At 40.2% G+C, this 64,922-nt stretch overlaps 2 protein-coding genes across 2 annotated transcripts; one reads left to right on the top strand and one right to left on the bottom strand.

Annotated features, from left to right (window-relative positions):
- Positions 1-388: 388 nt before the first annotated feature.
- On the top strand, positions 389-5,037 carry LOC137173693 (kelch-like protein 34). Its single transcript, XM_067578666.1, has one exon. It carries the CDS (start codon positions 1,094-1,096, stop codon positions 2,900-2,902), a length of 1,809 nt encoding a protein of 602 aa, XP_067434767.1. The 5' UTR covers positions 389-1,093; the 3' UTR covers positions 2,903-5,037.
- A 2,837-nt stretch (positions 5,038-7,874) lies between these two features.
- cnksr2a (connector enhancer of kinase suppressor of Ras 2a) lies at positions 7,875-57,956 on the bottom strand. Its single transcript, XM_067578665.1, has 24 exons — positions 57,803-57,956; positions 45,080-45,243; positions 43,553-43,755; positions 36,436-36,523; positions 35,931-35,972; positions 33,575-33,694; positions 32,988-33,047; positions 32,599-32,667; positions 30,590-30,736; positions 29,105-29,217; positions 28,822-28,976; positions 28,403-28,492; positions 26,008-26,222; positions 23,455-23,506; positions 20,481-20,656; positions 19,204-19,277; positions 19,010-19,081; positions 18,225-18,292; positions 18,032-18,129; positions 17,119-17,337; positions 15,538-15,679; positions 14,625-14,849; positions 13,554-13,741; positions 7,875-8,975 (listed from the first exon to the last, which is right to left on the bottom strand). The coding sequence occupies exons 1-24, from the start codon at positions 57,864-57,866 to the stop codon at positions 8,763-8,765; spliced, it is 3,057 nt and encodes a 1,018-aa protein (XP_067434766.1). The 5' UTR covers positions 57,867-57,956; the 3' UTR covers positions 7,875-8,762.
- Positions 57,957-64,922: the final 6,966 nt, after the last annotated feature.

The following is a 64,922-nucleotide window of genomic DNA, read 5'->3' on the forward strand; positions in this document are numbered from 1 at the left end:
CATGATGTCCCCCTCCTTCTTCCCTCACACTCTTACCCTCCTGTCTCTGCATAAAAATAATAGGATGACATCTATCTGTGTGGTTTTGACACAGTGTAGGTCATAATAAGGTTAAATGCTTTCCCAAAGGTCACAGCTTACCCAAATACAAAAGCTATGCGATACTTGTAAAATCTTTGAGAGCTTGGCAAAACTTCCGCGGGTTTGATATGTACCTCGCGCTGAATCCGCCAAGCTGTGTCTGTGTTTCTATTCCTGTCGCCATGGCGATGAGGGCACTGATAGGTGCCGTGGCAACCGTGCCCTGGAATCTTAGTGCTACGAGCAGCTGTATTTACCAATGAGTTCATCTTTCTGGGATAGACACTAAACCCCTGCCAGGCTGCCTCTGTCTGTGTGTGTGTGTGTGTGTGTGTGTGTGTGTGTGTGTGTGTGTATGTATACATGCATCTGCTTGTGTGTATTCATGTATTTGGGTGATACTCCCTCCCGGACGCAGAGAAAAGGGCAGTGGACAAACACAAAGCCAACAGAGCCGGACACAGACAGACAGGAGGCTTTGAGATGGTCCACTTTTAAGGGCCAGGGGGCGGTACAAAGTGTGTGTTTGTGTGTGTGTGTGTGTGTGTGTGTGTGTGTAGGGGGCAGTTGGTTAACCTTCCTATCACGGTGTCATATGCCCACCGCTGCAGACAGAGCAGGACAAAAACACAGATGGAGAGACCTCGACTAAGGAGAAGCACTCTCCTCTTTTTTCCTCCCAGCTCTCTTTACTTTTTGCACTCGTTTCCTGCTTCTTGCTTTCAGCAGCCCATTATCACGCTCTCCTACTAACGTCTGATTCTCTTTATGCCAAGCTCTCTTTTGTGTAGCTTGTCGGCTACATCGTTTTTCACTACAATCCCAGCTTTTCCTGTGCTTTCTACTTACTTCCTCCATGTCATTTCCCTCTCACTGCTTCTTCCCTGCTCCTTTTCTAACTAAACTTATTCTTTAACTCATCCTCTTTTTGCCTCTTTCTAATAAGCTCTCATCTTCCCACCTCTTCTCCTTCCCTCCTTCCTTCTTTCTCTTTTTGTCTCCTATATTTTGGATGGATAGCTACTCCCTCCTCTACAGTTCCTCCCACAGAACGGGGCTTCTCTCGGGCTTCCAGCGCCTGCGCTCTGACAGGAAGATGTGTGATGTCGTCCTGGAGACCGATGGCGTGTCTTTCCCCTGTCATCGCGCCCTTTTGGCCAGCTCCAGCGAGTATTTCTGGGCTCTGTTTGGAGATACTACAGCGGAGAGATTAGCGGGCTCCATTAGCCTCCCGGCGCTAACACCTGAGGGTTTAGACGTCATTCTGGACTTCCTGTATTCCGGCTGGCTCAGCGTATCACCGGCCACGCTTCCTGACGCCTTGGAGGCCGCCAGGTACTTGCAAGTGGAGAAAGCTGTGTCAATATGTGAGCGCTTCATTACTGATGGGTTATGTGCTGAGAATTGCTGCTGCTATGCTAACCTAGCTGAGCGCCATGCCCTTTTAGATGCACTTGACTCTGCCAATTATACCATCACCATGGAAATGGGGACATTGCTGCAGGAAAGCAGGGACGATCTTCTCGGGCTGAATATCCAGTCACTGATGGCGGTGCTCGATGCCGACGAAATACCTGGCGTCAAGGAGGTGGAGCTCATAAAGCTGGCTCTGGATTGGCTGGAGGAGAACGGGCCCATCCCACTGCTGAAATCAAATCTTCTACTAAGTCATCTGCGCTTTGGATTGGTCGCCCCATCTGACCTTAACAGCCTCAGCCACGCCCACAGAGCCATGGCCACACCTCTGATAAGATGCCAGCTGAATCGAGCGTTGGAGTACCACAAAATGGGCTCAACTCAGCCAATCAGACAAAGCAGACAATCGACACTCAGAGCGTCGCCCAACTGTGTGCTGCTTGTGGGCGGAGAGTCCAGTCTGGATAGGCCAGAGCAGCAGATGCTGATGTTTGACCTTAGAAGTCGAAAATTTTCATCTCTGAGTTCCACCATCCCACTGCGACTGAGAAATCACTGCGTATGCTCGGTGGGAGGCTTCCTCTTCGTGATTGGAGGAGATGAGGTGAAAGAGGGAGATGAGGATGGGAAGAAGTCTGTCTTTGTGGAAACATCCAATCAGGTGTGGAGGTACGATCCTCGCTTCGACTGCTGGCAGCAGGTGAAGTCCATGCTGGAGAGGCGGGCGCAGTTCACCTGCTGCGTGGTGGAGGATGTTATTTACGCCATCGGGGGACGACGCACACAAGCGGACACCGACATATACAACTCTGTGGCTTCCGTTGAGTTTTATGACATGGCCACAGGAGCGTGGAGGAAAGGAGCGGCGATGGCTCAACCTCTTCACGGCCACGCTTGCGCTGTGCTTGACAACAGCATCTATGTGTCAGGTGGTGCCCCGGGCAACCGTGGCAGCATCCGTAGCAGTAACCAAGGTGATAACCAGGATGCAAACAGAGAAAGCAGCAAAGAAGTCCTGTCCTGGGACCTCAAAGGTAAAGTCTGGGAGAAGCGTGCGTCCATGTCCATCGCCAGGTTCGGTCACCGCCTGGCAACGGCACACGGCTACATCTACGCCCTGTTAGGGATGTATGAGCCCTTCTGCGATATCGAACGTTACGATTCACAATCAGATCACTGGACACGGCTCAAACCACTTCTCACTGGCTCCTTCAGCTACGGTATGGTGTCAATGCCCTCTGGAAGCCTCCTGGTATTCGGAGGGAGAAGATGGAGGGAAGGACAGGAGGTGATAGTGAAAAGTGTGCTGGAATATGATACTAAGAAAGATCGCTGGAGGGAGATCTGTCAGCTTCCCAGACCTCTCACTGGCACTGAGTGCACATTACTGGCCCTGCCAGAATGAATTGCACACATAGTGAGAAACTTTTTGACAAGAAAGTGAGACGATTTCACTTTTAAGTAGGAGCAACATGGCCTCAAAATGCTGAGCAGAATTGCTTGAGATGGTTATGTGACAATATCATAAATTGGACTCTCAATTTTGATGTGTTTGTCAAATGAAAAGGTTATCAAACAGTTAGGTTTGGGGAAGTAAAACTAGTGGGTTTAAGAAAAAAAAAACCCACAAAGTAAAACCTATCGCTCACAGCAGAAAGCTTTGTGGTCTGCGGTGGGAAATGAAACCGGGTTGTCAGAGATAAAATGTTTACCACCACTTTGGCCTCTATGGCTTCACTTTCCACCTCACTATTAATAATAAGTAAGCTGTTTCCTGTACTGTCTTCTGTCATAGTGGAGTACAAATCATCCTAGCATATTTTGGAGAATATTTCAAACAAGTTAATGTTAATCAAGTAAAACTTTCTTTATAATCTATTGTACTACTTCTTAAAGGAGTAGTTTGACATTTTGGGAAATTTGCTCATCTGCTTTCTTGCCAAAAGTTAAATAAGAAGATCGATATCTCTTTTATATGTCTGTTAAATATTCCAGGAGATGTTTAGCCTAGCTTAGCATAAAGCACATAAACTCTCATAAAACCACAAATTGTTGTTTTTACACTGTGTTTTTCAAACGGATTAAACAAATTAAATTGAATTTGTGAGTAAGTGAGTCTCCCCCTACTTCCAGTCTTTATGCTAAGCTAAGCTAAGCTAACCATCTCCTGGTTGTAGCTTCATCTTTAACAGACAGATATCTTCTCATCTAACTCTTGGCAAAAAAGCAAATAAGCTAATAAAATCTAATAAAATCAAACAGGCTAAAGGGGACGTTTTACTTTATTTGTGTTTTATTTTTTTGCGTGTAAATGTCAGGTCACTGAGGCTGAGCTGACTGAATGTCAAATGAAATTGAAGACGAAAGGAAAAGGATGCAACTCCACTCTGTGGCTGTCTCTGTACTTTCAAACATTTAGCTGATAATGTTATTGAGAGAGAAAATGACTCTGACTGTGACAGCAGAATAGGCTTAAAGCCCTGGATCAAAAATGACAAGCAACCAAATAGCAAGAAATAAGATACATGGTGTTTTGGCAACGTGACAATGCTCTCAGAAGAGAAATAAAAACAGGAGCTAAGTAGAGAGATAGGGGGGGGGGGGGGGGGGGGGGGGGATTTTTGAGAACAAATGGAGGAGAGATTTAGTGGGAAGTTGGCAATTCGTGTATAGATGAGTTTTCAGGAAAGAGGCTGAGCCCGGCTGCAGAGGAGGATATCGCACAGCAGGTGACACGGGGAAAAAGAAAGAAAGTCAGAACAGGTTACGGTTATGGAGGTTATGAAGGTGGGGGAGGACATCTTGAAAATAAAAACAACAGCAAAGCTAAGCTGAATATTTTATAGAGGTTGTAGATGCATGTGACATTCCTATTTATTTACTAGCGATGAATAATTTAAGTTTTCTATAAGTTAGATATAGGAATGGAAGCAAACCGAGGATATCGAGCTTTACTCCGTCTGCACTGACAACCAAATTAGACAAAGTAGGTTAAAAGCTGCAGAGTAGGAAAAGCATCATATCATATGCATGATTTGTTTCTAATAGCTGGAGTTCATTATTCATGGACTTTTGTGCTTGTGTCTACTTCCAATTAATCCTGAATACACACATATGCCGTCTGCATAAACATTACTTATTTAACATATTTAATAATGTTTGCAGGTAATACTGGATTCAAAATTAATTGGGTGTCTTCATATCCTGGAGCAATTCATTGTCAGTGAGAATATGTGCTCAACTCAGGTACTAAAGCTTCAAAATACAGGCACCTTACAATGTTTTATACACAACTCACGGTGTGCAGAATTTTTCGTTGCCTATTACTGTCAAAATGTTTGTATTTAATGCAGATTTTTGTACACATTCCAATTGGTAATTATCATGAAGTAATGATTATGTGATATTAATTCGAAAGATAAACTCAGAGTGATCAGACCTGCAGGATATGACTGTAAACAACTGGAAAAAAACAAATCTGAATAAATTTTACAGTCATTCAATTACTATTAAGAACCAATAAAACTGGATTGCAAATGACTGGATCTGGTGTGTCTGTTTACTAACAAAGTAGCATCTTATCTTTATATCTAAGCAAAATAACTGTTCTTTTACAAGTCGGTTTAAAACCAGGGAGAGGACAGCTGTTGCTAAATCTACCATCTAAGCTTAGCTTCCCTGAAGCACACTGCTGTGAATTTAAATCCTCTAAATATTTATTTGATGACTTATGTAAATATGTGTTTTGTTTCAACCTGTCAATCTCAGCTGACATCTCGTTCTGCGGTCTCTCCATATTTCTTTTAATCCTTTTCTGTTTAAACGGGACATACAATAACCGTGAAGTTCATATGATCGGTGTCGAACGTGTCACTATTGTTAGCTGCACATGCTCGCTACACGGCCAAAGCATGTAGACACGATAAAGAATGTAGACGCATTACATTCATGTGATTGTTTGACATCTTATTGCAAAATGAAAGGCCACAAGTTTGGAGCGTGGCTGCAGGGATTTGTTCCCATTCATCCGCTGTTGTATTAGAGAGGTCAGTCGTTGATATTGGGTCAGTAGGCCTGGCTCCCAGTCGGCGTTCCAGTTCATCCCATAAAGTTCTTCCACACCAAACATGGAAAACCATGGGGAGATATTATGTTGTTGTTGTTGCCAAAAAAAAGTAGAAGCAAGCTATTTATATATAAAGTTATATTTATATATTAATATATGTTCTTGCCTTTTTCTCATCATTTGGTTACTTCTTCTAATTTATCTTATTTTATAAAAGACTAAAGATACATTTCTATCCACCCAGTAATACCTGAACATTTCACTCTCTGTGCGACTCATTCTGAGTGAAAAGGGATTAAATTCACTGCAAAAAGAAGAAGACTACTTGCTTATATACTTTTGTGGTAGAAAAGGAAGTGACCCTACTCTCTTCCCATTGGCTCAGATGTGAGTTGTGATCTGGAGTCCACAGTTGGATCCTCTCGGACAAAACAGTGGATGTAAAAATGTCAGTTAAACTGTAAGTAAAGCGGCGGCAGGAGGAGGAGGAGCAGAGCTGAGTTTCTAAAACAGAGCATCTCTGTTGCTTTGACATGGACTCTCTCTCTCTCTCTCTCTCTCTCTCTCTCTCGCTCTCTCTTTCTCGCTCGCTGACAGAGACGGTACAGCAGCTGTCGCCAGCGCTCGTCATCTTTTCCCACATCCTTCTCACACCGTCTCCTCCCGGCTGCCAAATCAAAACAAAACCACAAATACATCTTCATCCAAACGAACCAAACTTTATTGATCCCCCACTCTTCTTCCGACAGAACATATAGAATGATCACGTATATAAATACTGTTTGTTTTTTTTACCATAATTTATAGCTTAAACATTAAACAATCTTTACTCAACGACAGTCGGTCCGAAAAGAAACTGATAGAATTAGAGAACATCATCCAAGACACTTAGTTTGCAGAGATCTGCTGTATCTAGAGATTTAAAACACAAAAACAGAAAAGGAATATTGTGTTTATCTACAACAAAGACATGCTACTACGACCAGCCACGGGCAGCAGCATAGAAAGAGCATTCAAACTGAGTGTGTCTCTGTGTGCTTATTGGTGTGTGTGTGTGTGTGTGTGTGTGTGTGTGTGTGTGTGTATTCATGTCTTTGTGCATGTGTGTATGATTGCTTTCATAGCTTTGTGCAGTGTCTCTGAGTATTAAGTCATTTGGCAGCAGCGTACGAATAACAAAACTAGTATATTTTTATTAGATCCACAGTTCCTATGCAGATGTTTCCTCATATTCTCTATGTGGCATGCAGGATGCGGAGAAGCCAAAAGCTCTCCGAGGAAAAATCCACCGTTAAAAACTTCTACCCTGTTAGTTAAGTAAAGTATTTTCAAGCTGTGATGTTCAGAAATATCATATATATTTATTTTCTGATAAAGGATCTTGTTTTCTTGTGTACAAACCTTCCCTTAATCTTGCTTTATACTTTAATTTGAGATTTGTTTTTTTAATGTTTCCTAATGCTTGTTGACTCATACTTGTAGTCACCACGGTGACCATATCTCAGGTGTTATAATGAGGACGGGGCTGAAAAATCAAAGAAAAAAAAAAGAAAACAACAAGAATCCAGTCTTCTATTTAAAGGTATCTAATATATTTATGATCTGCTTTTTAACAAAAAGTAATGATATCTCATGAACTTTGTTTACTTTTAACATTTATTCATATCTTAGTTATGAGCCGAAAAGAAGGTAGACTGGATCTCTGTAAAGGGTTCGAGTCTATAGTCAAAAATCCATGATTCTTATCTTTATTTTCTATTCTTATCTCTTATTCTGCAATATTTTGTTTATTTTAGATCAGCAGAGTCTGAGCGGGGAAAAAAAAAACATGGCATTGCAGGATCTTTTTAAAGTTATTACAATGTCTTACTGCAGGTTTTTTCAAGGCTTTGCTTCCAGGGAGATATACTAAAAACTTTTATGTAAGAGTAAAATAAAACATAAAAAAACAATGAGGACATGTAGTGTGTTATAATATTTGACAAAATAATTTTAGTGTTACTATCAGGGGAATGTACAGTTAAATATATTTCAGTTCAGCACTGCTGTAGGTGGAATAATGTTAGAGTAAAAGTGGCAGTCGGATCAGTGAGACGGTTTTCCCAGTTGATCCATGACTCAAAAAGCAACATGTCTTGCAGGTGTATTGCTCTCTTGGCTGTACTATAACTACAGAAACTTGCATCACATCAGTTATATGCAAGAGTAACAAAAAAAAAAAAAAAAAAAAAACACAACATAGGCTCCTAAATGCAAGACACGCTGTAACCAGCTGTTTGAAAACAGTGTAAAAGTATTTTTAAAGGTGAACTTTTCCTTTAATTCCAGAAGGAATGTGCATGCTTCAGGTCCAGCCCAGCACAGTACATAATCCTACCAAAACCAGCACAAAACAAAAGTCTCTAAAACTAGATAGAAACTGAGACTACTTCATTTAAAAAAAAAAAAAAAAAAAAAAGACCTGTGCTTATTGTTCTCTGCTGTAACACTCACTGTACAGTAAATATCATCATAGACATCAAGTATAAGGCTTGATAGAATACAATGTGTGTCACTCAGTGGCTATGAGACTGTCTATGAGACACTGTGCAGTCAGTATAAACATGGCACAAGAAGCGGGATGAATGGCAGCTCATACAGATATTATTGTATAATTCCAACGGATGAGAGAAGAAGTGTTGACGTGATGAAAAATGTCCAAAAGAAAAGTCTCGTTGATTCCTTATAAGGTGTTTCCTTGGAGAGTATTTAAGGTATAGAGCACAAAAGATTACACGTAATACTTAACAGTTTATCGTCCGCCCCCGAGCCAGCTGGAGTGGCATAACCAATAAGCTCGTAGATTGATGTGTCATGAGGGCCCCGGATAAACCCAGAAGCGTCTGCGTCTCCTTAGAAAGCTGTCATGTTAGCACGTGTACACTGTGGCAGCTGAAAGCGGATTCAGGATGTGAAGTCGAGTTGTTTCTACCTCTCCTCTCTCGACACAGTCCATCACTATCTGCACCGATGCGAATCTTTCACTCTCGCAAACCCCCCCCCCCTCCCCCCCTCCTGGGGATGCATCCAAACGTCACCTGCGGTTTGTTCAACTCTCTCTAGGATCAGGAGAAGAGGCGTAGGTGTGTGTGTGTGCGTGTGTGTGTGTGTGTGCGCGAGGAGTGTGTTTTAAGAGTATGCGTGTGCGTGTATGTGCACGTCAGACATGGGTCTCGATGTAGGAGTGCGTGTGAGAGAGCGAGGGGGTCAGGGGCGGGCCGGGGTCGGATTCGGAGGCGGCGGCGGCGGCGGTCGCGTTTGGCTCCTGAGAGAACAGCTCCTGATAGGCTCTCTTCCACTCCTGGAACTCTGCCGACGACAGCTGGGGATTGGCCAACAGCCTGTCAATCAGCGCTAGCTCCCCCTCCCTGTCCTATGAGGATGCAGAAACACAGGAGGGCGGGTCACTTTTCTTTTTTTTTTTCTTTTTTTTTAAACTTCTATGCCTTAAAACGGAGACAAACGAAAAGCAAGACACACACTTAAGGGGATACACAAAGTTTTTGGGAGATTTGAAATGTGTAGATGATTTGTTCTGATAGGGAGGTATTGCTGTACAGATTGTAAAGCCCCCTGAGGCAAATGTAGAAATAAAATTGACTTAAGATATCATGTGAAAAGTTATAAAATTTGAACTTGTAGCTGCTCTAATGCCATATGATAAGTAAGATATCATTTTCTAATAAGACACCCTTTATATAGGGTTTGTAAGTAGCGACTAATGGGTCAATTAAAGGTTATAAGAACAACTTTTGGTTGCCTGGTGTTTAAACTTCTCCAGCATAATGCTTATTTTGTCTTTTTAGCTTGTTAATTCATCAGGAATATGATTAATGAACTGTTAGATCAGTTACAATCTGGAAAAAAGTGACAGAGCATCTGGAGCCGGTTGCACCAGCTGTTCATAAACTCAAACTTAGCCTAGTTATAACTCAAGTGTTTACTGAGTGGAAATTCACACGTCACTAAATTCAAAACCGGTTGCACCACACATACTAGTTTTACATAGAGTTTAGTCATTAGTAAATATTTACATATACTAACTGTTATGGAGTTTTCCATCTTTAGGTGTTACACTAGGTCAAGCATGGGCCTCGGGGTCACAGAGTAAGCAACGTCAAGTCTTATAGAGAGAGACGTTGCCTCTCCTTGGATATGCAGCTATCCGGGTCTTTGGGAAAACTGGAGCCATTCTGATAAAGACTTAACTGGCGTTGTCCTGGTAACCAAGGTCAGGAAGATGGCCCGAGACTCCCTAGACATCACACTAACTGCCAGGTGCAACTGTTGCATAAGCAAGCTGAATTAACCAACTGACAAAGCTAACGTTAGCTTGCTAATATCTGACCCGTTTACACTGAAGAGTAATGAGGAATGTAGTCGACACATCTGACCTGACACTTTATATTTCACAAAAAACAATATACCTCAAATTACAAAACATTATGTCAATAACATTAGACTAATTAATGACCAAATAACTTCATATGGTTAGCTTACCATAATCAAACTGCATGAGTACTACTGATTCTAAAACACACATATCTCTCCAGGTACGCAGATATAAATAACACAAGGTCGTACCTACATTCACTAAGGATTTTTTTGGCCCCTGAAACTGTTATTTTTGGAAGTTATGTTACAGTTTCTGATGCTACACTGACTTCTTGTTTACATAGTTGGGTGCTTCTTATTGGACGGTGACACAGATGTTTCCTAGCAACCAATTTAAATGTTCTTCACTAAATAAGGCATTTCTTAAGTGTTAATGGTGCAACTTGATTTAGTAAATCACTGGTTTGAAACTAGCTAGTAGTTACTAAGAACTTACCCCTTAACCCCGTCCTGCACATGTTAACATTTATAACTGCAGATGTGATAGAATATCGTTATAATCTTTTATCAATGCTTTATTTACATTTTTAATTATAGATGACCAGTTTTGCTTTTGGCTCATTTGAAAGGGCCTTTTACCCTTGATTATTGACTGATGACTGATCACTGATCAACATTTTTAACAGCAGAATCAATGCTTTATTACAGAGAGTAAGAAACTCATAACTCTTTATTGACAACTTGCTAATATTTATAGCTGCAAACTTGATGACATATTAGAAAGTATAGACCTATTACAAACGACTTAGTATCATTTAACTGCAGCCTTTATGGCCTTAAGTGTTCCCATTGAGGGCCTGTAACTGACACACAGTATAAACCAGTAGTAAGTGACTAATTAATTGTTCATAATTAATAAGTTATAACTTATATACCCTCTGTAAAGGGTGAGTTATTAGGAAGTTGAGATGAAATAGTAAAATAGTAACTACTGTACCAAGTGCTACTTTTCTTGTTTGCATAAGGAGTGAATGTTGGTGATTGTGTAGAGCTAAAAACTACCATATCTGATACAAATGAATAACAATAAAAAGGTGCATTAACCATATTATAATTTCAATTTTTAAATCTGTGAAAGAAGAAATGACCTTGGGTTAGTAAAAGGTAAGTTTTTTCCTACATTGTAAATTGACGTAAGTTGCTATAACTCAGCATGTTCAGACTCAACAGACACAGAATTTTGACATACTGCACATCCATATTATGATTGTTTTCATCCAACGAGGACAACACAAAGCACAGCTGACTTTTGCGAATCAGACTGAAGCAAAATCACAGATTTGTAGAGATGCGTCTTAGTCTTTCTGCTAAAATAAGACTAAAACTATCCTTTACAATACAGTATTGTTGACGTCACATCCAGAGCACCGTTAGCCAGCTGTGATGGCAACGTTAGACGAAGTATATATGAACCTCTTTTATCAGGTTGTGCACTTGTGAACTTGTGCGGCTTTGTATCAATTTTGAAAAAAGACAGATATAAAATATGCATGCCTTTGTTGTTTCCACAGCAACCAATGCAGATAAGCTGATGCTGCCTCAACACACAAATAGGACCTGATCACTTGTAAATAACAATGTGAACAGTCCATCCGAGGCAGATTTGAGGCATTTTTCGTTTGAAGATTTGCCTGTTGTCATGGAGAAAAAGCTCCACCAGGGATGACTTTGATGTCTACTGTACGCTTTCATTATTTGACAGAGAGAAATTAATCATCCAAACTCCCCAAACTTGGTGTATTATAGACGCCAGACAGGGAATAAACATGTAAGCTCCTCCGCCCGACCTGTACCAGCACACAGGGGCAGCCAAAGCCACAGATCCTCACAAAAGCTACTGCAGCTACACGCACAAGCGACAAAGCCCCCTCAACGCCCTCGCCAACCATCCCCGCCCAATGTACACAGAGGAAGCAACAAAGATACAAAACTCTAGAGACACAAATAAAAAAAAATAAAACAACAACAACAAAACAGCCACAGCAGAAGAGCCATTCACAGGCAACCAGCCCAGTAACATAACCACTGCTCATATAGCATGAAGCCACAGATGGCTGCTTTACAAAGCTTGATAGAAACCAAACCGAGGAGACAGACTGGGACAGATGACTGCACCAAAACTAACAAGACAGAGACATTTTACAGCATGTGTGTGTGTGTGTACATGTGTGCATATGTGTTTATGTGTATGTCAGGGCAAGAAATTAAAATTAGAAACGCATGTGCATATGCTGCTGAGGTGGATTTATGTCTTAAAGTACTCTTTTTTTGTCAGTACACCCTAGATAAGAAAAAAAAATAAATTTTGAACAGAAAAAAACAAGATATCATTTTTACGAAGTAGGAAATATTAGCACCATGAAGCAAGTTGTATCAGAAAATGCCAGAAAATACAAACTGCTAAATCAATATATTCTTAATTCTTACAAAAACTTCACAAATTAAAGGGTGAACGATGGGCATGTGAGTGAAATATAAGTGAAAAACTACACCGTCTTCTTTGCGAGCATTGTGCAGATCAGTGAGATATGATATGTGGCAACTTAATGAAAAAACAAATGTGCAATATAGTTTAAAAAAACTGACCATTCACAAAGCCTGTTCCCCTTAGTTACCGTTACTATGTCCGTCATTCTTCCTGTTCTCCCACATCACATATGCAGTTCACACTGATGACGTATGTTGTAATTCTGAGTAATCTTATTAATCAATGGATCCTCGACTTTGCACAGAGCGGGCTTCTAGCTGATGAGCATCCATTTTACTGGCTAACATGACATCATCTGCAGCTATCTAGCTAATTAATCAAATATTAGCACCGTGAGTGGGTGGAAAACACCGTCTCCAGCTGACTTGTTCATGTTTCTGGTGTTTTTAAATGATTATGATGGCGACAGACATGATATCGTGCTAAAACACTGAGGCTAAAGCTGTATTAGAAAAGCTGCATACGTAAAAGTCATAAACAGCTGATGATCCATGTAGATGAACAGTGTTTGCCTTTCGCTACAGTTTAGAGCTATTTACTCTCAGTATAACTAGTATAATAAGGAAAATGCTATTCCTGCTAAGTCATGAAGGTTTTTTTTAACATAATTTCCAAATGCAGCTAATGAAATGCTCCTTGGAAGTAGAGATCAGTTGCTGCTGTAGTCACAGTTTATGTAGAACAGTCAAACACACTGATTAATCCTTCATATCTGCTCTTGAGTTTTTGGTCTCTGAAAGGCTAAAATAAAGACGTTTTCATATACTCGGTATGAGCTCAATGCACAATCCTTTTCAATGTGGAGAAATCTAGGCCTTTACAGGCCTTTTGTGCCTAGTTACGGTTGCTAAGCTATGATTGGACAGTTGTAGTTTGGGGGGAGGGGTTTAGTGAATGGTCAGTCGCCTCAACAGAGAACTGAAATGTCTCGAAATATCTTTAAAAAAACATTTAAATCTCACCCTAGTGTACGTGCTTTTGTCTAAATGATATTCATGTGCACATTTATATATTTCCTGCACATTTGTGTGTGTGTGTGTGTGTGTGTGTGTGAGCGTATAAACAAACCTTCAGCGTGGAGCTCAGTATGCGGAGGCGGTGCAGACGTTCGTTGAGCTGAGGGTCAGCGGCCCGTCTGAGGAAGGACTGCCTGAACTCCGACTGACCCCTGGCCTCCGACCCGCGGCCTAGAGGGCACACTCCGCCCTGCTCGCACGCACGAAACAGGTCGCCCAGGGACGCCCCCTCGCTGCCGCCTTCACGCAGACAGAGAGAAAGACAGAGACACACGCATTTAACGACGATTTATGTTATAATCTTCCACTATTCACAGGTGTCACGAGATAGGAAGTTACAGGAGAAAGAACTGTTGAAAGTCTGATTTGGTTGGGTTATATCTCAGATCAACCACTGGAGGACAGCAGCACACATCACTTGTATTATACAGTATAATGACTCGTATTAGTCATTGAAAAATCTCTGAGTAATGTCCTCTCCATTCTGGCAGTTTTGTTTCCTGTTCTTCACTAACCGCACGAGAATTCACATAAATTTCACTGTATTTAGAGAGTCTATGCTAAACATTTAATATCTTATTCTCAAGCAAATCTATCATCACCCTAGAAAATCCTCTGATTACATAAATCATTCTTGTTTACTATTATAGTCTGGCACTTTCTTTCCTGTACGCCGCTGGCTTCACCTTGGCAACCAGTCCACCATTGTCTCATTAGCCTCATTAGATCAGTACATGACTGGAGTGGCTGTTACCCTACTAGATACTGATGATGATTTAAATGGAAATGTGTCTGCCTGAGAGCGATTTTATTTCTGGCACATGTACTGACGTCACATCTTCACCTTAAAAAATCTCAGCTCTTTTTTTTTTTCCCCCCCGTCTCTGCTGGTTGTCATTCAGTCAGAGACAGATTTTTTTTTTCTTTTCTGCTTTCACCTGACATCCATCCACCCACACATGAAAAAAAAAAAATGCACATGTATTAGCTCGGTGCTCTTTTCTCTCTACTCTTTTTATGCGTCTGTGTGTTTCACGCTACATTTACATGTATGTCCTTGGCTCTCTCTCTCTCTCTCTCTCTCTCTCTCTCTCTCTCTGTCACATACATGGACTAAACTCACCGTTGTGTGTTTGCTGTTCTTCTTTTGCAGGGGGCGTGAGGAGTGTGTGTAGGTTGCTGTCTCGTGGCAGTGTGAAGCTGCGGGGTTTCCCTCCCTGGGTTGCCATAGGAATGAGCCTCTGCATCGCCACGGGCAACGGGACATTCCTCTGTGCAGGAAGAGTGTAAACAGCTCCGGCCATCATAGTCCCACCACCCGGGCCGGGCTCGGCAAAGACGGCGTCCTCTGTAATGTAAACAATGATATAAGACTTATATTTTCTTCGCCATACTCTGTTAAAATAATCAGCTGTTGACTCTAATTATCACTCATTTTCTTACGGAACATAAAGTACTGTACATACATACAACATACAGTATGTACAAACAAACTTATTTTGCCAGGGTTTATAAATGAAACATAAAAAATAAAGACTATTCTACTTTATATTCAAGCTAAACCTCTCAAAACATAAGTTTGTGGATATATTTGGTAAGTTTGTATTCATCAACATTTAACATACTTTATCTTACAGTATCCCACTTAAACTATCCATACAGTAGAGTGATGTCCCCCCAAAGAAGAGAGAAAAACGACAACTCTGCAAGAGTCTGCAAAAGTACTGCAGCAAGTCTTTTAGTTTAGTTTGAATTTATTTGCATGAATAACACGACACAAAAAAATCCAATAATGCATGAAAGGAGTGAAAAAATGATTGTAAAGACAAAGGGGCTTATAAAGGCATCTCACCAAAAGAGGGGGAACAAAACAATTAACCTCTAGAATTGAAGTCTGACAACAAATCTGTACAGACTGGTCAGTGTAAAATATCATCATATTCCACCGATATTTGAATTTAAGTATATGACACAAAAATGAGACGGTCGTGAGAAAACCGTGGCTTCATGAAGTCTCCGTTTCATCTGTGTGTTACCTAGTGGTCCTGTTTGTAGGTAGTGCAGTCCAGCCTCAGTCAGCGGAGTCTCGATCAGGTCCTGCCAGGAACGTCTCTGAGACGAGGAAGAGCGGCCCGGAGACCCCGTCTCACTGCTGCCCCCCGCCGGACTGGAACGGTACTACAGGGAACGGAAACAGACAAACCGTGTGACTTTAATGTTCTTCAACAATATTATCAATCACTGTGAATGAGCTGACTGCTTGACGAGTGGAGAGAATCTGAACACTTCTTGTGATCTATGCTAACATTCAAGATGTTGAGTGAAAGTAGCATTATCCAAAGTGGTCTGATATGTTAGGGAAAAAAAGCTTGTTTGCTGTTTGATTGAATACAAAAATTCAAAATAAACATTTATTTTAACATAAAATTCTGTTGCTGGGAGGGTTTATTACATTTTTCTCAAAAAGCAAACATACAAAACTTAATGTTGCAGCACTTACATAGCAAGAGAAACAATATGGTGAATTTAAATTATATTTATTGCTATATGGATTCAATTCATGCCCAGTGTTCCCAGTTCAGTCATTTGTCCACAGTTGTTGTCCACTTAAATCCAAATTATATTGAACTTCCAGAGATTCCAACAGTTTCTTCCATTTCTGCAGAAAAAGATGAGTCCTTCCATTGATACAATGTGCTAATTTTTCCAGAGTCACAACTTCAGAGATCAGCGATTTCCACATGGAGATGCACAGAAGTTTATTGTTTTAAACTTTTTTTTATCTAATTAGCCACTTCTTAATTATATATACTACAGTTTCCATATAAAACAAGTAAAGTTAAGGGCCTTTTAGCAGTAAAGAGTGTATTTTTGTTTTATTCATGTGTGTTTTTCAAGCTCTTTCACTAAAGTCCCAGAGTTTGAAAAATGCAAGTTGCCCCTAGAGGCTGAATTGTTCATTACACACCACAATACAAGTATTGGAGAAGCATACTGACAACATTGCCAATTTGCTACTTTGCCAGAGACTTACCAGCAGTGGGTCTAAGAATTTTAATTTTCTCCTGAGGGTCCTGCTGGAAAAATAGTTTCTAAGGTAATTAAAATCAAAAGAGTCCCTACCGGTTAGTTTATGTATGAATGTAATCATCCCACCAGCGGAATTGGTATAATCAGCAAATTTTGTGCCAGTTATATTTTGCCATTATATTGTGTGCAAATTTGACATTTTAGCCTGAAGGCATCCCAGGAGCAAAAGCCACTGAATGTACAAAATGGAAAGCTGGAGAACAAGAATGTGGCAAGCAGCCCATTGGGTTTTGATATTTCATGTCAACGGCTGTAAAATTGTCCTGATGGTGGCGCCACAGGAAAGACATCGAGATTTAGTGTGTGAGGATGATAAACACTGACTGATAGTTTCATGTAGTTGAGGTATCTTACTCTGTGAAAGACTGAAAGACTGGTGCACAGATATATGGACCAATGAACCATATTTCTTACATAATCATTACTTACCAATTAGCTTTAGAGCTGCTCGTTACATCTATTGTCTTATTCTCATAACTTATTGGGTAAATTTTTATTAATTTATGTTTGAACATCATCATACACACCTCTACAGGATCACATCGATACTGCACATCGCTGCTGTTGCTGCCCCCGGGCTTCCTGCCGCTGTGCGTGGTGCCTCCCCCTAGAGGACCGGGGTGGTACTGCGGCTCGGCGGCCGCCGCGGGAGGCTCGCCGCAGAGGAAGTCCTCCTGGGAGGAGCGGGAACGAGATGTCTCCGTGGAAGACAGTCGAGTGGTCCGGCCTTCCAAGTAGGCACTCATCTTACAGAGAGGAAGACAGAGTGGCAGATGTCAATTGCTGGCCTTTTCTCATTTCAGTTGTAATGAAACACTTCAGAAATGGAATCAATCCAGCGAGGGAGCCGGACGACTGCCAAAGGCGGAGGGTGATGACTGAACTGAATGAGAATGAAAGTAAGAGACAGGAAGACACAGCTGGGAGTGTTTGGACACGAGTGGATTTGAGTATATGTGTGTGTCCATGTGTGTGTAGAAAAAGCAAAGACTCTTTATGATCAGGGTTCTCAAATATTATTACTTTGAAAACCTGCCTGTCTTTTGCTGACCCTGATTATTTTATTCTTCAAAGAAAAACAAATCTAAGATACTTATCCCTTGGCAGGCTGCAGCTTTGGACTAAAAAGGTGCTGTAATAACTGTTGCTGTATTTGCCTTTCATTTTATTCTAGGCTAAAAAAAAAAATACAAGCCCAAAGACAAAGATGCTTAATGTAGAGCAACCAGTTCCAGGGCCATATATAGCACCAATTATGCCAAATTTAGCCCTGCCACTCCCTGCAGGCTAAATTGGCAATAACTTTAAGTGTTCAAATGGACTGCGGAGGAGCACCGAGCATGATTTTTGCCTTTTTTGAGTGCAGTACGGTCTTTATACAAGCAGGTAAGTAAGTGTGTGTCAGTGTGTATGTAATACAGTCATGTGTGTGTGACTCACTGATGGAGGCCGTGGGTAGGTATCATATGGAGGTGGGGGACTGTCCTGTTTGGGGCTGGAGGTGGCGTCATCCTCGTGTTCACTCTCACTCCAGTAATCTGCAGGAAACCCACACACACGCGTACTGTTAGATACCGTTAGATACTGCAGCATCTCTTATCTATCTATCCATCATTACTGAGTGAACCCTCACCCTGCTCCTGGCGTATCCTCTCTCGCTCGGCGTAGCCCACAGCTGCCATGTTGAGACGACTCAGCCATCTAACAGATCATAAAGAGAATAGCTGCACGCATAATTGGAAGTATCACACACTATATAAACCACAAAGAGCATATAAAAGATGCTGTTTCACCCTCTAAATATAAAGACCAAAGGGAACTGGAGACTGAAACCACACAATGCTGTATACAACCAAGAGGTGAAAATATAATATTTTTAAATAATGATAGCTTAGTGGAAGCAAATAGCAAGTATACATCACTTAAATGGAGAAAAAAGTAGACGCAATGGAAGTTTATTATGTTTTTAGCTCTGGTGAAGCACATTTGTATCACAAAATATAATTTTTTTCTCACAAAATAATAAAAAAAGCAATAAAGTGGAGCGAAGTAACTGTAGGCTTCCACTAAAAATCAATTTATTTCTGCATTTTCGTTACATCTTTCTGAAAAGAAGACGGTTGTGTGTTTCACTGTGTTGCTGTTGAGAGAAATAACTTATAACATATTTTTTTGTAAACCATTATGCAAATTAAAAAAGCAGGAGGAAGAGTCTTTGCCCAGGTTGACACTGAAAACCGCCATGTAAATATCTTGCAAATAATGTTCTGTGCACTTCCCAACATGACAGGCCTCTTTTTTTAGTACCGCACGAAAAACATATTTGTTTAGTGTTTTGGGGACAGTAAATAGGAAGCTGCACTCTCACCACCCAGCAGGAAGTTCGCTCCCTACCGCATAACCTTCATCTGCATTTACCTGTTCATGTCATCCACTCCATCTGCTGCAAAGTAGAAACTCTTGACCTTGGGGTGACATGCTTTGAAAGCACTAGAGAGACATGGGGAAACAGAGGGAGTTTATTTTTTGCTGGCACGCATTTACACACACAGTCTCGGGCGAAGGTACATACGCATAAATATGCAATAGGCCTGTTTTCATCATGCACTTACTACTTCTTGCGACATTCGCTGGCCCGGTCGATCTTAAACTCTGGAAGACTGACAAAACCCTCTGCTTTCTCATCCTGAACAGAAAAAGAGATGAAAAAACAGCAAGAAAAGGATAAATAATGAGATTATGGGAAGTGACAATGATAAAGTGTTTAGTAGAAGAGTTTAAAGGCGACATATCATGCACATTTCCAGGTCTATATTTATATTCTTGGGTTCTACTGGAATATCTTTGCATGATTTACAGTTTAAAAAAAAATCTTATTTATCTTATACTGGCCCTTTATGCAGCCCCTCAGTTCAGCCTCTGTCTGAAACAGGCTGTTTTAGCTCCTGTCGCTTTAAGAGCCCACTCTGTTCTGATTGGTCGGTTTCAGAGGCCACGCAAACATACAGTAGACGTAGGATTTCACTTGTTTTTCTTGTTCTTTACTTGAAATGGAAACATCTGGTCAATGGTCATTGGTCAATGGTCATTTCAGGCTTCTAATGAGCACACTCTGGTCTGATTGGTTAGCGGTTTTGAAAGCTACGAAAAGGAAACTTCTCAAGTATATTTGCGCATGTTTGAGCCCGAATTCGATCCGAAATATGCGAACGGACATGACCAAACCACGGAACAACCTTAGCAACAAAAGCTACAGAACGGACGGCTGCATGTGGGAATGCACAAACATCATGAGAAGGAAGTAGAGCTAACATTGCAAATGTAGCATTAAGAGCAGGCTGACGCCCTGGGCTTTTGACTTGCAGAGAGCATTTTAACATAAACATTAACATATAGTACATTCAAGTTTTGGAACACTGACCATGTTTAACATACATAATTATAACAGCATAAAAAATAACAGAAAATCACAAAAAGCATTCTACGTCCTCTTTAAAGACCATGAAGTGCTCCTAGCAGTTTTAAATAGGTCAAATACTTCATTAAAAGTTATCCTGACTGAATCCTTTTTTTTTACTTCATTGTTCAAAACCTGCTGCAAAGTTTTCAGGGCTCATCCTGAAATTGTTATATTTGAACATGAAGTTGTGACTTCAGGGTAACTTGTATGCAATATTTTCTCCGTTTCAATAACTTGCACAGCTCCTACGAAGTTACAGCAAGCACAGATTTTGTAAAAATGTCATCACTGCTTCCTTAACACTATGTAACATGCTACATTTTGTTATATTTGGAAAACTGACACTTGTAATTTTAAATGTTTTACAACCAAAACTAAAAATTCAGACAGCCTGGAAATGAGAGGACAGAGATAAAAGCGTAGACTTACCTCCTCATTGATGTACCAGTACAGGCAATTGTCCTTCAGAACAAACCAGTACTTCTTCCACTTCTGAGAAAAGTAACCCTTGGCATCTCTCTTTCTCCACAACCAGCCCTCGCAGTCTCCTCTGCCCAGCGCTTTGCAGGAAACACGCCTCCGACTCAGGGAGGCCAAACTTCGTCCTAGAAAAACACGGGTTGGGAAAACATAAAGGTGACAAACACAGAGACTAAATAATAAAGCATGAGTTGCAAGAAAGACAATTTGTCATTTAAAAGGCAGAGCGCTGTACTAATGCTGCTTGTAAGTGCTCACTCTCTCAGTCTTTCATTGTAGTGTGAATAAAAGCTTTCAGAAAATGCCATATTCTAATGTTGTAATAATTCTTGGCAGGAGTTCAGTCTCTGGGTTTGACAGAACACTGCTGCACTGCAGTAAAAAAAAAAAAAAAAAAAAAAAATTGCCTGGCATAAAAGCCCTGTAACATTTTTCATAGCAGGCTCCTCATTAGAGATTACCGGGGAAACTTGGCTGCCAGTCGGGGACAACGAAGAAACTTTTATTGTGCTTTATCAAAAGTCTCACGGCTTTACAAGAGGGAACGCAACTCAATATCCATTTATTTCTGTGGCGACGGAAAGTTCAGCGTATAGTGAACTTTATCTCAAAAAGAAACAACTTTTTTTTTCTCCCTCAGTGCTAGACACAAGAAATTAAGGTTCAAACATGCAACGTGAAACGCATTTTAGTCTGGAGTTGCTTTGCAGATAATTAAAAGGTTGTATAGTCTGATATATAGAGGAGACTATACACCCTGAACCAGAACGTGTACAAAAATGGCCTCAGAAGACATTTTCTTTGCAGCAGCTCCAGATGAAGACTGATACCATCACCAATTTGAGTTTTCTTGCTTTTGAAGTGACATATTCACTTTTCCAAAAAATGAAGATTAGCTCAGCCAGGATCAAAGCAATAAGTAATATTTCATTACCTGTTTGATAGGCTTGCTATTACTCATTTGGAGTTGTGTTTCTCTCTATCTGGTGAATATAAGTCCAATATTCACTCTCTTTTAGCTCTGTTTTTGCTCTCTCCTCATCTCCTGGGGGAAATATCTGGCTCTTTAGCTGCTAAATGCTCCGCTATGTTCACCAGCTGGTCTACAGCTAACTGTGTGTGTTTGCCGTTTGGTGCTGAACAGGTAGTGCACAGTGGCTTTTTAGAGCTTCTTCTCTGAAAACAGCAGCTGAAAACAACACTGTGAAAGCACTGAGAGTGAACCAGAACAGTAAAGCTGCAGCCAGACAGCTGAACAATGAGCTGAAACTCGCTATAAAGCAGCAGAGTCGCTGATGATTCTCTGTAGGTTCATCACTACGAGCCACGCCTCTGACATCATCATTTGACACATTGTTACCATACAAAATATTGATTATAGCCGCTTTAAGCATCAATAAGCCATCACCACAGTCATTTCAAAACTTTGGTTTAATTGCTGTAAACAAACAAATCCATTGCCGAGATGTACAGATGGAGCTAAGCTTTTTTGAGTTTCTCACAATGGCAGATGGTGAAACAAGGGAAAGGCCTGTGGAAAAAAAAAAAAACATCTCTTCCAACATGTTTATCCTCGTCAGGGTGGTGAACGGAAAAAAAAACGCTTTGGTCAAAGAGGCAAAGAAACGGATATCAGGAAGTTAAAGAACGGACAGTTAAGCGAAATCGACTTAATAGGAGGAAGTGACACCATCTGGTTCGGATGTTGCTTTTATCTCAATTTAGTTATTGTCACTGGTTTGAGGAAACGAAACAGAAATGATAAAAAAAAGTCTAAAAATGCTGCGTATTACACTTCATTGCTATACATAGAAATTTCACTGGTAGTTTCTGTCTTCACAGTGTAAAGAAATGCTGAATCACTGGGTTGTAATACGTGATTGTTCATGTGGACAACAGGAAATGTACAGACAAAAAGCTGCTTCTCCTGCAGTCAAGTCTGTCGAAATCTGTCAAAATGTGAGAAAAGGGTATTTCCTGACCGTTAAATGATTTTATGGTGGAAAATGCGGACAATAATCCAGTCTCAATTCCTGATTGGCTGCTGTCAGTTTAAGTTTTATTTTTATTTCACCAGATGACATAATGAAATTCTGATTGCCTAATCTTTATTAAAATGGAGAAATGAGAAGTGTCCTTTCACATATGCATAAAAATAAATGCAGCATATGACCAAATAAATGTGCAAATAGCATTAAAATGAAATGAAATGAAATAATCAGCCAATTAATCAATTAGGTGATAAAAAGAAAATGGATAAAAAACAATTTTGATAATTTATTAATCATTTAAGTAATTTATCAAGCAAATATTTGCTGGTTCCAGCTGTCAAATGTGAAGATTTAAGGCATTTCTCTGTTTTATATGATTGTAAATTTAATATTTTGAGGGCTCTGACAAAAGGAGGTTATATGAGGAGGGTGATGTTTGTAAAGCATGTCTGTGTTTAGTGATAAAAATGAAAATATCCACAAAAGACAAACCGGCATTGGCCCCGGTACACTTCAAAGTAATTATTTACAATTAGTTCCTAGCTTAAGAGAGTTTTATAATCAGTGCACAGCAGGTCAACTGAATATGCAAACACTGTATGTTAAATCTGTCTACAGGTCAGCACACAGTTCAACACCAGTGTTTTGTCTCTATTTTCCCTATAATTAGTACCAAAATATGTTATTTCCATGAAACGTTCTAGGAAATCCTTAGAAAATTACAGACCCATAAAATAAAATGTTCCTAAGAGAATTGGTTCGACTAAAGCAGCAGCTGCTTTCTTATTTTTTTTTGCACAACATCCATTAGCGAGCGAGCAAATGAGTGAGTGACCGCAACTGGTGAATGTTGGGCTGTGAGGGGAGAAATTCCTGCTCGCACTGTGGTGGGAAAAAAAAAAAAAGGGAAACAGGTGGCTTTCACCGCTTACCTTTATTCTTCTTCCTGTTCTTTGACTGCAGAGAGGAGGACTGTTGGTATGTCTGAGAGAGTTTAGAAAGAAGAAAGAAGAGAGGGAGGAAGGAAGGGAGAGCAGGTTGTCAGGATGAATCAGTGGCCTTTCTTTACTGCAAAGAATCCTGGGATATAAAAGATGACAGATCTTAGGGAGCCGAGGAGACGGGGAGAGGAGGCAGAAGACAAACTGACATAAAGGGAAACTCTTTCTCTCATTATCTCTCTCTTTCTCACACACACACACACACACACACACACACACACACAAACGTGGGGTACGGATGGAAAAGTCAACCTCATGGAGGACTTTAGCGGCTCTCACACCTTCTAAACATAGAACAGGGAGAGGAAGGGAGGAACGGTGGCACAATAGGACGTCCAGGAGTTGGAGGAAATGTGAGAACACAGAGGTCAGGTGCCTCTGGGATTAAATAGAAACCTCAGTAAGCAAAACATGAGGGACAACGTTCAGCTCTCGCCAGCGCGTTTTTGTGATTTGACCTCTTTCGACAGGTCAGATTGGGCAACAGAACAGCTCTGATGTCACGATACTACGCGTCAAGAGCCTGGAGCTCGGCCATTCGCGGCCCCACGCTCAGCAGGACAGATGACATGGGCCCGCCCACACCCACTGACACGCCATCTGCCATCGCAGCATCCGCGCACACTGTAAACACACACACACACACACACGCTCAAACACAGAAACGCAAACACTATTAATTTCCAAAGAGATACTGTCAAGATATATAAGGTCACCGCCGGTCAATGTGACTGTCTGGACTGAAGAGCGTCGCGCTCAGACGGACAGGCAGGGCGGACAGATGTCATGGAAGTGACAGGGGGTAATAACGAGTCAGCATTCGCTCGGATCACACTTCACTTTTGCACTTTTTCATCAGGGGAAAAAGCTCAAATGTTTTCGTCTTTTCTCTGCCTGTTACATCCAGTATGCATTATCAAACTCTTTACAAGACTTTAACTGTGAGGATGCGACCGAGGGGAAAGTCAGAGGAATTACATAACCTTGTTTGTATGTCTGGTTTTGCATCTACAGTGTAAACATAGTGCAATCTTAAAGCTACTGCCTGCAACTTGAGGTAGAAGTTGCAGATAGAAACGTCTTTATTGCTAAGAGCAGTGTTTTTGGACAAACCTTAACTACTTTCCATAGAGGAGTCGCCAGTATTGCCCCGCCAGTGAGAGGCAGACCTCTCTCTGCATCTACTCTGTTCAGTGAGTGGCAGAGAGGCGGAGCAGCACATTCAGTCATCACAGCAGCTGACATCGACGTGAATGAGATGCACATGTGCAAAGTGTTGCCAAGGACTAATCACTAATCTGTATTGTTTACTCCTCCTTTGTTTCACTTTAAACAATTTAATGTGATGGTTTTGACCTTTATCGCTGTCTTATCACTCACTATCACACAGTTCATTCCTGTTTCTGAACTTCCTGGTTTCAGATCAGGAGGCTGTGCTCTGTGTGAGAGAAAAGATAAGAAAGATATTTTGTTGCTTCTAACTTTCTCTCTGAGTGATTATTTTACATGTTAATATAGCCGATATCACAGCACAGCTGTTGTCTTTAAATTATGTGTAGGGGTGATTTTGTCAGACGACGTTTTGGTTATAAAATCTGAATTTTAGCAGAGCAGCAGCTTGGAAATGGTTTGGAAGTGACTGCTGGTAAACATGTAGTCTTAATGGGCTGCGTTTCAGTCACTATTTCATACTCGTCCCGTTGTCTGACAACAGAAATAGAAAAATGTGTAAATGAGAAAAGCTTTATTTGTAATTTAGCTGTATTAAAACACAGTATATATGAGCACAGAGAGTAGGAGAAAAGCAGCCAGATGTAAAAGGTTGACACCCTCTAACACTAGGCAGAATGCAAATATGATGCAATGACATCACAAATATGCTAATTAGTACATGACATCATCTGGTGACATTGAGCAACTTTTCAAGCAGGCTTTAGCTACTTTCCATTGAAAGAATTTGACAACAGTGGCATTGTTGTGCTGTCAATCACTAAATTTGACTGCTACTGTGGTGTTTTTTCATCAGGCTTTCTGTTAAAAGAGTGGTTCAACATTTTGATAAATATGCAAATATATTTTCTTGTCGAGAGTTAGATGAGAAGATCAACAAGACTTTCACATCTGTACTGTAAATATGCAAACGTTTAGCTTAGCTTAGCTTAGCTTAGCTTAGTTTAGCTTAGCATAAAGACTGGAAACGGGGAAACAGCTAGCCTGGCTCCATCCAAAGGAAACAAAACCCTCCTACCAGCATCTCTAAAGTTCACTAATGAACATTTGTACGTGCTGTTTATTTACAAAAACTGAATTTCTTTAAAAAAAACTGAATAATTTCAGAGAAGTTCAAGAAGGCACCAACTGAAGGGGTGAAAGATTTTTAAAATATTTATATCATAAGTGTTGTTTCTTAGTAAAAACAGTCTTTGGACTTGCTGATGTAAAAATATAATAAATATGAAAAAAAAAACAAAATCAGCGACTTACGTGATAAATGGAGGCTGGGTCTCTCGGTGGAGAATCTCTCTGATTTGCCTGGAGGACGTAGTGGGAGGGGCTTTGGCTGTGGTGACTCCGCCTTTTGGCGCGTTTGGCCGTGTCATTGGACCGTTTGCCCGGACGAGCCGTGTGGGAGGAGTAATCCTCAGAGCCGGTCCTCTCCTCCCCACCGCTCAGTCCCACATAACGCATGAGTGACGCTTCTGTGAAATGAACCAACCACAGAACACATTTAAGTAAAATATCTTTATATCAAATACATTTTAAAAGAAATGTGTCAAGTTATGTCACAAATATCCTTGATGCAAATTGCATCAGGGATGTCTGAGGTGTCAGGTTTGCAGTATAATTTCGCATCTTCTGGATGTTTTTTCTTCAAAATGTTCATTTGCAGTGTCATATGCATGTTTTTCTGCAGTGACATCGCTGCCTATCAAGAGATTTTTTAATCCCAATTAAGTTTTTTGGGGGTTAATTAAAGATTAAATCTAAAAAAAAAAAAAAAAAAAGTCACACAAAGTTTCATCAAAATTAGAAACGTGTGATGTTTGAGTATAATAAATAATACATTTGAGTTTCAGATTTTGACCTTTAATCATAACATCATTATTAGGCTGATCAGTTATTTTGAGAATAATGGGCTCTGGTTTCTATCTCTCTGTCAAGCTGTCCGTCCTCTGTAAGTACTTGAACTATTGACATGATCATTAAGAAAAGATCATAGTAACAGTTAAATGAAAAGAAATAAGAACCACAATAACCAGCATCAAAGTCAAACACTTCACAAACCCAACTTTTCCACCTCGTTAAAGGTAACCTGACGACGGTTTGTTACACGGAACCATCTGAGAAGTCGTGCTTGGAGACTGTTTGGAAAAGAAAGAGCACGCACTTTCAAAAAATGCTTGACAGGTGATTGGATGAACCATCTGTCTATCACCGTCTTACCTTGTGAGGCAGCTGGATTCGAGTGAGAATCCTCATAGGACGCTGATTGTTCGGACACAAGCGAATAACTTGAAGACTGACGAGATGGATTCGTGACTTTGTGATGTTGTGATCTCGCAGATCCAGGTGCCTCGCAAGGTAACATTAAAGCTGTGTTCATACTAAACATTTGCTTCACATCAAGTCTGAACACCGTTTTTGCCTTCTGAGGGAGAACAGCCGTTCTTCTCAGAACAGCATAATAATATGTTGTTTTAAAAGGGACATATCATGATTTTTGTGATTTTCTGTTATTTTTACGGCACCGGCTACAGAACTGCTGCATGGAATGGAGTAGTTTTCCAAAATTTATTGGCAGACCTCTTATAGACCACTAACCAGACATTTTTTACCATTACATCAGGCATTTTAGTGCCGTTAAATGGGACATTTTTACCACATTACCACATACACACTGTTTTAACCCAAACCATGATCTTTCTCTAACCCTAACCAAGTGATTTTTTGGCGTAAACCTAACCATTCTAACCGAAATCATGGGACGTATTGGCGTATCACCTGCATTTGATCATGTGATCTTGCAATATCAATACCAGTGTGCATGCGTAATAATTCCAACAATAAACAGACTATTGACACAAAGGAATCCATACCAATAGTCACTTCCTAAAATAAAAACACTAGTTTTTGTAGTTTCTGAGACACTATTGGATCCATATTCTCCATCATATTCTATAGTGATGGACACAATAATACTGTTTTCTTGTGAGCATGTGTGAAAGGGAGAACATGTCCATGCATGTATGAGCTGATCTGTGTTTGTGTTTATTGATATATTTTGTTCAGAAGACACACTCTTCCATCTTTTTCCAACCAAACTTCGTTTCACCGCGCCACAGGGGAGGAAACTCAGGTTTCACTACCTCTCTCCACGATTCCCACCCGGTCCTCCCCTGGTTGCTAGGCAGCGGCCAGTGGAAAATGAGACACCGAGAAGAGCTGCTGTCAGCGTCACCATGGCAACTGTGTGAGTGATTCAGGTGGAGGTCAGGGAGAATCGTCTTTTTTTTTTTTTTCTGTTGCTGCCTCCTCTCATCCCTCCTTTTCTGCCTCCTCCTTTTTCTCCCCCCCTCCCTCCCCTCCCGTCTCTTTTCCTCTCTTTGTATCTCTTTTATTCTTACTGCCTTTCATTTTCTCTGCCTTTGTGCCGACTGTCTACCTTTTTCCCCCCCTCTCCCTCCCCCTTCTCATCCCCTCTTATTTCGTTTCTCTGTGATGCTAATCACAGAGAGAATTAGAGAAAAGGATGGAGGCGCATTGATCTCCGCACACTGATCTCTTCATAATACGGAGAGTCGGGGACGTTTAACAGAATCTAACAGGCTCCCGAGGAGGTGCGCACACATGCATATGCACTCCACACGCTGGCACTCACCTCTGCGGCTTTCTCTGTTGAGCTTGGCTGGGTCTTCATAGTCGCCCACCCAGTTACACTCCACAGGCATGGAGATGGGCCTCAGCCTGCCTACAAGTACACACACACACACACACACACACACACACAATTACAAAACTTATCATCCTGACTCTCCCTTTTTATATGCTGATGTGTGATATTTAAAATTCTTGCAAAGATTTCAGGCTTTTTAAAGTTTTATTCTCAGAGCTCCAACACTTTTAAAACTTATTATTAACCACCTTGGGCTGGCAGGTGGATTCACAGGCTCATGATTGGTTTTTTGGCTCAAGTGGCTCAATTCAGCAGAATGAGATCGAACTCAATCCCCCCCTTCCTCTTTTTCTCCCTCTCTCTCTTTCTCTCACACACACCACACTCTCATCATAAGAGCGTACCATATGTAGGCGTGGTGCAGTAAACAGGCTCCTCCTCATCTCGCCGGCGAGACTCTTGATCCAGGAAGGAATTCGGTGACTCAGAGCGCTTAGCAACACTGACGCCACCATGGTTACGGGATGCCTCATCCCCAGACAAGGCTCCTGTCTCATCTCTATGGCAACAGCAGAGGCAGATTTACCGGCAAACAAGCGTACATCAAAGTCAAAGCTCCTATTCCATTTTGTTAAAACGTTTTCCTTAAGAGTGAAAAGTTCACACACACACACAAAAACACGCTACCTGGGTGTGTATGGCTCAGCGGGCGGAGGCGGGATGTAAAGGTCCTGGAGGGCGGAGCTCTTGGTGGGTGTGCCTGAGGGTGTGGCCGAACTGCTGCCTGGGCTTCTGGTTGGCTGCAGGAGGCGAAAGTGACAATTGATCTTTCTTTTTCAGGTTTCTAGAATCTTGAACATCTTGCATTGATTAGTAGTTTAAAGGCTGCTAAAACATATTTTCTCAATCAGCCTCTTTAAAACGGGCGCTACATGAACACACACACGTGTCTGCCAAGGTTAAAACAGTTTTAGTTGTCTGTATCTGTGTATAGTTTGAATTGGGTGAAAAAGGTGACATCACATTCGTCAGTGCACTAATTAACATTCAGCGACATTAGAATCAAAATCTGATGACAGTTGTTGGGTTGTTTACTTCTGTTGCCGGGCCACTGTCACTGAAATTGGAAAAATTGAAGTCTTTAACTCAATATTAATGTCTTTTTTTATGAACTTTAACTTTATTTAACGTTATAGAGAAATACTTAAACTCTGGAACCTAGTTTTTAGAGGCTTTAAAAGATAATTTGGGTTTATTGGGTTATGGCCATCATTTTTATGGGTAGTAATAACACTGTAGTCAACAAGTTAATTGCTTTGGAACACTGGCGACATCGCTAACACCAAAAAAAAAAAAGGGACATAGCAAGAAACAGTCAGATGATCAGACAGGTTTTAAACTTTTAACGGCAAAGATGACTGAGGTGAAACAAAAATACTAGAGTGATGTCCCCGAAACAATACGATAAAGTAAGATCAGCAGAATTTACAGATGAACTTCATTGATTTCTGGATGCAGTAGTCGAGTGTTGGTGCAGAGGGGACCCATCCAAGATTGGCTGCAGGGTGGCCCATGAATTTACGTTATACTGCTTTGGCCTACAGTACTGAGAGTCGTAGCTGCACACAGTCGCAATCTGGCAAGCGTTTTTACAACCCATCTAACTGTCTGACTGCTCTTATGATATTGATATCACTCTGTTCCCATCATCTCAGTAATTACTTTGGTGACTTCAGACCTTATCTTACAGTAACCAACAAAAATGATGGCCAAAACTACAAAAAAAAATAAGCACCGAGCCGTAATAAACCCGAATTACCCTCTTTGAGACTCAGCTAATGCAATCACACAGAAACAGTGATGCAGGGTAGAAGAGTACTGCTGTTTTCCTTTGTGTTTCCTCCTGATTGTGTAGATAATTAGCGCTAATTGGGGATATACATTTCATAATTCGCAGCAGCTCTGGGAATGTGGGTGGAGGGTGCCATCAGTTTTCCCTTCAAACTCATCCCAGTGTGTTTCAGCCTGCAAACAAAACCATGCTGAGCCACAGTACCCTGACCTAATTACACGCTTTAGCTGAAGCCGTACTGGGAAAGGGAATACTGTGGGGAATTATGTGGGCCAGTGCAGTGCTTTAATAAAGTCTATAAAAGGTAGAGCTGGTCCCACCTGCAGAGCCAGGGGTTTCCAGCGCATGTTCTTCAGCAGCGCAGGGGCGGAGCTGAGCGTGCTCTGCGGACGCTTCTTCAGGGTCAGGGACACGACGCCTTTATCGGCCCTCAGCGAGCCGACCAGGTTACGTAATTGCCAGCCCACCTGTAGACACGAGAGGACAGCGGGTCAAAGTACATGCTGACCTGCTGGCAAGCTATCATCATCTGGATAATGAACAGTACAAACACGACCTGATTCGTATCTAGCATTTACTGTATACGCAGCAGCCCCGTAGTTTGAATTCCGTCCACGTCGTGATTGGATCTTGCTTGTTGAGCCTTCTGTGCAAGGCAAGTGAGTGTGGAGGTGGGAAGTCTATCTATAGAGCTTTCATGTGATGTAACCTGCCCTCAATGTGAAAACAAATGTATCTCATCATACATCTTTCATATTCAGTCACAAATCCATGCCAATACTCTTTGTTTGTGCAGAAAAACCTACTGTAAACAAAAAGTAAAAATGTCTACTATCTGACTTTTTAGTCGTCTGCTCCGTTTGGGGAGATTCTCTCTCATAAAGGCATCTTAATTGTATTTACCGAAATGACCTGAGATCTGATTATAATGTAAGAGGAGGTGCAGAGAAGGTGTCGAAGATCTGATTACACTATTTGCAATACTTGCTGTGTGCATTTGCAGCTTGTAAAACTACAATCTGGACTATAGATGTAAACAGAAGTTGGCTTTAACTCCCAATTTGATTGACAGGTTTTATAACACAATGACTATATAACACTAACTACTGACTAATTCATACTGCTTAAATATTACTGTGAAAGTTACTGTTTATAGGAATCTTTTCTGATGATGTTAAAGATCCCATCCAGTCATGTTTTAAGACATAAAATAAGTGAGATCAAAGTCAGTGATAATAAATTGTGTCTGACTTGGTTTCCCCACAAAAAAAGTTCAAACACCCTGTTAAAAATCCTTAAAATCTCCTCCGTCTCCCTCACTGAAAACCCCCAGAATCTATGAATATGCAAATATTTTTCATTTCAAAGGTTTAACGGCTGGACACAAGATGTCTGAAAAGTCTGTTCTCAGTGTTTGTGCACTGGAGGCTTCAAGTTTCCACATGTATACTGGACCATGATTGGCTTCCAAACCAGTTGTGATGTCACAAATCATGCTCGTAGGTATCAGCAGATGAAAGTGAAAACAAACTCTGCACATATATTATTCTGCTCAGTGAAGCTCAAACATCCGACTGGAAGAGCAAGAAAAAAAAACATATTTTTGAGTGGACGAGGACTTTAAGGACTGTTACTTTAAAGAAAACAGGCCTATATGTCAATTATGATCAGTTGAGAAACACACAAATTGCTCAAATAATGAAGCAACACCTGTGATCTAGTTCAGGCAGCCCAACTCACTCACATACTGCAATACTCTCCTCACCGTAACATATATCCAACACACCCTTATTATCATGGCGGCGTACTTAAGTCTTGAGTGCTCTGCCCACACTCTGCTGCACGCCTGCTGCCACACTGCTCACATGAGCCATGCCTGCTCGCTGCCGCTGCCTTTCATACAGCGTTTCAAAAGCACCATCTCCATCCCAGCATCCACCTGTAGGCTCTGAGTCTGTCTTCCCCTGGGAGGGGAAATCAGTATCGTCGCTCCTCGCTCCGTGCTGTGTCTGATCAATGTTTCCTTGTGGGGAGCAACTAGGTCAGAGCCTAGACGCCAAACACTATTACTGTATGTAGATAATAATCTACCCTGTGTGAGTTGGCTGACTGAAAAGTAAATATATATAGATTTACGGTAAACATGCATTTTGTCCTATCTAGTAAAGATATTTTTTTGTATATTTTTTGTTCATTTCAGGAAGATTTAATACCTACATTCACACACAAGCACACAAGACTTATGAATATATATTTTTGTGTATGTTTAGAAAATATAGGCGCACACACACACACACACACACACACACACACACAGTAGGAAACCCACCACAGTCTGATGATTGACTTGAATGACTTCATCTCCCGCATGGATCTTCTTACAGCGGTCAGCTGGAGACTACAAAGCCAGAGAGAAGACAGACGACTATGAATTGATCTGAGCTTATTGATCCCTGCATAGTAGAGTGGAAGTTTCCTAACAAACTGTATTTAAATATCTATAAGAGAGAAAAGCCTTGCGGAGGAATCTCTATGGAATCTGATATGCTGTTATGGATCCAAATGTTGTCAGTTTTGCAGATATTCTGAGTAAGGATTGGGTTTTCGATACTTTTCGACCTCTGGGCTCGTGGAGGGAAATAAGCTACATTGGGGTTTATTTATGTCTCAGATAAAGCTAAGTGCTTGTGTAAAACATGAGGATCGTGAGTTTCTTACCCCTTCAGTAGTTCCTGTGATCACGTGGAGGCCGTCGTAGGTCGACTTGATGTACATCCCCTGACAGACAGAAGGAAATAAAAAGAAAAGAGGAGATTGTGTAGCTGCAGGTGAAGTATTAGTTATAGTTTCTCACATACACATGAATAAAAATAATTGACTGAAGAAAACAAGAGCAAATTAATGAACACATCTGCCAATTTGCATACACCGCCCACACAACAAAACAAACACTAATGAATACGTCAACCACTTGATGATACTTGTAAACAGGCTCACTATTGTTTTCTTGAATGATCATTGGTGATATTGACTATACACAACCTTTTACTAATCACTAGCGTTTTTATTAGTTTTCCCACAGAAACATATATCGTGTTGTTTACTTTAGTTGTGTTGTTTAGTGCAACTTGCAGTGTTTCTGTAGTTGCAGCTTTATGTCGTCAAAGGGACAAATGTGTTTCTCAATTTGCTCGGGTTTCACTGAGCTCTCTCAGCCACCGAATGAAACAATCCCCTTCAACACACACACACACACACACACACACACACACACACGCACACACACACACACACACAGTCATTACCAGTCCTTCAGAGGTTTTGATGTTAGTGAGGTGAACCAGCTCGAGGTGGGCCGACTGAGAAACCAGCGGGTCCGATGACACACACACAATGTGCTCGCACACCTCCGACAGAGTCTTACACTACAGAGGAGAGAAGAAGAGATGACAAGTAGCGGCACACGGAGCTTTTATAACAAACAGGTTCACCGGCTGTGCTTCATTAAGAAGACAGAGATGAAAATAAGAGCAAAAAAAAGGAACAACCTTCACCTCGTATTTATCAAAATTATGACTCTAGCTCTGATAAATCCTTGTGTTTCCCCTCAGAGAATGTTTCAGCTTCTTAATCAAAGGTTCTGGCTTCGTGTTTGCAGAGGACAGTAAACATATTTGGCCTTTTGTCTAATGAAGCAGCGTCTCTTGCTCCGGATTTCACTTCAAATCTAAATCTAAGCTCCCAGTTTTAACATCGCTATGGTTTATTATTGTTCTCTGCTGCTTCCTGTAGCATTTTAAAGCATCATTTCAACCAATTTTCTCACTTAGCGTCAGTTTATTTGCCTTGTTTTTTTTTCCCCCCCCTAAAACAACGGAGATGAATAAAGTTTTCATTTGTGAGACTCACTGCATTGAAAAATTCATCAGCAATATATTTCTCTCCAGAAACAACTGAAGACTCTGGATAATCCACAGAACATGCTGACGACTGATTTAGGGATCATTTCCCTGGCAGAAATTTAGTTCGAATGAAAAGTGTTGACGGCGTATTTTCTGGATAATCCACAGCAGTGGCTCCCAAAACTTTTTTTTTCTGTCATGCTTCTTCTTTTTGAAAGCTGTACTGGCAGCTCGATAAGCTAAGGAGTATGATAAGCTTCTTCATATTTTAGATTTTTTTGCTCGACGTACTATCTTGTACTTTAAAATGTCATTTTGCTGAATAAATCCTCTGAGTCTTGCTAGCATCAGAGTGCTCTCGTTCGCTAATACTTTATTTTACAGGTGCTTTAGCTTTATACTGATATCCTGGAAGTTTGTGAGTGTAATTTGCAGGTATGCAATGGTTAATTTTTAAGATGTTTTACAGAGAGAGTGGTGCAATTTGGTACAAATTACTACTACTGTTCTTCACTTTATCACTACTACTTTGTACTTTTTGTACTGTACTACTGAAAGAAATGGGAGCCAAAAGCTACAGCCCTCATTCTGTGCAAAAATACATTCAGCTGGCGCTAAAATGAGGCTTCAGCAGTCTGAGTCAGCGAACACCAGTCAGTATCTTCCAAAGTTACAGTCTGCACAGTATGAAATTCCCTCTTTTCCCTGGAATGATGTTCCAGTCTGAGCTGTGGCAGAGGGATACAGAACATTCTGGTAGTCTGGTAGTAAGGATGTTATGCAGCTTTTTCTACTCAAGACGTGCTCAGAGAAAAAACTTGAGTGTTTTTTTTTTTTTTTCTTTGCAGATTTGACAGCTGGAATATTTTTGAATTTTGAGTGTTGCGGTGCGTGTGTGACATCTCAGAGCAGGTCTCCAGCTGTCATCCTCGTCTTTCAGACCTCGACTCGCTCTGTGCTTATTAAGACCTGGGATATGTGTCTGTGTTTATCTGGTGTGGTCTGAAAGAAACAAATAATGAGAGAAACGTATTCCAGAGGACTTGTGGTTAAAAGCTGTCAAAATGGACATAAAGACAGTGTTTGTACGGCTCAGTAGAAGAAGAGCTGTGAGAAAACATCTGAAGAACACAGTCACATCGTACCGGCTAAGCTGACGACAGCTGACGAGGGGGGTGAGAGGAAATAAAGACGTAGCATGTGGTCCGTTCACCCTGCCGGTTCTGGCGAGGATCTACATGCGACGACTAGCACGTACCCCTCCGCCGCAGCTCGGCAAGGAACGAAACAAAAAGACTGTAACTTCAGCAGATACCGACTCAATTTAGATAACCGAGACTCCTGAAGCATCACATTAACTTCAGCTGAACTTTGCAATGCATATTTGCTCAGAGCGAGAGCTGTGGAGCTCATCTCTTACAGCGTAGTCTCGTTACGGGGGAATAACTTCAAGGTCAATACGGAGAGTAGTCATTTTTTACAGCTTCTAAGACCCATTTCTATGTGCGTATTGGCTCGTTGGTATTGTATTAAGACAGACTTGAAAAAACCTGAACCTATCCTTTAACGCACAGGCTAGAAAGTACATTTTTTTCCTGAAATGTCAAACTTTAAAATGCTACAGGAGGCGTCGCTGAGATTTATTTAGACACTTCAATATCTGAATGGATACGAGGGAATGTGAGGTCTTACGAAAACAGAACGCTACCCATCAACACAGAGTAAATAAGCGACAGCTGGCTGAGGAAGGGAAACTCACCACATGAAGGATTTTGTTCTCCGTCTCAAACACCGTACAGTCCTGGGGGACAAGCAAAATTTAATGTGGCGCGAGCAGAACATCCTGTCTCGCTCAAAAAAAAACAAAAAAAACCACTCAAAAACAAACCATCTCACCGCTCACACTGTATACTGTCTGGGCCTCACATTACTGAACCCTACACCTGCACACTCTATGCCCTCGCGGATAAAAATACGCCCACACAAACAGACACATTTATCTTTTATTTATACACACATCAGTCATACAAAAAAGACAGACTGTTAAGACGTAAATAGCAAAAAAGAATCAAGTCTCGCTCAGAGATGCAAAGAGCAGAGTCTTAGACTGCTGCATCACACCCACACACACACCGTTCTTCGGGGGATATGACAACCCACGGCAGCTCCCCTCTGCCTCACACTTCAAGTGGAGGAGAATAAGAGCTATCAGCCTTCAAAACACACACACACACACACACACACACACAAACAATTCCACACACCTGCTGTACAATGGTGGTGAGCTCCAGGCAGAGCTGAATGACATTATTTCGGGTTACTGAGTAGTCTGCCACTGCAGCAAAAGGAGACCTGGGAGGAACAGATAACACACCAGTATGTCTTATAATGTTTCTGCTGCATTCGATAATGTAAAGAGATGGACAGGGCCATTATTAAAGGAGGAAGAGGGGGGTGGAGGGGTGGAAGGGTGGAGGGGTGAGGGGGAGGTGACACGCGACAGACATCGTGTGGACACATACATAGAAATTCAGTGAGTGATTCATTCCTGAGTGAATCTGTGACACTCAACCTGCATTATAAATCAAGAAATATAAAGTTGCTTATGTAGTGTGACGGACATTTCACTTGAATTTTTTTTGTATGTTTTGTTTGTTGTTTTTTATTGGTTGCAAAAACATTTTAAAATCATTTTGGAAGGTATATTATTTCTTACATATCAATATAAGAGATTATCATACTGTGAACAGGTGACCTCATGAAATGATGTAAAACTCAAAAAAATATCAGAACTGATTTTCTTTCTGAATGTAAATTTCTAATAAAGAGTTTGATGTTTCTCCTTTGAAATATGTTGTATAGAAATACATGTAACTGTGTTTACTTTCATTATCAGTTAATATATTGATTATTTTTTTAGATTCATTGAATTTTTATACTATTGTTTTTCTGACAAACAGTCAAAAACTCAAAGATATTCAATTTACAGTGATGTAAAATAAAGAAAAGCTTTTAAAAAAAATCATCTGAGAAGCTGGAAAAAGAGAAGGTTGGCATCTGTGCTGAACAAATGACTCAACTGATTAATGGATAATGGATTAATTGTTGTAATTTGCTGAGGATCAACTATTTAAACACCGTTCAGAAAACTATAAACAGCTCGAGAATAAAGTCATAAATGCAACCTAACTTCATGTTTAGTGTAAATCTTAGATTTCAGGTTTTAGCTGTGCCGCCATGATGTGCAGGCAGCTTCTGCACTGGTGGGACGTTACATTGGTGCACTGCCATAGCAACAAGTGGACCTCTGCAACCTCATTCATAAAACTGTGCTTGATGCCACACATGAATGTAACTGATGCACAAAAGATGAACAGTGTATAACAACGTTTAATATCCCAAATTGTACATTTTTCCTTTAATGAACTTATGCACAAGCCTCATACTGTGTGCCAATATACACTACCATTAATCAAAATGTCCATTGTGAATAAATGCATACAATGTAAATCAATGCAAATAACGCTTGTCATTCAGTAGTATGTAAAAAACCCCAGAGAGGTCAAAGGTTGACCTACACTGCTCAGTGTCATAGCTCTGGTGTGACCAATTAAAGAAAACGTATAATTTATCTAATTTAAGGGTTCAGGGAACAGCACAGCATCTCTGCTCTCTTAACAGCAGACTTCTTTAAAAGACCATTCAGATGATCGAGTTGTAATTTAACAGAATTATCCTTTAAGTGGAGTCTGCCTTGACAGTTATATTCCTCCACTGAGAGACGGGAGGACAACAGCTCAGGCTGAATGATGAAGCCTCTAATGAAGCAGGTAAATAAGACGTGCGGTTATTTATCACAAAAGCGCACCTATTTACACGCCTCACATTGATTATGTGTCATTTCAATCCTTTAGAAACAAACAAATGCACTGTTAAGACCTGGATGTTCTTGTGTGAAATAGACTAGTCTGAATGGAGTTATTAGGCCTTTGTGGATTTATTATGCTTTGCTTTGCCATTGGCACCATCGAATTCCCAATGTCTCCCAAATGTTTGTATGCACGCTCAGAGTTTCCACCGAAGTGTTGTCATGTCTGCTTTTATAAAAACCAATTTTCCTGCGAGAAGAGGTGTCTTTAGAGCCGTTTTTGTGCAAACACAATGTTTATAAATGAGGCCCCGGCTGATTTGGACATAACACACTATTCAGGTGTGAACATGGTGTTAATGATAAGGAATGTACTGCGGCTAATGGGGTGCTAATGACTGCATTCAGACACAATGACATCAAAACCCAACAGTATTACTGATATACAGAACATATACATATATATATATATATATACAACAGAAACACATTACTTTACTTCATTTGTTCTAAAGACCCAGATTAAAATTCGGCCACAGCCTCTAGTGTATGGTGTATCTGTGGTGTGTGTGTGTGTGTGATTTGGGTCATCAGTATTGAGGCTGTGTGCTATATATATGCAGGACCTAAGGCTACACAGACTGTTTGCAAACCATCATGCACCGACCCTCGAACAACGCTCGAACAACATTTTGTTTTCCAGCTCGGATGACGTTAAACAGCCGGCAGAGAAAGACTCCATTTGTGTCCGTTTCACACTTGTAGTTGTAGTTCTAGTTTTGAAGTTTCCATTTCTTTTTTGGTTATTTTTGATATCATTAATATTTCTACAGCACCGAGGGCTTTTGTTCTTCATTATACCAAGACCACAGAGAATACTGGTTTCTAATTGGTTTTATGACACATTAAACATTAAGTCAATGATCTGTTTGTTTTTTTTAATTCAGTGTTCAAGCTATTTGTCTTTTTCCACAATATGATGCTCAGTTTTTCTGGCATCAACTCTCATCTACTTTAAACAGTAAACTTTCAGAAAGGCTTCAAGGCTCAGAGATGTGGACTCGAGTCATTAATTTGATTACTTTAGGCTTCAAATCAAAAGCAAACACTCAACTTTGACCTGAACACAAATGACTCCTGACTTCACTCGGATTCCATTTGACTTAATATCCTTCCTGAGTTGTAGAAAAAAGGTGTGCGGTGAATCAACTGACAACAGACAGACTTTGAATGAATCAGACAGCAGCCAATCACAGCGGGAGCGAGCAGGAGAGGAAGGTGCATTTGACATTTCAGTGCAGACCTGCAGATGATACACTGAATGATCACATTCAGATGTAAAGACTCAAAAATATGACAACATGCAAAACATTCAGCATAGAAATGATAAATTATTGTGATCAGTTAACTTGAAAATGTTTTAATGTTTGTTTGAAAGCATTAAATTAAAAAAAAAGCTGTTAATTTTACTATACTACTCTGGGTTTTTTTTTTGGCATTTCATAATAAGCACATCACATTTATGGGGATTTAAATCATTCAACTTGAACACTAGTTAAACATAACAATATATGTCTCCCCTTAATTCAGTAGCTACATCTATTAGTCTTTGGTCACAAATCAGTCATTGGTGGACGAGTCTCACAGTGAGATCTAGGACACTATTTTGGATTGACAACTGAAGATTTCACCACGTTTCTCTTATGATTGTCAACTTTTGTCTCACACAAAATCGCACTAGATTTCCTATTTCCACCATCATCCTTTTGTTCTTCTAAATTTTCAAATTCTTGCACTAAATCTTGGCAACATATCACTGTATCTTGACATGATGAGATACATTAAACGTTATCATATCTGGTCTTAAAAGGCTGCATTACAATAAATTGTTTTTTTGCTATGTCTTGATCAGAATTTCACGTTTAGGGCAGTCGTGGCCTAAAGGTTAGAGAAGCAAGCTTGTGACCGGAGGAATGCTGGTTCAACCCCCCAGACCAGCAGGATAAACCTGGGTGGGGAGAGTGAAGAAGCAGCACTTGCCCCTCCTTCATTACCACCACTGAGGTGCCCTTGAGCGAGACCCTTAACCCCAACTGCTCCAGCAGAGCTGCTAAGTGGCAGGCTGTGGTTGTACTGGGCAGCTAACTGTGTGAATGTAATCGAGGCTTTCCTGGAAAAGTGAAATTCCCCTGAATGAATAAAGGTTAAAGTGCTCATTCACAATACTGGTTAAAAATAGAAGTACCAATTAGACCCAGAACGCTCCTTAAACTACTGTATTTCCAAGTTATCAGCAAAATACATCACACATAACCTGTAGTCTCTTATGCTGTGTTATTAATTCATACGGTAGGTGGGTGCTTTCAAATGTGCATATAAAAAGGAAATGAGGAGTTCAAAGAGACAGAAACGCATCTGCAAATTTCAGTCATCGTGGAAAGATGAATTCACTTTTCTCCCTGGCAGATCTAAAGAGGAAGGTTGTTGATTTGATGTCTGCGTAGAGGAACGGAGATGGAAATCATATTCGTTTCCACAGAGGAAGAGAGATGAGCGTATACTGTGTATATATATATATATATATAAGGAGAGATCAGGGTATCAGAGGCAGAAGGAAAAAGATGTGTACTGTGCAGACAAGTGTTACTTTAAACATGAAAAGGTTGTAAAATGCCCTCTCAAGTCAATTAGAGAGAAACAAGAAAAGGCTGTAGATTCGCTGGCTGGGCGCCGAACTGCTGTTGCACTTCTCCTCCGTCCCTGAGAGCTCTAATAAATAGCAATCAGAGAGAGATGAAAGTTCAGCGTCTATACTGTTATGCTTCATGCTCATTTGCATCTGTCGTAAACATTTTAAGAAAGGAGTCATATTGCGGGTTTTAACGCGAGGCAGATCCTAGCGGGGAAAGCGTAACGATGTGTGGAAATCGTTAGTTCAACACGCAGCTCTTATTTCAATTTTTTTTTAAAAATCCGCTGGTTTTACTCGCTCATTTGTTATTTCAAGGCAGCCAAAATCAATTTCAGAAGATGAGATTTTATTGCAATGAACGATTATGTGTTTTAAATATATCGGCGTGCCCTCGCACAGCTGGAAATCGGTCTTTTAGTCACGTTCGGTAAGTATAGCGTAGAGGATAAAAACATAAAAGCAGTCAAACACATAGATATGTCTCAGGAATGATGAATAGAGAGCATCAAGTGCCGGCTCTGCTGAGTCTATCCCTTTCTCTATGTCGCTTTTGCCATTTACAGTTGCATCACGTGCGTGGGCGTTCGTGCGCGCGCTTGCATAAGTGTGTGTCAGTGTAGCGCGGGTGTGGGTGTGTGTGTCTGCGAGCCTGTGTGGGTGTTTCTACGGGGGTCTGTGCGCGCTTGTGGACGTGGCTCTTTATGTGTGTCTAGATGGCCCAAGGACAGATGTGGGTGCCTGGCATTTCAAGAACCGATGTCAAAGACCTTTAGTTCTGTATCTGATGTGTGTGTGTGTGTGTGTGTGTGTATGTGCGCATGCGTGTGTGTGTGTGCTGTGTTCAGGAGATCGTGTCGAGTCATGAATAAATGAAGTGACAGAGAGAAGAAGAGAGCGAGGGAGAGACATAGAAACATGGCGAGAAAGAGGTCTGACATTATTTCTTGAGAAAAAAACAGAGTTCTCAAAAGATGTCAACAACCGACATCTGCAGGAAAAACGTGCAGGAGAGTCTTTTGTTTTGCAGATTAAAGCCTTTGTTGTACAAAAAGAAAAACAGAGAATAAAAAATACTTTTATAGGTGCTGGATAAAAGACTTGAATGGAGGGAAGATTTATAATTCTAGTTTCTATATTGAATATTATAATCTTTTAATTGTGGATATTCCCCTAAAAATATCATGTTCAGTAGATTCTACTGAATCTATTTAATGACAATCTCTGTGAGATTAAAATGTTTCTTTATTCAATTTATTGAGAGCTTTCAATTGGGTCTGTTTAGTTTTTTTCACAGCTTTAGTTATACAAAGTTTCTTTAGTGTAAAAAATAATAATAATAGTTTTGCTAGTTGATAGCAGGTGAAGGTTTTAGAGCTTTAGAGTTTAGATGTCACAGAATCTGTGTAAGTTGGATCTACTGCGGGATTCTTCTTTTATCCTTTTTTATTTTTGCTAAAGGATGGTTTTGGCAATAAATGGAACTCATAATTTGTATTCATAGTGGTTCACTGTCTGGAGGTTCAGCTAATCTCTTGGTACCGTTTTTTAACTGATAAATGACTGATGTCACCTGGCTGCGATGCATTTTCCCCTCGGGGACACTAAAAGAAGACTAACTGATTGATTGACTTGGAAAATTATGAACTTAGGATTCATTGCAGTTAACAAAAGGACAAATATAAATTAATCATTCTGTTGCTAATGTCCTAACATAAAAATATGGTCCAAATCTAAGTGCCCTGCTGCCAAACAAAACTACCGCGGCCTCTCTCTCATGCCCCAGATGAAAGACATTAAACTAATGGACCTCGTCCAGCACCTGATATAACCCCTCTCACCATCTATCACTCTCTCAAAGAGCAAGAGGAGAGAGGATACAGCGTGATTTCATGTTCGTGTCATATGGGAGTTACTGTAATTATCAGTTTCTGACTGGTAAATACTGGTTCAAGTCACCATCCAAGTCATAATTACGACTGGGAAACGTCAAGGTAATTAAACCCAAATTGAACGGATGTGGTGCTATATTATTAATGCACAGTCATTTTAAAGGGGACATATCATGCACATTTCCAGGTCTATATTTATATTCTGGAGCTCTACTGGAACATCTTTGCATGATATAAAGCTCAAAACACTCCTTATTCATCTTATACTGGCTCTTTATGCAGCCCCTCGGTTCAGCCTCCGTCTGAAACAGGCAGTTTTAGCTCCTGTCGCTTTAAGACCCCCCTCCGGATGAGCCCACTTTGTTCTGATTGGTCGGCTTCAGAGGCCACGCAAACATACAGCTGTAGTAGGATTTCACTTGTTTTTCTTTACTTGAAATGGAAACTTCTCAAACACATCCGTACGTGTTTGAGCCGGAATCCGATCGGATAACGCAAACAACACATGGAATAACCGTAGCAGTAACCTTAGCAACAAAGACTATGAAACAGACAGCGGTTGGCGGGCATGTGCGAACAATCTGACGTCAGTTCAATGAGGAAGTAGAGGTAATGTTGCATGCAGAGCAGTCTGAAGCCCTGGTTTTTCACTTGAAGGCGGCATTATTACATATGTTCACCTCAAATTTTGGAATTTTGACCATTTTTAATGTAGACATCCGATATTATCACAGTATATAAATGACAGAAAATCACAAAAAGCATGATATTACCCCTTTTACCGGCTGACTGTCTTGAGTTGTCCAGTGACATGAACATTTGAATAGGTGTAAACACAGGAATCTTTAACAGGTGTAGACATTGAGTTACTTCCTTTGGATAAACACACTGAATCTGTGTACAGGACAAACACAGTGATGGAGGGGCCTTACCTGTCCAGCCAGGCTAGCAGGCTCTTGGCGGCGGTGATGAGGTCGACCACGGAGGTAAGCAGATCGTTGGGGAGCCGCCGCGAGCTTCTGCTTTCTGATTGGCTGCTGCGGCGGCGGCCGGAAATGAAGTTCTGCAGGTTTTTGGCCGAGGCGCCGAGTTTGTGAGCCAGAGTCCTCACACTCTCCGTCTCCAGACCTGAGTTCTACACACACACACACGCACACACACACACACACACACACACACACACACACACACACACACATACAGATTAGCTGGACCATCAGACAATGAACCATCATGAATACAAATTAGAATCTCATTTGTCAACATGTTTACCAGCTTTTCTTAAGGAGTCTGCTGCATATTAATGATTTTATGACATTTTCAGTAGAGAGAAAATAATCATACTGACTCCAACAGAAAGACACTCAATAGATTCAAAAAATATCAAAACTCTTGCTTATTTATGTTTTTGCTTGAATCTATTTACTGATTTTCACATTTTTATCACATAAAGTAAGGATATCAACATTAAAACAGAACAAAGAACATTAAGAAAAACAAACAAACATAAAGGAAACAGGAAAATTGTACATAGATAGTTAATTAGTTCATCACTTCATCAGAAAATTCAAAGCCGGTGGGGTAACTTGGACTCCAGAGTTTGAAATGTTTGTCATTGGCCTTTTGCAGCATACATACGTCAGTGTTTAACAGTTGGTGCTTCAGATTTGTTTTCCTTTGAAGTGCAATACATTTATTATTATTTATGTCTTATCAGAATGTAACAAAACCAACTTGTTTACTTGTTAAACTGCTTAAATGTTACTTTGGGAAATACTTTTTCCTATTTTTCCAGTTACATGAACAAGACATGGCACTTTTACCTGTCCAGACCTTTATATCTTCCAGTTGCTCGTCTGGTATTGATGATCCTTAAGTTACAACTAGCTTGTCTGTGATTTCTGTTTTCATGCTATAAGTAATTTTTCTACTCCTATTTCCAACCCCTATTTAAATTAGATACACAATGACACACTCATTAAATTACTTTTGTATAAACTGATCTTTTCAACTTCTGCTCAATGATCAGTTTCAACCAATTAATGCTGTTATATATTAAGAAACAAACAAATTAAACCAATAATTATGCATTATCCCACTGGGTTTAGTGTTTTTATTATCTCTCCCCAAATACCATATGAGTCATTTTAACATTAAAGGTAAACTTCAGGAATTTTAGGTGTAACTTTTTCAATACAAATATGTCACATTTCACACTGCTCAGCCTATAGTTTAAACAGGATCTATTTCATAACCCAAAACTCTTCCAATGAGTCTGTTTCTTAGTTTGTGTCATTTGGGAGATGCAAGGGTTTAACACTCAACATTCACAATTTACTCCCTGCAGTCCATCGCGATGTGCACTCAAGCAGAACGGCAAACACTACAGCAGCAGCTGTAAAGATGCTAATGAGAATCCAGCACTGCATTTGAAGTACAACATAAATACAGAAACTCACCAGAGCACAGAGCAAGTCGACTGCCTCCAGTATGAGCTCCTGGTGTCCGATGCGAGAAACTCCCAGCTCCTCCAGCTCGGCGTGGCTAATCCTCAGCAGCCGCTCCCCGCAAACACCTCCACGCTCAAACACACACACATACTGCTGCAAGCAGTCGTCCAGACCTATAACAAACACACATAGTATTAAGGTTACACACTGTACACTCATATTTGTTCCAAAATGAGATCACAACCACAAGAACAAAAAAAAATCAATCTTTTTCTTCTTCTTCTGAGTGAGTGGGAACAAAACCAGATTCGTGACAGTATTTGTTGTTGATGAAAATGTTTCTTCTATCAAACTCCAATGAACAATAAGCTGTAAATAACCAGGTTTGAGATAGTGTCTATATTTCACCACAGTGTCTCTATAATGAATTCACAATGAAAAAGCAACAACTTATCAAGATATTTCTGTCTGTATCTGACACAAATTAATATTTTTAGCTAAGCTAGCAGCACTTTGGTCCAAACAACAATATCTCAACATCTACACAAGAAATTGCTATGAAATTTTGTACAGATATTAATGATCCCCAAAGGATGAAATCTAATGACTTTGGTGACCCCCTGACTTTTCCTCTGGTGCCAGCAGGTTCACGTTTGAGATTTTAAAGGACCAGTGTGTAGGCTTTAGTGGCATCTAGAGGTGAGGTTGAAGATTGCAACCAGATGAATACCCATCCCCATCCCCCCCCCCCCAAGCATGTAGGAGAACCTACGGTGGCCGTGAAACTCATGAAAAACGCGAGAGGTCCTCTCTAGACCAGTGTTTGGTTTGTCTGTTCTGGGCTACTGTAGAAACATGGCGGTGCAACATGGTCGGCTCCATGGAAAAGGACTCGCTCCCTATGTAGATATAAACGGCTCATTCTGAAGTAACGAAAACACAACATTTCTTATTTTCAGGTGATTATACGCTAATTAAAACATACTTATGAATATTATATTCCATTTCTGCCAAGTTTGTTCTGCTAGATACAGCTAAATTCTACACACTGCACCTTTAAGTCAAATATCTCAACTATTTGATGGATTGACATTAAATGTGGTTCACACACTCATATCCCCTTCAGGATGAATTGTAATAACTTTAACGTTCCCGTAACATTTCATCTAGCGCTGTCATCAGGTCAAATTTTTAATTTGTTGAGACTTTTGTTTATACAGCAGTGCAGAACTGCCTGAGTAATGCATATGCCTCACATAGCAAGAAAATGTATTTCATTATTCCAAAATACCTTTTTTTTTCATTATAATGATAAAGTTTTCTCATAATAGTATTTGCTTTTGTTGTGACAAACACATCCAAGGTGCTTTCACAAACCCATCTACAATGTCACTTTGGTTTTTTTGTCCAATATGAGACGAACACTGTCCGCATGCTGATAACAACCCCATCTAGGTTGGCAAGTAAGAGAAGAATTTCATTATGTGTTGACCCGAAAACAAGGTAAGACTTTATCAATTTACGCTTCCATTTCAACAGCAGCAACACTGCTGTTTTTATGAGATACAGATGCACTCCAATATTTCTTGTTATAGCAAGTATTTATATCTCATTATAACAAGAAAATGTACTTGTTTTAATGTGAATAAACATCTTGTTTTATTGAGTTGTTTTTATTGTTATGAGAAAAAAATGATCATTATAACTCTTTCATTATAACAAGAAAACCTTTTTTGTTATAATGTAATACTGAGCAAATATGTTTTTTTGTCTTATGGCAGCAATAAGTTGCTGTAAGTTTATAACCAAATACCTGCAAAACTAATGATATTCAACCTTAAAGATGTAAACAGGTAAACATCATATCTGTGGTACAGCTTAGTATTAGCATGTTAGCATTGTCATTGTTAGCATGTTAGCATGCCGATGTTAGCTCTGTTCCAAAGTAGCCTAATGTTTCTGTTGACTTATTAGCCTTGTTATAAAACAAAAGTAAGAATGTTTTAAATTGTTTTAAACAGAAGTCAACTTGTTTCAAGACATTTCTAGAGATTATTGTCATTATCTTGAAACAAAAAAGATGAAAACACTGATTTGCGTCGGAACAGGGTTGAAATAATCTTACTGCACTTGCACATTTTTAGAAAGAAAGACTTTAAGCATTCAATTACAGAAAGTTTACTTTTACTGTTTAAGTTTACTTTAAAAAAAAGTAAAGTGACAAATAAGAGAGAAGAACAATAAGCAAGTAAGGTCAAATGAAGATCGATTGCTGGTTGAAGGTGCTTATAGCGACTAAACTTCCTGTAATCACATACGTATTTATGGCAATTAATGAGATTACTGGGGAAAAATGGGCCCAAGGCTCATCCCCACAACACCATCACTCTTCATGACCTGCTCACTGCTCAGACACTCTTCCACACATTCATTCCCTGATCGATAATCAGACACTAGTTGAAATTATAGGCTTCAGGCTGCACTCCAGAAGCACTAATCAGCTTTCATTACAACACTTTTCACCAATGGCTTTCCTCCTTCAAAGTCTGCCTACGGAGAGGACAGATTTCTTAAAGTCTGCGCAAGAAAATGCAAGACAGATTTTTGCTTCTGCTTGTAGCAGTTTGTTTCAGATAATACAACAGCTGCTGTGTCATGTTTTTGAGACATTTTAGCTTGTTTGCACTTTTGTAGATTTCAGCCCGACACTGTTTCATAGCCAGAATAGCATGAAGTAAAAGTATAAAATACAGTATGTTTTCAGAGACAGCTGAGAGCGACAGGAGGCGTTTTAGGTCTTAGTTTGTTTATTTTTCTGTCTTTTTTTTTATTCAAAAGGGAGAAAACATTTAGTTCCTGTCCATTTACGAGCTAAATGTGTGACTGAGGCCTGTTTGTCCATTGAAAGGAGAATAAATGGAGAGAGAAGAGAAATAAAGAGACTCCCTTTTCTTCCATCTCCCACTGCGCAGAACGGACTGATACAGATAATCAACAGGATTTAGACTTCTATTCTCCCAATTCTACCAAAGCTGAACATCGCTTCAAAGGACCGTAACAGTTATTTTGAAAATCTTATCTCATAAACGTCAAGTCATGTTCACCAGGATTTTTTTCTGACCGTTTTCCCAATGCATCATGCTTCACAGGTTAAGATTTATCCTGAGCTGATTTAAATACAGGTGCTGGTCATGTTACATGAAAGGTGTAAGGACAGCTCTGGGACTGATTCAGAGATAATTGCAGGTCACAAAAGTGGATCCATGGAGAACACATGTAGCCTCGGTTTAATTTGCACAGCAGCAAGTAACTGCAGATCTTCGAACGGATGATGGAGTTTCCCTTTAGCTGGACAATTTTGTGTGTGGTTTTTTTGTTTTTTTTTGATATTCTGACTCAAATTCAACTTGGACATTTGCACCACTGCTTGTGTTTTTACTCACAGGCATGTTGTTACATTCATATGGGAGGTGACAGTATTATAGTTTCACCAAAGCAGGATTTTTGAGGCTGATACCATTTTTTGAAAAATCTGAGAATGATGCATGTGCCAATATTAATTTTCTTTACACAACCCTGACACAAATAAACATTTATTATATGGTTCCTTTAGATTTGTTTTTCTAATAATTGCGGCCAATAATTGTACTTGACAGTTGGGAAATACAATTGTCACTACTCTGGTGGACAAACTATATGATTCTATACCACTAAATGAAGCTTTAATGAAAGTTTAATCAAGTCAAAATCCCTCTACTCACAATTCTAACATCACCATAACTGATAATGATCTTAATGATATTTCTACCTCGTTCCTCGAGCCGATCCATCCCTACATGCTGTTCTTTAATGATCATCTCCATTCTGCTATTCTTTCTTTCAGACCTGCCATTGCGTAAACCACCTCCTCCCCATCAGCACCATGACCCTCCTTCATATCCAAGGAGACTCATCCAAAGATTTCCATCAACCACCTGCTGGCTCCACTTCACCACCACCACCACCAGCGTCTAGTCTCCAGGGGGATCCTGTCTTGTCTCCTATCTTCATCCGGCCCTTAATGAAGATGCTTCACATCAATGGAGTCAAATTGCCAAATATCTTTCTCCGTTGCTATCCTCAATAATTAAGCACCAAGGATTGATCTTTCCTTATTGAACTTTAGAGAGGTGATACTGTTTTAAAACAAATCTTTCGCATTGGCTGACATATACGCCAATATCAATATACAGCATCTGCAATGAGCTAATATCAGCTGACATATTGGCCTGGTCCATTTATCAATTTTACAATCTGTTTATCTGTTTTGCAGCACTAATAACATCGCACTACTTCCACACAGCAGCATGGTTTGTAAGTGTTATCCAGTAATTTATGGATGTACAGTAAGTACATCTTAAAAAATAACTGCTTTTGCATCCTCCTGTGCCAAAAAATGAGCACTTTTTGTACACTTGTAGAGCTGAAACTACAGCAGAGACAGAGGAGTCATATGAAGTTTTATTGATTTCAGAAACAAAAGGGCCTCAGATCAGCACTATCTGTGAGTTCGTGTCCAGCTAAGAGTCTCCGAAGGACCTAAAACAAACTCTATACCTGAAACAAGAGTCGAGAGACTGGAACAGAAGAGGTAATGGATGGGCAATTAGGCAGTCATCCAGGTAAGGCTTTATTCTCTGTTGGATTGTGTAACGTCTGTGTTGTGAGTACGTGTGGGACATTCTCTTTAGATCTGCGAGTGAGCAAGTGGGTGTGAGCATTGTTCATGTGTGTGCGTATGTGTATGTGTGTGTGTGTGTGTGTGTGTGTGTGTATCAGCTGGCCAGAGCGGGTTTGCTGAGTCAAAGGAAAGCAGATCAAGACAGAGCGGCTCAGCGGCAGCCCCTGGCTCCCAAAACAATGAATGTATCCAGCTTCTAACCTCTTAACAAACAGCCAACTGGCAAACACACAGTAGTACACACATACACACACCTCTGAGGAATGAGCATTGATTTCCCCCCGCTTTATAATACAGTATGGTCCCCGCTTTATAATACACTCATCTATCATAACCGCGCTAACAAAGACGGAAGGAAAAAAAAATACAGGGTGGGAAGAGAGCGGAGGAAGAGAAGCAGCAAAAAAAAAAGGAAGGAGGAGGAGAGGAAAAGAGAAAAATCTTTAAATTAAATTGCATGTATTTCACACACGCTCCCAACGCTCTCACTCCCAACTCGTCACATATGGACGCTTGATCAGGAGCCCTTGGCGTCACTTTTTATCACACTGGGTAACCCTTTAGCATAATTTTTGAAGTGGTTTTTTTTCCCCCACCCGCATTCTACGAAGACCTGCCCGTACTCTGCCGCTGATTGGCTCTGACCCTGATATTCTCACCCTAACCTTTACTCCTCATGACTAAATCTAACCAACGTAACCAATGAAGGCAACGGGTACTAGCCAATCAGAGGCAAAGTAGGATGGAAAAAAAAATAAGGCCTCCAACAACGTCTGAAATAGATGCCATGAGACCGATGACGTCTATATAAGGTGGCAAATTTCTATATTAGCAGGAGGCGGGTTGGGTAGATGGTTTGATAAATAGATGACAAAAAGTGGACCAAGCTGCAGGAGATGCCGTTCACTTGTACACAGACTTTGTTTACTGCGTGTTGCACGTGTTGCAGTTCTGTACACTGAGCTTTGCAAGAAGGACCTTCAACTTTTGACCAATCAGCTTTGTTGGTCCCGCTACAGCGAATCCAATTGGTCAATCATGTAAAAAGCCAAAGTCAGTGGCGAATGAAGACAAAAAAGCCACTGTCAGCTGTAAACAAATTACCTGGATGTTGCTGACGCTTCTTGATTGTTGGGCCCATACATCGTGCGCACCAGAGACTTCTAACTTATAGTTAGCCCCCTGCTAACTTGAAAGGGGATAAAATAATTAAATTGTCCTCTAGACATCCCAAATGTTATCAGACTGAATGGATCAAATTCTGAAATGAGTCATGTTGCGGGGGTTTGTAACACTCAAAAGAATTTATCCAATGTTACAGCCGCTCCTTTTCCCATCACTGGGTGTGGGAAAAATGCTTTAAGGGCCCAAAGCGGACCCTGAAGTTGTAAGTCCACACTTTGGCCACCATGTCAAAGGCCTGTAACTAAATGCACAAACTTGCAAAAGAGAGTTTGCAGGCAGACACCCAAATGTTCAAGTATGTGCAAGCTTGCAGCACATACACATAAAAGTTGACAAAACTACAGTTACAGATAAAAAACCCTGTTTCCAAGTACAGCTTTCTGAAAGATATAATATTCCATACTGACTCTGCAATGCCCCTCACAAAAGCTTTAAAGCTTCTTCTAGAACTTGACTGGCCTGCCTGTGAGCCAGACCTTATCGGCATCATTATCATCATCATCATCACTGGCCGACCTCACACTTTTGTGGCTGAATGGGAGCAAATTTTCGTTTCAGAATAACATACCCAGCAATCACAGAGGTGTTATGTCTGGGTGTCCACATACTTTCGGCCGAGTTGCATACTTTTGAATTGCGGTAATGTTATTTTTTTTTACTCAAGTCATCCTAGCACTTTCTCCACTCGACTGCGAGACTTGTGTTTTAATGAGTGTTAATAGCGCACGGTCCCTAATAGACGTGAAGCTGATTAAAACAATGTTGGCTCTCGCAGGCAAAGTGTTACTACCGCTGAGAAGCAGAAGGGGAGAGATACACTGTGTAGCAAAAGTTCATTGATAATCAGCATCGCTTATCGCTGGCAGAGAGGGAGAGCGTGAGTGCCCTGAATGCTAATGAGTTAAATTATGAGTGACATCAGCAGCGACTGCGCACACCCACACACACCCACACAGAATGAAACAGAAACTAAACAGTGTTATACAGGTAACATATGCATACAGTTCAACATGTACAGCTGCCATATAGGATAATTATTGTACTGTATATCAAATGAAAAACACTTAAATCTCCCTCTCACGTTCTATAAAGTGACAGTGACCAGCTGAGTGTATGTGGGTTTGTTGTATAATGGTATCTAATCTATGCAACCGTGCACTCATGTGTCTGCATGTACAATTTAGGTGTACAATCGCCTGTGCGTTCATGTGTGCGCATGTGTTCGACTGGTACAGAAAAAGTGTGATTCATAGCTGACTCACACCCTTAAACTCCCACAGAGGCACACTTTTCACAACAGCAGGCGAGCCAAACTCCTACAAACACTCCTCTATCTCTCTGTCACACACACACACACACACAAACACACACGTCTAATAAAACTAGATTTTGCGGTGACTTCTAGGATGTTTGAGAGGCCTATAAAAGATCTGGCCCTCCCAGTCGGGTTGTGTGTCATCTGTTCCAAGCACTCTGAAGCTTCGGTAACAATAAAAGTTAGACGAGCGTTCACGTCGTCCCTGGGATTCGTAAATGCAGGATGTTGGAAGCCCTGCAGTTATTGGAAGTGAGTTTACGACCGGAAAGTTGCCAGTTTGAATCCCAACGTCGTCTGAGATGATCTTGCATCGGGGATATAAACCAGGCAAACTCTATTACTGCATTAGTTACTGTTTTTTTTGTGCCTTTTGTGTGTATTTTTTTTTTTTTTTTTTGCAGCTCTTCCCTTTGTTGTTTGTAGACTTTTCTGGCTCAACTGAAAGACTGTCTGTATTACTTTCCTCTCACTATCACATCAGTCTTGTGCCAATACAATTAGGAAGGCTTAAAAAAGCACAGGCCTCATGCATGAATGAAAAGTCAGTGGAAAGAGGCCACCGAAGCAAGGAAAATGCAACTTTGCTCAAGGCAACGCTACAGCAAAGAAATGTTCACTTGAGTTAGACATTTTCTACTTGGAAATTTGCATTTCTCAACAAACAGAACACATATACTATACAAGTGACAGTAAATGTTTTGTTCCAATCAGGTATTTACAGCTGGAAAAATGTTCAGTAATTAAAGTCATGAGGAAAAAAACAACTTATGATGGTAAAATATGTTGATTTTTAAAATATTATATATATAGTGTTTATAATAATGGAGCAATTAATTTTAAAACTGCACAAAACAGATTGCTATAGCATGTTTTTTAACTCAGCAATGTTGAAACTGTATATGTTAGTTCCATTGGGCAATAAAATAAACACTGATTTTTCTTTCTTAACTGACCTCAAATTGTGGGCCAAATGACTCATAGTGACAAAAAAAATGTTAGTAGCAGTTTTCTACAGCATTTTAGCATCTTTTAGCTCATTGTTTTGATTTTGTGACCTACAACTTTACTGTTTTAGTTCACTCTCACCGATCAAATCCACCTTGTTTCCAGTTGCAGCTGTTTTCAGTGGAAAAAGCTCTGATGAACCCACTGTACGCTACCCAACCCAGCACCAAACAACAGACAGACAGAGTTAGCAGCTAGCTGGTGAACATAGTGGAGCATTTAGCATCTAAAGAGACAAATATTTCCCTCAGGAGTTGGTACAGACCAAAACAGAGCTAACAGGACGTCAATAAGAGAGTGAATGTTGGACTTACACTCAACAGGTAGCCAGAAGCATGACTGTTGATAAATGGGATTATTGCACCGGATCTGCTGGATGTGTAAATAGGCGACTATTTGCCAACGCATTACTTGTATCAACTTTATAAGGTGGTAGTATATCAATGTTGTGTGCTCAAAGCTGTGCCATTTCCATTTGCTGATTAAGTCAGTGAGATGTGGTTGAAAGAGTCAGAAAGCTAGAGAGTGAATGTTTAGATTAAATTTGTCAAACTTAATAAAGAAGGAACTTTCATGCCCACAACTTTTTAAAAATGCACCTTTAACTTCGACTATAATAATTCTACATTACATGCTATATTTTAAACTATATTTAAAATATGAAAATGATGCATTGAAAACAACTGAGCTTGATCACTGAGCCTGCAACAGTAATGCAACAAGCCAGAGCAGCGTCATACTGGAGTGACTCTGGCCTCTCAGTGACCGAAACACTTGAAACCAAAATTCCCCCGTGCATCACATGTTTGCTCAGTGCACACAACAAACGCAGGAACTGGCTTTTCTGATGCAAACTGAAGAACGTTTTTAGTTAATCTACATCCTCATATGTCTAATCATGTCTCACTTTTAGTCTAAAAAAGATCAAAGGCTGTGGTTATCATTCTGACAGCCTTTTCTTATGACAGTGGTGTCATCAAATGTGTTTGTCCAGCGTTCAATATATATGTGCGAGGGAAATGAGGAGAAATTCAGCCCGGCATCCTGTGTGAACAGATGATAACAGGACGGTGAACATGGGACAAAAACTCCCAGCATTCTCAGCAATGTCAGTTCTCATATTACCATTGAACTGTACCACTCCCATACTGTTTTAGCCACAGCCGTGCCAAGTGAACAGCGCTCAGACCTTTTGGCCCCAAACGCTTGTGGCATATGTGATCTGTACATGTTATTGTACACACACACACAAATACAGTATATCATGTTTCCCTCTGTCGCCACAGACACACCCAAGAGACCCAGCATGAACCGAATACCACACTAAGGCATGCCACGTGTGTGTGTGTGTGTGTATGTGTGTGTGTATGTGCGCAAATGGCCGAGGACCCGGGTGGAGCCTTCTGTTCAGAGCCTGTGTGTGTGTCTGTCAGCTGTTCTGCACAGACGGTCTGAGATGAACAGCTCACTATCCACCCACACACTGACTGCACACACACACACACATGCACACGCACATACACACACATACAGAGGCACATATAAACACATGCCATATGCACACGACCAACCGATAACCCATCCAACGATGAGGCTCCGAGAAACAGTACATCATGTAAATAAATCTTTTGTCACGATTTCCATTTTCATTTTTATTGAAGCCTGTGTGTCAATAGATTCCCTGACCCGCTTTTTATGCAACAGACATGATGAATAACAATTATTGCTAACATTAGTCGATATTAGTCATTTTTCTCAGTTCATGTGGAGGGTGGGACTTTGGATCAAGCTGTGTTTGTGATCAGAGCCTGATGAGACATGGTGCGATGATGAATCTTGGCGTCGCCTTCCAGCGAGAGAAAAGTGGCAGTGATTGACCTAAAGAGGGTGTTAATAAAGGCTAAAAGGTCACATTTTAAGGTGAAAAATTGATCAAACAGTAGGTGGCAGGTTGAACTTTTTGAAATGCCTTAAAGGGCAGGTTCACAGTTTTTCCAAGTCGGTCTTAAAACAACAGTCAGATGTCGATATGAACAGTGAAAGAGGTTTTCCTCACTGTGATCATTCCTCCTGCTCATACTGGCTATTAAATCATCACCCTTCAAATTCTCTCTTTGTGTTTCCTTGGGCAGAGTTTCCCTGTTGAGCTTTGGGACTTTGGCATTAAAAAGACTGTAACTTTGAAAAATATCTACTTGATTTGACTCTTTCAGATGGCTGAAGTTTCATATTAGCTTCACATAAACTTTTTAATATATTTTTGCACAGAAGGACCCCATCACTGACATTATAAGTGCATCATGAAGGGATCTTCTCAGTATGATCAGTATGAACAGGAGGAATGATTGTGACGAGAAAAACATGCGTCAATGTTCTTTTAGGCACCTGACTACTGTTTCAAGACAGACTTGAAAAAATTGTGAACCCGTCCTTAAGCTTTCATATGAACGGCCAGATTTTGCTGCAACTTGTACTTAATTATCCTTCTTTTTATGCCATATTAATATTTCATGTGCAGAATCACTTTTATCAGTTCAAATAACTTTCAGTCTATCTCATTATGAAATATACATATTTTCAAAAGTGACATTTTCTCTTGAAGTTTTTTTTTTTTTAAACAATTTCAATACTCTTTTCCACATTGATAATAATTTGCGGTAACCTTTAAAGTACAGCACAGGCTAGAAATGTGGTGTTAAATTAGACCAGTGGTGGTCTGGAGGTTCGGATGCCCTAGGGTGAACTCTCATTACAGTCTCATCATGCTTTAGGGGGTGCTAGCAGGAGCTATAGCTTAGTGCTACCATGCAGTCAGTGAGTTAGCTCCGTTTTACACCCACGCCTTGGTTTTTAGCCTATACTGATTTACAATGTGCTGAAACTGCACCATAAAAAAATTGTGCTGCATTAGCTACTAGCAGTTTCTGTTTGCACTGTAACCACGCAAGCAAAGATCTCTAGTTATAAGGAGCATCTTTTTTTTATTTTTTTTTTACTATTGTTATGATTTCTGTGCATTTAGATATGACTGAGTTACAGCCTTGGGAATAAGGGAATATGCTCCCTTGTCATCACTGGAGTCTATTGTATTTGTTGTGAATCCAAACTGACCACAACCTCCATCCTCAGAGGAGCAAGAGACAAACATTTTACAGCAACCTTTTCGACTCGTAGGGAATGATACTAAAAATATAGAGTTTGGGTGGAGTATAACTTTAAAAATATAATCCTCAGTGTCGTTTTATCACCCAATAACAACCCCAGATCCTATAAATTTACCCCCAACTCAACTGCAAACTGTGTTGATCTGGCATCTGGAGGAAAATTCAGGATATCAGTTTTGATTTTATTAACTCAATAGATACATTAAGAAAGTTCTGAATGACCTTCACATTGTTATTTTTTGCCAAATTGGATGTGTATTACTTTTGTAAAAAGAAAAAAGGACTATAACCTGGTTGTAACATACTTTTTTTGTTCAAAGGGGCTTATAATGAAAGGTATCTAACCATAGAAATATAGGCTATATACTGATGATAATGATAATGATGATAAATCTGACCAGTGTGCTGTACTTTACTGGGGCAAGTCACTGTTTTTTAGTATGGTTCTGGGGAGGCCTGGGTTATGGAGGTGACTGGCACCGACTGTTTATACTGTATATATGAGCCAATATGCACTGTTACCAACATATATTATGGCAATGTTATTACGAACTTGTACTTAATGTGTTTTAATGAAAATAAGTAACTATAACTGATATAAAACCCGGAGTCCAAGAGGATATTTGTTTCTGTCACCAAGACCAGATGTTTACCATTTTCTGATATCAAACTCCAGCGTGCCTGCAGAGAAAATGCAGAATATGTCACATTGTCTACATTAGCCCCGTTCTCTCCACAGTAATAAATGCTCTGCCGAACAGCAGTGTGGAAGCTGGAAAGCACAATGTATCAGCAGCAATAGCTATTTCTTTTTTTAATGTGTAAAAGAGTTTTACAATGTTCACAGGCCTCTGGGTACAGACCTAATCAGCCTGGCTGCTGAATTATGCATGACTATAATCTGTGGTCTGATCACTGCAAGCGCTCATATAAACAAAACTCAATTACATTTTTAGTTTTTCTTTTTTTTTTTTTTTTTTTTTTTACAGTTTGACAGCAGTATAGATGTTGTAAATTTATATCTTTAGGACTACTGTCAGCTGAGCCCATCAATCCTTCTCTGTTAAAACTCTCTTCTCTCAGCCGTGAAGTTTGGCTGGCACACATTACATCATCACCCACTGATCATCAGGTGCCAGGATGATGCATGGACTCACACACACACACACACACACACACACACACACAAACAGTACACACCTCCCACGCAACATCACATTTTGCCATCCTCTTTCTCCCCTGCATTAATATGCATCAGTCATGATCACGCAGTATCTCTGTGTGTGTGTATGTGTGTGTGTGTGTGTGTGTGTGTGTGTGTGTATTTGTGCGTAACCTACCTTTCATCCAGTCCACCACCTGGCTCGTGCTCCATTTGCTCACCGGCTCCATCACCAGCGCCATCGAGGAAACTTTGCGCTGACTCTCCGTTGCGCGCAAGCGGTGTTAACCCAAAACAAAGCTCTGTCAGCCGGCACACCTCCCCCCCGACCCTCCCGCCCTCCTCCCTCCCTTGCTCCCTCCCTCCGCAGCCAGGTGACTCCTTCACACTCTCTTGGTCCTGTCCGCCTGCCCCTGGAGCCCGGTGTCGCGTCCAGTTAACGCAGCGCAGCCCTCAGTGCGGGACAGCCCGGGCGTGTGTGCAGCGGAATCCGGTACATTCCCCTGCTCGATCCGGTCTGACATGTGTCGCCAGTCTCTATCTCTGTCTTCCCTCCCTTCTTCCCAGTGAGCCAGCCCGGTCCTGCACTCCTGGTGTGTGCGTGTCTCCGCGCGCGCGCGCGCGCGTATGTGTGTGTGTGTGTGTGTGTGTGCGCGCGACAAAGGGTGATAGAGAGGAGTGTGTGTAGGTGTGTGCGCAGCCGCTCCGTTACCGACAGCAGCAGTGTAGGATAGATAAGTCACACCGGACTCTCTCTCTCTCTCTCTCTCTCTCTCTATCTCTCTCTCTCCCTCTCTCTCTCTTTCTCTCTCCCCAGATATGATTAAACTGTGCACGCGCCCCGTGGGTGGCTCCACGCGCACCTATCACTGTATTTTCCTTTGCGAGCAATAGAATGATGCAGATATGATGGAGGAAAGATATTCTCCTAAGATATTTAATCAGGCCATACATGTGTATGTGTGTGTGTGTGTGTGTGTGTGTGTGTGTGTGTGTGTGTGTGTATGTGTGTGTGTATGTGTGTGTGTGTGTATGTGTGAGAGAGAGAACCTCTGGGGACAGACAACATGGGGTACCTACACACTTCCTGCTTCAGCTGTCTCCGTGAGGACACTTAATGAATCCTCAGCCAACCTCAGATCATTTCTCTGTACCCTCAAGCTATTTCTTTTCTTTCTTTCTTTCTTTTCTTTCATGCTGTAATACCCTAATTTGGTCCATTAACAGTTGTGCCAAAATTCATTTAGATATGATGGCGTATCTGTTTTAAATTGACATGTATTCATTTAAAATATGTTTTGGTCCAAAATGACATACAAATTTTGAGGTATAATCCAATACAACACAAGAAAACATCTACCCATGGTTAAGTGCCCTTGAGCAAGTCACTGAGTCAGACAGCATGCAAGGCAGTTAATTCCCATAAAGTCTACTTTTTACTGCCGTACCTTGATACGAGTTGACATTTTAGAGTATTTTTGGGGGCAAGTTGGGCCAAATTCAAATCTGGGATGTTAAGGTCACATGCATCTTAGATCACTAGACCACCGGGATGACCCCATATATTTACATTTTTATCATAATTTTAAATATTTTTACCCTAAATATACTCAAGCAGTTTTTTCTTGTAACGACATGTTGCTTTCTTTAATCTTTTTTATTTATTTTTTTTGTTATGTGTTATGTATGTGAAACAGAGCTCCTTCGTGATGCAAGACACAGTTTAGAGAATTCTGACAGTAAAGAGCTACAAGATCTGCGTTATATAATCTACAATGCAATTCCAAAGGAAGTGGAAGTGCAATTAATCAAATCCAAAACTATGTGCAGGAGAGGATGGAGCTCTGTTAGGCTACTATTTGGATAAGGAAACATGGCTGTCGCAGGAAATATACAGTGTTAAAGCATCAATGCACCCAATTTACCAAAAAACATTCTTACTTTGAATATTTAATCAGAAATTAAAACTATAATTGTGATTGATGGATTATTTTTGACAAAGGACTTCTTTGAAATCATCAATGTAATGCAATGTTTGTTTTGTTATTTCTGTAATTGCCTGAGCATTGGCTAATTAACTATTCTGAAGTCAGTCAGTAGCCAAAATTTACTTTTTTCATGAAATCACCCACCAATAAATAAGAATAAAGAACCTCTTCATACTGCAAAGAACCATATTAAACACCTGAAGAACCATCCACTGAATAAAGAGGTTCTTTATTTGGTTCTTTGTAGAACTACAAAGCCTTTTGAAGAACCATCTAAGAACCTCTATTATTATGTGTGTGGTTTCCATCTTGGTTTTATTTATCCAAGTCAAGTTTTGAGAAACCCTCATGTGAGATTCCTGCTTCCAGCAATACAATGGATGTAATTATGTAACAGTAACATTTTTTTTCCAAGAATGGTGTCATTATGTTGGGGTGGCAACAAAAAAATTTTGAGACCCCAACACCTGAGCATAAATAAATAAAACTAACAAACTATCTGTGTGGCTATTCTACTGAAGGTAAGTCTGTTTTTTTTTTTGTCATTCTGTTAAATTGATCTTTTAAGGTCTTTTTAAATGGGGAAAAAAAAGGTTCCTACTGACTCCTTCCTCAATTTAATCTCACTTCCTTTGTCTCAAATTCAGTCACTGTCCACTCTCATGAGGTGAATTTATAAGGATTCTCCCTTAAACTAACATGTGGTAGCGTATTCTCCTTTGCATCTTTGCTGTATGTCCAGTGCTGCGGTATTGTACACTGTATATGTTTCCTGTTTGGGTGTTTAAAGCATTTCATTCAGTCTCACGCTTACCAGTGGGATGTTAAACTAAACTACTCACCTTTAAAACATTTCACACACGCACACACACCATACATACACACAGGGACGCAGGTAAGCAAGTAAATTGCACATATAGTTTAGTTTTAATGAAGGAGGGAAGAACATGTAATGAAGATCAAATCAGATTTATATTCCTTTGATTCAATTCATTGCTGCGTCATCTGCTCTGTAGATGTATACACATACACTATAGAGGAGAGGCAGTAATCCAGAGAACAGAGCAAGGACAGTAAGAGTTTCCTTTTCCAACTGAGACCTCTGCTGGTGACAAGTGTTGATGTTGGTCATATGGTGAGATACAGCAGCAAGACTTGACTCTATTGTATGACACACTGGAGGGCAGTGCAAAGACAAGTGAATATGTGTGATGTGTTCAGTTATCTTTGATGTTACCTCAGAGACCTGAGAAAAAACGTGAGTCTAACCTGCATGGATCAGTGTTTTTAAGTCATATTTAGCCTTTTACTTTGATTCTTTCTACTGTATATTTGTGGCTATGCTAGCGGCTGGTCCCTAGTAGATGAATCCCAATCACTTTTTCCTCGAGGGCCACCAGCAGGTCAAAATTTTTACCTATCAACTGAAATATCTCAATATTGACAAAATCAATTTGTGGTCAATTCTGTACAGATATTCATGGATCCCTTGACTTTGTTGATCCCTTGACTTTTCCTCTAGCGCCTCCATGAGGTTGTGGTTTTCAGTGACATGTCTCAACAGCTATTTATCATCAAATTTGGTACAGACATTCATGTCTTCCTCAGGATCAATAATAATAACTTTGGTGGTTGCTGTGGAGAATATTAAGGGATGGTCAGCACCTCAGTGGAAAAAATGCACATGAGCCTTTGATGTCTTAATGCTGAGACTGTTTATTGAAAGCACTTGGTAACCTTGGAAACCACAGTAAACACCAGAGCGTTCTGCTCCCATGCTGTCTGTTTCCGTTCTGCCCACTGAAGGTCTGACTCTTAGTCTTTAACCTCAGCAGATCAGCCTACAATATGAAAAAATTAGTCTAATAGGTTCACTAGTTTCTAAACAAGGAACTTAATTTTACTCGTGTCAGTTCAGGTCACGTTGCATGGAACTTCAGATCACCATGAGCACATTCTGGTTTGAATATCTGATCATGTCAATAGAATCATTCACCAATCTGTGTTGTCTAGGAACCTTGGTAACCATGGCAATACTGATTTACCCTTTATCAGAGAGGCTTCTGTTTCCCCAAACATCACGTCTCGCTCTGCAAGACTTACTCTGTGACCTCAAGGCCCAGACTTGACCCAGTGGAACCCAATTTGTAACCCTAAAGATGGAAAATTCCATAACAGTGATCCCTTAATTTTTTATAGCACCATCATCTGGTCAATGAGCATGGCTGTAGACTCTCCTTGTAAAGATGAGTGGCATATGCAAACTTTTTTATTGCTTTAATGTGGCTATAAAGTTTTCACTCCGTGATTACACTGAGATTGAGTGCTTAGTCATGGGGATAAGGATTGGGATATATCAATGGCCAAAGCACAAAACCTCCTGTCTGCAGAATTTTCTGATTGGCGGATTTCACTTTGGATGATGAGAAAAGGAAAGCTGCTCATATTCAGTCTGTCTGCAAGATAATCCCGCCCTTCGTTGTCACAGAAAAGTCGTGAGTTACGCAATCCCTGAACAGTCATTTCCAGTGGACAAAGAGGCAAATACACTGAAATTAAGGAATTTCCCACTTAAGTAATTCTGACCCTAGTATACTATAATGTAGTAACTATTATATTTACTACATCTTTTTACCTGAAAACAAACTTAATTTTATAATATAATACAATATTTTTAATTTAATTTTAATTATTAACTTAATTCAGAGCATCGTTCTGTAGAATCTCTTCCAACTTGCACCAAGTGCAAAAGCTCCTATCTGCACTTTGCGAGGCATTAATATCTAGTCGGTATTGTTAATGCATAATATGATAATATAGTCCAAAAACAGTGTATTATGTATTGGGTATCCTTAACAAATAGCATTCTGCAAAAAACAAGTTTTTTTTTAGTTTTCTCAAAAAAGTGGATTTTTCAGATGGGAGGTTTTGTTCGTCAGCCATCGATATGCTGATTGACTGTCTTCCAAGAGTTAGATGAGATCATTGATGTCACTTCCATATCTGTTCGTTAAATATGAGGCTATAGTCAGCAGCTAGTTAGCATAGCTTAGCATGAAGAACACACCGAAGAGAGAGTGAGTGAATCAAATGCAAAAATCCAGATTTCATCACCTACATTACAGCATATCCTCATCAATCTATACTGGACTTGTGAAATACAGGGGAAGACAATGTGATGAAATCACCTCAACCTCTGTTCTACTTCGTTGACAATTTGGGACATGATTTTTAAGATTAAGATTGATGAATGATTTTTGATGCTGTTTGAGGCAACTAATTTGGCCAGATGAAGCTCTTTAAGTTTGCTTATGGTAGTTTGAAGACTCATACTAAAAACTTGCTAAACTTCACAAAATAATTTTGTATTTCATGAGAACTAGCTCTTCTGTTCTGTTTACTCTCATTGTTCACAATCTTTAACCGGTCTTTGAAACTGCTGTGGGTCAAGACATGTTTTCACTGTTCATGAATGGACAACAATGATATCAAACAGCTTAATATTCTACTCAACGGAGGAACTTATGATTAATATAAATAGGAAGTGAAAAAAAGGTTCTGAGAAAATATGAGCTTTCATAAAGCATTTTCTCACACCTAGACAAAGTAGATATCCGCTGTGATGGGGAAGTGGGCGGTTTAGTTGTCTGAGTAAATCACACTAACGTTTCTTTTGTCCATCACTTAGCGATCTGCCTGAACTGATGGCTTGTCTTTACAAAAGAGCCTTATATTACTCCACATGTAACTGTAGAACACGATGTATAGGTATGATCATACATTATTATATGATTTTGAAATACTGTACTTATATATTACTGTAAATGAATGGGAATTCAGCAAAGACTTCAAATGCTAGTCAGTGTTTTTAAAAGTTTTTCCAGCTCATACTGTTTAAATACAAAAGAACTAACAAAATCTGATCAAAATTTGATTGTTTGATTGGTACCAATGCACCATATTTTAGGAAGCCGTCATACAGTATTTTTGTTCTCAGTCTGCAAAGTAACTAGAAAACTATTGCTGTCGATTAGATTTAGTGGAGTAAAAAGTTCAATATTTACCTTAAGTAGCTGAAAATGAAAAGAAGTACAAGTACCTCCGAAAGTACAGCACCTGAGTAAATGTACTTTCTGAGCATGAGTATGCATAAGATCAGTTTTAAGTGATACGAGGAGGGCAATTTAGCAAAAAAAGATTGAAATCAGAGAGTTATACACAGTATATTACCCTAACCAGCATGCCCAAATGTATGTGCATGTATGTATATATGTATATGTATATGACTCCTTCTGAATGTGTTTATTAATTCGCCATGTATCTGTTTCATGTTGCTTCAGTGAATTTGTGAAGTGCACTCCCTTAACAACCCTTATTTTCTCGTTCTCAGTCTTCCAGTTGAAAGTACTGTCTCTACCAGCAGAGAAGAGGAAGTGTTGTCAGACAGTCGGCTTAATATGCACTACGCATACTTCGACTTTTTAAGAGGAAGTGAGCTAGACCGCCACCAATTGTAGTCTATGACTTGATAAAAAAAGAAGCGTGTCAAAGTTAGACAACATATTTGCATAAAGAGAATCTTCTAGACCACACTGTACTACTACTTGTAATTTTCTCAGATATATTTTAATGTATGTAAACACAAAAACAGCATTGAATCTGAATTATTTGAAGTGGAGAACATTTCCTTGAATTATTATTTCCTTGAACACTGAGAAGCTTGAGTAAATCATACATTTTACAGCTAAGTTACAGCTACTGACAAAAAAGAACGAACCTGCCAGTTACTCTCACTTCCTTGCTCCGCGAAAAAGAGAACAGAGACAAATGACGGAGGCTCCCATCATTCTGAAACCCAAATAGTTATAAAAATGTCACATTGGACTGAAAGCCCATTGTTATCCCAAAAACAAAAGTTAACTGCTCCAAAGGACCATTGCTCTGAAAATACACACTCTGGAGTCGGAGTTCAGTGACTGCCAGCCTCACTTTACAGACTCAGTTAACATATTGCTTAATTTAACAGATAACGTATAAATCATAAAATAAATCATAGCATATGACTTTTGTATGACTCCTAAAGAAAGACTTTTCATTTCGGCTGATAACAGCTCTTCTGTGAAGTAAGTTAAAGATGTGTAACGTTACTGTTTGAGTTCTGCTTTGTGAAACATGACGCTGAATTCATCAGAAGAACTGAGTTAATTGTGAAAAGTCTGTTTGATAAGTTAATTTACATTTTAAATGATTGACAACGAGGCAAATAAAGTCTTTAACTGTTTCCTACTGTCGGAGGAAAACCTCCTTTAA

This window comes from Thunnus thynnus, chromosome 21, assembly GCF_963924715.1.
Source record: "Thunnus thynnus chromosome 21, fThuThy2.1, whole genome shotgun sequence".
Classification (NCBI taxonomy): Eukaryota; Metazoa; Chordata; class Actinopteri; order Scombriformes; family Scombridae; genus Thunnus; species Thunnus thynnus.

Coding starts and splice junctions, on each gene's coding strand:
- LOC137173693 (XM_067578666.1), top strand. CDS start 1,094: ATGGATAGCTACTCCCTCCTCTACAGTTCCTCCCACAGAACGGGGCTT.
- cnksr2a (XM_067578665.1), bottom strand. CDS start 57,866: ATGGCGCTGGTGATGGAGCCGGTGAGCAAATGGAGCACGAGCCAGGTG. Junction 33,048..33,574: donor TCAAAACCTCTGAAGGACTG/GTAATGACTGTG, acceptor TCTGTCTGTCAG/GGGATGTACATCAAGTCGAC. Junction 28,493..28,821: donor CTGCACCACGCCTACATATG/GTACGCTCTTAT, acceptor GTGTACTTGTAG/GCAGGCTGAGGCCCATCTCC.